This window comes from Brachypodium distachyon, chromosome 2 (genome assembly GCF_000005505.3).
Source record: "Brachypodium distachyon strain Bd21 chromosome 2, Brachypodium_distachyon_v3.0, whole genome shotgun sequence".
Taxonomy (NCBI): Eukaryota; Viridiplantae; Streptophyta; class Magnoliopsida; order Poales; family Poaceae; genus Brachypodium; species Brachypodium distachyon.
The window spans coordinates 4,827,543-4,888,490 of NC_016132.3; the positions used below are offsets into that span (position 1 = coordinate 4,827,543).

Consider the following 60,948-nt stretch of genomic DNA (forward strand, 5'->3'; position numbering starts at 1 on the left):
TTACCCTATGTTTGGTATACGCTTGATTCCCATATTTGATCTGCACCACACGTTTTAGAACCGATGGTCCATGCGGATAGTTTGCAAGTTTGCACCGAAGGAAGATTTGCACTAGATATATATACAAGGCCTATAAAACAAATCAGTAAGATCTAAAAGGTATTTTGGAGAGGGGGATTGGATTTATCACTATACATTTTGGGTCCGCCGGATTCGGTTTCCAACACATCTGCCTTCATCTCCGGCGAGCATTTTGGGGATCGATTAATTGTTGCTCACCGAGTCTCCAACCTTAGAATTAATGAGGTAGGATGAAGACCAACTAGTGGGCGCGGGAGATGATGGTGCAGAAATTGATACAAAAGTTTGGAGGAAGATGAGGATCTGATCATCTGATGATCACGGGTAACATATGGATGGGAAAAGAAGAGGAGGCAGCAAGGATGCATCGTATGAGACGTACTAAGGACATAGGACATGTGTTCATTACAAGACGTCTCAACAGTACAGGAAGGTGGAAGGACTCGAGAGGTGGCGGCGCATGGGGAGGAAGATGGTACGGAGTAGGGTTTAAGGGTGAGCTACTGGATTTATATGGTAGGTGGGGCGGGTGCTGGGGGGGGGGGGGGGGGGGGATGATGTCAGATGCCATCTACTCACAAAAAATTGGAAGAACACTCACAAACAAAAGGCTTAAACATCGCTATAAAATGTGCACATCTACTAGAACTTGCACATTAAACCACTTAGTATTTCACACAAAAACTGGATGTGCAACTTTTTTGCACAATTAATGAAAATGATTTGTATGTTCGCGAGAAAAATTTCAGAAAGCTACAATTGCATTACTGCTGTTTAAGTTTCACATACATAGATTGTGAAATATTCATACTACAAACTGTGCAATTCCGTACAAATACTCTCTAAGAAGTGTGTTTTAGTATTGCCAAAAATAAATTACTTTCACATTCTTATTTTTGAAACTGCTATTACTTTCACATTCTCAAATGCTGAAAGCTGAAGCTAGAAACTAATTAACAGCAGCTAACGAGCCAAAAGCATGATAAAAGGTTCTGGTATTTGGAAATTACTCATGTTTCCAAAAATAATTGCACATGGCCAACATGGGCAATTCAAAACCTCGCCATTTGGAAGCTGTATTTCATAAAAAAAATCAATAAAAAAATACTGAAGAAAATCATTGCACATATGGATACATAAAAAAATTGCACACCTCTTATATGCAAACATCATATTGTAGAGATTGCAAATAATTTACTTGCACATACATGATACTGTCATGTTCCTTTGTTCTGAGATGCTGCAGCATTTCCACTCCGACTTCCGAAGGAGACACAAGAGTACACAGGCAGAGAATTGCTGTCCCCTGTGCTGCCGCTCGGCACCAGTATATGCTTCGCCCCAGGAGTGAGCTTCACCGGGCCTGATCTCTTCTTCACAGAGGGCTCACTAGATGAAGCATTGGCATTGCCAGGAACAGCTCTCCCCATTCCATTGTTTGAATTTCTGGATGTCGCTGCAACACTTCTGCTGTCAGAAGCTTCTTGAACCACCCAAGGTGGATGGCGGGGTGTAGGACTCACAGAGTTAAGCTGACAAACTGAAGAGATTGGTGAATGCACAACATATGGCTGAGGCAAATTGGCACGGAGAACTGAAGATGGTGTCCCATGTTTTCTTGTTGTAGGCACAAATGGTGCTCTGGGTGGTTCTGTCCTAGTGTAAGGATCAGAGTAATAACTCCAAGGACGCGGCGAATTCTGAGGGAATGTTGCAGTGCCATGATTGGGAAGAGGTGGACATCCCAATAGAACAGGTTGATTGGTCTGCGAGTTCGTAAAATCTCCAAACCTGTTTTCAAATGCCAACTGATGTCCAGCAAATACATTGGCTGCAGGGGAAGGATGTCTGAAATCATGTGGCGTCCTGTATCCAAAATATGCCTGACTTGTGCTTGCATGATATGTCGAAGAATGAATTGTGCTGGTAGCATTTACTGTAACGTTGGGGAAACTTTGAGCTTGTGAAGAGACAACAGGCTGTGCTTGTCGTGGCAACTCCAATACCACATTTGTCTTAAGACGGCCACAGATGGAAGTACCTGTGTGTTTCTGTGCAGTCTCAACCGAAGATTCAGCTCGGGTCGTGCAGACTGTAAGATCCTTGCCCATCAAACGAACTGTCGGTCCTGTGGAAGGACCGAACTCCTGCTGAACGTTTACTTCAGAACAAAAATGGAACTCCTTGCTGCCAGACAGATTGCATTCTCGAGATTGCCAGGATGAAGATTTTTCGACTGGAGAAAGCTGGGAGCCACCATGACTCATGTTGGTAGAGCACCAATTCTGGTGCTGCTTACATGAGTCCTGAAATGTACTTCCTGGCAATTCACAAGGCAACATTCTCGATGGCAGTATATCTTTTACTGGAACATCACTACAAGTACGATGAGTCTCTGGGAGCTCTCCTAAGCTCAACTGAGGACCAACAATATGTGTATCAGACATTTTGATTGTCTGACCATGCAAAAATGTGCCTCTCGATCTTGAATTCATAGTACTTTCCAAGTCAGCAGCAGGTGTTTGGCTTTCCAGTAAGTGTGAACTAAAAGACAAATTCCTCTGCTTTTCTCTCCCGTCAAGCAATTGGACATCAGAATTTACAGTTTGATCATGTGTAAGCTCAAGGTTTGGTACCTCTGAATTTGAATCATGCGTGTAGTCCAAACCAGTAGATTCTGATAGTGCTTTATTCAGATCAATCCAAGGGGAGGAAAGCTCTGTGCTACAAAGCTCAGGAGAATCCTCAAGATCTGTATTGTTATTTGTTTCTTTCGTTTTAGCAAATGCTTCCTCAGGCATATGGGGATTACTGCTTTCTGCAGTTACGCATTTGTCTCCTTCAGCAGATGTGGATGATGACGATGACGAGGACGACGAAGAAGAAGCCATAGCATCAGATAGCAGTTTGAGGAGACTTCGCTGTTTCGGTAGTTCGGAACTTTGCATATTACTGCCAAGTATATCATTTGAATCTGAGAATTTGACACGCTTCACTGATTTGCGGCAGACTTCTATTACCTCGTTTCCTTTTGAATTGCCATGCTTTTCTGTAACCATTTTGACAGATGTGTGCTTTGTGTACTTCTTTAGAATGCCACGTTTCTTAGCATTTTTGCTCTCAGTGCACTTTATTTTGTGATCGTTCTTCTTCATATTATTGTTGTTCCCCTGCTTTGGTTTCTTGGATATATTTTCCCTCTCTTTTCTGAGATGCTCTAAAGCTTCAGTTTTCTCTGATGGCTGACTATCCACTCCATCAGGCGAATTTGGCTTGTCAAGTGCTTCCTGCATAATTGGACAATATCAGTGGTCAGTGGAAGCCAGAAGATACAAATAGCACTAAACACAGAATGAACAAAAAACCTTAACAGCACACATCACATTTACCACGTGTATACGGTTTTCTGAAATCTTCAGGAAGGCGTGGGTACACTCTAGACGGGAAAATGGTTAAATATATACAATCAGTTATGTCCCTCAATTTAGGATTATGGAAATGTAGCACAAGTGTATTATGAACAAATGACGCAGGTGATGCAGCAGGTTTGCAACAAGATGATGGACGATGTGTGTTTCACCCACTTCAAAATGATTAACACTAATGTTCTCTAGATTTATAAAAAAAAATCATTGAGTTCAGCTGAACCCAGTGCCTGTGAGGCAGCTCCACCCCTGGAATTAGACACGGCACACACATTGGATAGAATCCATAACATGAGATGCCATTGTGATTATGTGGGCACTTTCCACGTAGACTCAGTTTCAAGACAGCTCATGCAAATCGATGCCACCTAAGCGTGGTGCTTCAAGTGGGCTCAATGTGTCAACTGTCAACACAAAGGCCGGGTCCAGGTAAAACAAGGACCAGGTAAAGCTAACAAAAGGGTTGAATAATCTGGTAGTATGCACAAATATTTACAAACCCAGATAAATAGCTCAATTTTCTCAAGGAAAACATGTTTACAAGGATAAGTTTAAAAGAAAAATAAAACAATATATGGGGATCAGTAGATGGAACTAATGGGTGAAATAAAAAACGAACTGAACATTGGTCGGTCGTAGTGTATCCATGTCTATAACTCAAATAAATATAGAATATTCTCAAATCAAATTTGAATATGTATATTGGTCGAATACAAATTGAATGTGTTTTAAAGACAATCAATGTGACATCCGCATGATGTGCTTTATGAGTTAATAATAGGCTTAATTTTTCATATCACCATGGTGTATGTTAAACTAAATTGAACATTGACACTAAACTAAAAGAGTTTACAGTTAATTTCTGCACCGATACGTGGATACGGTACATGGGGATACGAGTGCGGGGACACCTTCAAAAACAGCCATACTGGAATACGCAAGAGTGTATATATAAATAATTAAAAAATCATGTAAAAAGAATAATTATAAGACATGTTATGCTAAGATGAGACAAAAAAAAATACATTAAGTGTTGGGACGGACTATTCAGTCTAACAGTTGATTTTATCGACGCTGATAAGCAATTAATTGGGAGAAGCACGATTAACTGGCGGTGGCCCGGCCCCTCCAGCCTAAAACACCAAAATGGCTGTGACCTACCCAACCTCCCTCATTATCTCCCTGCGCACCACGTCTCGATTAGGTCTTCCTTGCGACCATGCGTCAATTCCCATCTCGATTAACCCCGCCGCTGCCCCTGACGCTCACCTCAGGTGGCCAGATCTAGCCTGGCCCAATCGTTGGCTGCCTCTTGTGCTCCTTCTCCGCCACTGCCTACTGGTTCTCCTACCCAGCTCTACTCCGCCACCGGTCTTCTATTCCTCCACTGGTCCCCCCACCCCCCACACAGCTCCACCTCTATGGATGTCCGAGACATATTGCCCTTAATCACCTCACCTCGCGTCCAATGGCTTCCTTGGAATTGAGACATGGGGTGGACTACGACCATTGGACATCCTAGCAGATCCAAGCTAAGATTTCCCTTGAGGTTGCTTTGAGATAACAATTAACAACAATGATTAAGATTCGCTAGATAGTTAGTCGCCACCAGTCACGAGACTACTCTATACGTCGATACATGGCTTTGACATGAAAACCTTGACTAGACATGACTATATGCGACAAATCATGAATAGTCGTGCAACTAGTTCATGAGTTAGGCATCTCAATGACCGACTTTACTTTTTCGGCCCTTAATAATTGACAATGACATCACACATGAATATGCCCCTTCAACTCCTTCCATGTCACAATAAACTCCCTCTCGTGTCATTGAGATGTCGGTGACAGTATGATTGTTTGCGACACGCCAGATGTGTAAGGTTATTGATGCTTACGGGTAGGCCCGATGCTTCGGCTTTTAGCAACGACAGAACCATCTGAAATAAAGTATAGATTTGAACCCTATAGGTCTACAAATCATGATGTGTTGCAGAGTGCACGTTCTACCTCCTCACTTTCTAGTGTCGCATGGAGTCATCACATCTTTGACTCTTATTAAGACCAGTGATCAGCCAAAAATGGGGTATCTATGGTGGGTTTGTGGCCCAAAAAAGATGTCCCAAGCTCTGCGGACAAGTGCCTGCAGAACTTCATTCTATTTTTTCATGTGTTAGGTTCTTTTGCGATGAACTTTGTGCTTCATGTTTATTCCCTTGGCTAATTAATACTAGTCTCTTCCTCCCATATTAAGTGACTCAAAGTTGTCTAAAAATGGACGTATCTATATATTAAAATACGTCTAGATACATGTTTCGGCACTTAATATGGGACAGAGGGAGTAAGTATCAGATATCCCCTCGCTTCTAAGAAAAAGAAAGTACAAACAGTAGCTAACATATATTGTGACAGACTGACTGCGACATATTTGGAACCTGGCAGTCATGCTTATTACCCGTGTATTGCAACAAAATTTAAGAACAAATAGTCATGTAAAAGCATCAGGTAAGAGCAACTACAATGGGATCCCCCAAATTTTGTCCCAAAATGTCCTTTTTTTGGTCATTTGGGGGAGCAAGTGGACATGTGTCCATTCCATGTCCGCCCTCATCACCCAACCACATCCCCAAAATTTCTCTCCCAAATTAGCTTTTCCTTCTCTTTATCCTTTCTCCTCTCTTTTTCACTTTTTCTTCTCCTTTTCTCATCTATTGTTGTGAGGCCGGGGCGGACAAAAGAGAGCACCGAACGATGTCCGGACACCCCAAACCTCCCCCAAATTTGGGGCAAGTTTGGGGATGTGTCCGGACAAACATGACATTTTGTCCATTTAGGGATGCCTTAGGAGATGATTTTGGAGGTACAATGCCCATATCCCCAATAAGACATCTGGGATAACTCCATTGAAGATGCTCTAATCAATTAATGTGAAGCCCCGTATCCAAAGTGTAGACGATATCGATCCACAAAATGCCTATTCCGTGTCCGTTTCCTATGATACAGTCGTCTTTGGTATGGGTCCGGAGTGAATGTGCAGGGAGGGACACAAAGGACGCAGCTCACAAATAGCCGTGCATGGTGTGAGAAAAAGACGCACCATGTACTATAAAATATGGTACATCTGCTGCAGTACCAGCTAGCCTGCAGTCTCGAGTACAACCGTACTGGCTTAGTTGGTCATCATAATCAAGCCTATATATTTTCTTGATTAGTATCAGCTGCATGTATACATGAGTAGCAGCTGCATGTATACATTTCGTCGTGGTTTCTTAAATCAGCACAAATCCTCACATATGAATGCCTCGTGCATCCCCCGACCCAGACCCACCGAGCACACGGCGATTTAAGCATGAAATAATAATATATATCCAAACATATATACCAAACAGTCATGAGTTAGCAAATGTAATGATGCCAAGAAAGAAAACACAATCAGCGTTCTAACTTTAGCGCTTAGCACATAGCCCGTATAGCTAAGTTTTGCCCAACATATATATCTTGCTCTACCTGCAAGAGCAATTATGATTTATGAGCTAGGAGTACCCACAGATCACAAGGTCACAACAACCTTGTAGACGACGGATTCAGTATATATTAGCAACTGGGTTCGGCAGTACAGTACGCACAATCCTTACATTTACATAAAATATCCTGCGCGGCTAGGAGTCCCCATATAAAGCTACAAGTAATTGTCCCCCATAATTAAAGCATGCATCCACAAATACCAACCAAATTAGCCGCTAATACTAGGTGCAACAACAGTACAACACGTATGGTAGGGCAACCAAGATCTAATGGAGCAAGATATTTTCTGATTCTTTCCATCTTGTGGAGCTAGAAAGCATCTAACATACTCATACTGTCCAGGGAGCCACTCAAAATCTGAACCAATCGTAGCGTCCACCCCGAGCAGATCAAAGGAAAATAAAACCAGAGAGAAAAAACAGATAATACTAGTATTGCATCGACAGGCACAGCAGAGTTGGGCTGGGCTGGGCCTGGGCTAGACCACGTACCTTTCTGGTCGCGAAATTCCCCTCGGCCTCGCGTGCTCCGGCGCTCTTCGCTGCCTCCTCCTCCTCTTGCAGTCTCCTCTTCCGCTTCATCTCCTTGGTCCGCCTCACGATCGCGCACAGCGCCTCGTCGTCGTCCACCTCCGGCTGCTGGTCGCCACCGCTCTCCCCGGCGGGGGGCGCGGCCACGGGGTGCGCCGCGGCGAAGAGATCGGAGATGGACCGCTCCTTGGGCGGCTTCGCCTTCCTCGGGGATGCCGCCGCCGCCGCAGCAGCAGCTGCAATGGCGGAGGCGAGCTCGTGCGCCCACCACCGGAACCTCGGCGCCTCCATAGGCGGGAGATCCGTGATTCCGAAGGGACGCAGCGCCTCTGCCGCCGCCGCCCCGCCCCTCATGCTCGCCGCGTACTCCCTTCGAAGATACAACCGGATCAGGAAAAAAGGAAACCACCGTGAAATAATAAACGATATGCGGCGGCGATTCAAAACCAACCTGATGGAGAACGAGGCGGCGGCCATGGATGCGACGTCGATGCGCCCTCGCGCGTGAGGGTCTGGAGTTTTGGGGGATCAGACTGGTGAGAAGTACAGTATTTAAAGGACACATTTACGACTGAATAAATATCTGAAGTGCGTTTTGCTAACATCGAGGCGAATTGTGTACCCATTCCCGCTCTTCCCAAAAAAAAATGGTAACTTAAATGTCATTTTAATATTCATTCAATGTCTTAGCTGACATCTTTGTCCTGCAAGGAGGCCCCACTCACATTTACTGCCGCAGACAGCGAGGACTGGATGGACAGCAGGCAAGTTGTTTTTCCTTTAATTCGTATGGATGGTGACGAGGCACGATCAGGATCGTCAGTTTGTCTCGGCATCATGTGATAGCAACCGTCAAGCCTAGGTATCGTCACCGTTTCAATGACTCGAGTGGGTTTATAAATTATAATTACATAAAATTTAGAAGAAATATCAACTTTGTTTCCGAAAAGAACAACGGTAAGCACATATATAATGTAGCATGTGTTATTTTTTAATTTGTTGTTGGCTGAACAAAGTGAAACAGTAGCCGTGACATAATTCATGGGGCAGTGCATGTTCATCTCCCCATTCTATGACCATGTTTCTAGCATGTCAATTTCCTATCAATGACTACTAATTGACTATGCGAGGGTAGTTTGCTCGTCCCCGTGCCGTTGGGGTTTATGCTCCCCGCGGGAAATCAGTATTCCCGAGCAAATGCTAGCAACAACATTAGGATCGGATGAAGTCATCGAGTCTTCGACTTCTTTCGGGTGAACTCCTCCACCACGCGGACCATGCCCTGGACGCCGCAACCAGCTGGACGGCAAAACCAACCACTGTGGGGGGTCGCCTCCCCACCCATAGATCGAGGAAGAGATAGGTGAGACGGACGGCTGGTGACGTGCACACCGGATGCTACCTCGGGCTGTTGCTGCGCCGTTGTGGTCGGCGGTCGCGTGGGATGGATCTAGGTGCTGGCTTTCCGGGAGGAGCGCAAAGATGTGGATGTTGGGGGAGACTAGGTGGCGGCTTAGTAGTTGGGAGTTCTGAGGGCCAAGTAAAGGACCAAGGGTTTTGTAGTTAGGGTTTTTGAGTTTGGGCCTCTTGGGCTCACAGGCACATGTGCGCACGGCCCATTTATCAAATTCTTTTGTGTTTGCTGAGACTCGGGTTTACGGAGTGTTAGAACAATTAATATTGTTTGTAGACGCGGAATCCAACAAAGATTCTTTTTTAGCCCACGAAAAGACCCATGGAGACTAAATCTGACTTGTCCTAATCTCCAGATGGTTTAATTCCCCGTATATAGTCCCAACATACCAACAATTCACCCGCGGATTCTTTTTTCGCCGAGTTTGGAGGCTCTACGCCACCCACATATATAGTCCCAACACACAACAATTGAGATAATGCCTCGACAAATTTACAATATGGCTATTTTCTCATTTTTATGCGAAATGGCATTGGAACAAAGTGATATGTATGCAAACATTTATATGTGAGCTAGCTAGCTTCACTAGTGGTGTCCATGCACTCCGTCGATCTGGATAAAGGCTATCTCAAAACATTTACATTGTCATGCAACATTTTTGGTCTATGGAGAGTCGGCTAGGTGTGACAGATGTGTCCATGCATACCACCTATATGAAACAATGGCTCGACAAATCTTAAATTAAAATGACATATGTTGATATAGACTTGCCTCCTCTTCATCGGCCTCCCTCTCGCTTGAGCATGATTTTACGTGATATATATTACATAAATGTTTGCTTTTATTTCTTTACCTAGCAATATTTTGCATGCTTCGCCACGCCAAGAGATTTAGCAATGAACATTATACAACGTTCCCTCTATTAAGCCACCATACATATTAGGGAGACAATTAATTGTGTACAGAAGGTACATATTTCGAACACACATCACGTAAAACAAATCCTGGTTAAAATCCTTTAGAAAATTACATAAATGGTTGTCTTTATTTTCTTTCATATCAAGATTCATTCGATTCATATTTCGTCGACAAATTCTTCCTAATTAAAATTTTGTTGTTTTGGCATTCCTCAAATAAGACTCCAGTAATTCCGGGTCCCACCTACACAAGCAAATTACTGATGAACTCTATAAATCTATAATAGCTTTTGCATTTGATTCAATCACGTTCTTCTCGATCGTTAGCATCTGGGATTCGGGAAAGACAAGAAACTTTCAGGGTACAAAAATATTATCTAGAATTTCCCTTGGAGTCGAACCCATAGCCGATGATAGAACTAGAATGGCTATTGTTTGACGAGATTTTGTACCAAAATTCGGCGCGAAATTAAGTCAAACGCCAAAGGAAAAAATATTGAAATGCATGGCACATGTTTAAAATAATCGTCAGTTATAGTGTATCATGGAGCTTGGCTGATGTCCACGTGATTAAGCCCTAAATGAACTACTAGTGCCTGCATGCAAAGGGCTGGTTCATTGCTGGCACATGCTAGTCCAAGCTATATATGTTAATCAGAGCTAGTCACGTACAAAGCTCAGCTACCAGCCTATCATGTAGCATGTTTGCCATGAACTTGGCGACGTTTGCATGAACGTACAGCATCCTCCTCGTCCATGCGTACCGTCCGGCAAGCACGGCACGGCACGGCACGGCACTGACTTATACGTGAATGTGGTTGCTAATCCATCCACTTGGCGCATGTTGGGCCCATGGTGCAGTGAAGCCACGCATGTAAAAAAGGGCTAACAGAGTCCTTGAAGAGATAAGTATCATCATGCGCGTTTACCTGACGCGTATATAACAAACTTGATCTAACTCTGCAGATAAGAACGGAATAAGAGTTCGTGTATCCAGGAGGACCGGAAGGGCTGCTAGCGGCCTATATAAGGAGCGGTACCCAGGAAGGTTGCGGGGGCCGGAGACGGAGGGCAGCGCACCACGCGCCCACGACGGCGGCGCACACCACAAAGAGAACAGGTCCAGCAGGGAGCTATTGATCGAGGAGTATAGTAGTCCAGGCGCAGGGCAGCCCTCACGCGCGAGGTGAACAGGGCACAGGTAGCTGACGAAGCGCCACGAACGACCGTGAGTGCTGGGGCGCGCGGCGAACGGATTCAGGGATCGAACGCAGTGGCCGCACCTGCAGCCGCGGAGCGTCGGGGATTGTTTCTATAGCAGGTACGCATTCTTTATCTAACAGGTGTTATGGAGGCGCATGTCGAGCCTACGAGGATGAACAGGATTGGATCTAGAAGACCTGACCGCCGGACGCAGGGCAGCGTCCCATGCGCCCGGTACGGCGGCGCACACCAGGAGGACAGGTTCACAAACGAGCTAGATGGAGAAGGAGCCGGGAGAGCAGGCCCTAGCACCTCGACTACATACACACGGAAGAAGGTAAGGTTCGTCGAGGTATGCAGGACCAAGACGGAGGGCAGCGGCTCGCTGCGCCAGCGTCAAGCCACCAGGTAACCATCGAGCAAAACAGGTTCCAATATCAAGACGAACAGGTTCATGGCGCCCCCAAGGCGAGTAGGTCCAGGGACATCAAGGCTATGTGGCCGCCTTGACCGCGGCCACGCCCACGACGACACGCGCTCGTCCAAGCCTCCAAGGTAAGTAAAGATCACTCTATCTTTCTCTCTTCCTCATCTACGTAGATGCCATGGAGCTTAACAATCTCATGATTGCCGTTCGGGCCGTCTACCACATTCTGGTGCCCGCCTGATGCGGGGCGCCATCTTCATCAACAACCCGTCGACATGCGCCTGAATGCCATCGTGCGTGATGTTGTGAATGTGGGCGACGTCTACATAGTGCCCGCTCCACGCGGAGCGCTACCTCGATGAACAGGATGAGCTGGCTCACTGTGAAGTCATATGTGATGTGTAACATTGGCAAGTGTTTTAAATGAAACATTGATGTGGATACTTTGGATAATATGGATATTTAAGTGATGACATGTATCTTGTTTGGACTTAGTGCTTTGCTAGTGGTGTGTTGATCCATTAGTTTCTTATGTGAAAACATGGCGTGAGTTGTGTGAAACTTACCCTAAGTCAAGTCGTGGACTTGTGCTCGTACTGGTTATTTGTGTGTTCGCTTTCAGGTGTTGCCGGAGCTAGAAGAACGTGGTCGATGACGGGATCAAGAGACGAAGCTTGGGAGAAGCTGAGGTCGAGGATCAAGGTCATGCGGGACGTTCGTGCGAAGGAACAATGGAAGTGAAGGCTACGATGATCCGGGAGGGCACCGGTTTGTCGTATGTTGTTTATACCGGAGATGTACGGTATTGGAAATATTCGATACGTGATGGTCGAGTTTTGAAGACATCACAAGAAGAGTTGATGGCATGAAGTGACATCGAGGCGAAGATATGTAGGTCCAGCCGTGGCTAGATGAGATCTGTTTAAAGATTAAACAGTAGCATCATCAAGATGGCGTCGGATGGAAAAGTGGTCTACATTAAAGTTGTGCGCGTCGTCGAGACGAACAAGTTTTCTTTTGGAGTCATCTCAATCCGAGGTCGTATGCGGGCCCCACGGGCAAAATACTGACCGGGACAGAGGAGTCCGTGTTGGACTCGGATTCGGTTTAGGGTTGCAAATTTTCCCTTATAAATAGAGGGCATCCTAACTAGGGTTTTAGCAAGGACGTGAGGGAACTCAGAGCTTTGGATGTAGATCAATTCTTGGAGAGTTCTTGGATGCATGGTTGCATCTTTTGTAATCGATCGACATCGTTGCAATAAAGAAATTCGTTGGCGGTGTCATCTCTGTTCTTCTCGGATCTTCGTGAAATCTTCGTGCTAGATCTTTCTAATACTTTGGTGCAGGTTCATCACAAGTTCATAATACTTTGCTGCAGGTTTATCAGTAGATCAAGAGAAGATTGCAATTAATTCATCTTTCTTGTTATTCCTCGAAATTGGTTTTAGATTAATCCTCGTAACTTTCTGTCAGCTGTTACTATTTTGATCATATCTTTTGATTGGTAAGTTCGATTGAGCTGATTATTGTTGCGTTGGTTAGATAATTTTAATACCTTTCTTTTCCATACTCATACGTATTTTTTGGTTCATCCAATCAAAAGTTACGGCTGTTTTACTATCACGGACAGAAAGGTGATTTAGGGTTTGAACTTTCGGGAAAAGTTTTAATTTGCTTCCGCGCAATCATTCAGCCCCCTCTGATTGCCTATCTCGATCTCACACTCACAGGTTGTCTTAGCACGAGAGGCGTTCACTTGAACGCCGTCGTCATCATCAACAGGTTGTTCGAGTCAGCGGGAGGCGCCTGTTGGCCTGCAGGTCTCCTCCAACTGTCAAACTTCGTCGCTAGCGGCAGCCTTCTACTTGGTGTCCACTGAGACACCGCCACACAAAGCGCCAGCTATCTTGGCGCTTCCTGCACCGGCCCGGTGTCGTGCTGCCGCCGCGCATGGCGGCTTTCTACTTGGTGTTCGTCGAGACACCGACATACAGGGTGCCCGTCTTTGCGCATCCTTCACCCACCTGACATCGTGCAAGACGCCGCCGCTTGTGGCGGCCTTCTACGTGGTGTCGCTCAGGCCCCGCAGCTGACGGCGCCCGCTTCGGCGCACTTTTCACAGGTTATTACCAAGCTAAGACACCCAGGGCTCGTAGCGGCCTTCTACCGAGTGTCTGCCGAGACACCGCCATACAGGGCGCCAGCCTTGGCGCATCCTTTAGAGGTTAGCATCAATGCCGCTCCTTCTACGTGGTGTCCGCTGAGATAGCACATACACGGCGCATGTGCCTTGGCGTACTCTTCACCAACTTGCATCGATATGCCACTGCTCGTGGCGGCCTTCTACGTGGTGTCCGCTGAGACACCGCCATACATGGCGCCCGCCTTGGCGCACTCTTCAACAACTCCCGGTGAGGTCTCTTGCACCTCCGACAACACCTCCATCGTCGTCTTCAACATCAAGTCTACTCCCTCATCCACAATGCCGATGGCATTCCGGCATCTAACCATCTTCCCCAACACGGGCGAGGCGAAGCCACTCCACCGACATGTCCGTGTACTGATGAAGAACATCACCAACATCACTTGCTCTTGCTGGGCACCGACGAGGCAAAGGCAAGACATTCTGTCCGGTCCGACGAGGCGGACATTTTACAGGCTGGGTACCGACGAGGCGAAGGCCACTTCATCAACCTGTCTAGCTGACAAGGCGCGTGTTAGCTGGACACTTCATCGTACATCGACAAGATGGCGGAGCACGCTATTCGGCACCTGCACGGTCGAATGGTCGTGGCTTAGCATCGACGGAGCGGGGTCGTACCACCCCTCTCTTCCTCTTCATCACCACCATCTTCTACACCAAGCACAAGGAGAAGACAAGATTTGAAGACGACACCATTCCAGCAGCTTAATCGGAGGTGGTCTGCAGGCTTGACCTGTGGACGTAATTAAGCGGGAGCTTTCCGAGACCCTGTGAACCAAGAGACCACAATCGTCCATGTCATGTTGGCCGTGCTAGCAGGCCACACGGAGCGCACTTTTCAAAAAGGGAACTTGTAATTTCATTTCTCTGCATGAGATTAATAAAATACATGTTTTCCTACTTTGTCTTTCTTTATTTGTGTATATTAGTACACTGGCACGCCCGCACCTTCTCCTTCCCCCGGAGCGTTTTAGAAAATACACTCTCTGCCTTAGAGTTTCGTTATTTTTCTCGCCAAACAGCTATTTTTAGTTTTATAGTCAAGCGAGCCCACATAGATCATTTCTTTTTATGAGTTGCTTATTCCAATCACCCTCCTCAATTTGATATTGTAGTCTCGGTGTAAGTGGAAATTCCCTAATGGTCCAATATGTTCTGATCGATAGTAAATATATATCGGGACTCGACGATATATCATTGATCAAAGTTCAGTATATTCCATTTATTTATTATAAAGGTTAAGCTACTAAGGAATTCATGATAAGAAATTGGTTTGCTTTTGGACATGAAAACCAAAAGTTAATCTTGTGGATACATATAATTCCAAAGATTTACCACGTGTACTAACATGACAAATAATTTGGCACGGAAGATACATATTTTAAACTTACACAAGAAATATGGGACAACACATATAATTTCTTTCTTGTAGCTATAAAAACCAGTAAAATCTGAAAGTTTCTTCAAAGAGCAGTAGGAAGGGGGGGGGGCGAATTTATCACCTTTTGGATCAGCTGGTGGTTCGGTTTCCACCACACATCCGCCTTCATCTTCGACGATCTTTCTAGGATTATTGCTCACTGAGTCTCCGACCTAAGGATAATGATCTCTGCTTCTTCTTGTTGGCAGCCCGGGCCACGGTCTTGGCCGTGACATTCGTTTTGTTAATTTTGGTGGATTGAACGATTTTGACCGGGTCTTGCTTAACTGCAATTTTACTGATTTGAAGCAATAGTCCGGAGCCTAATGAAAAGTTAGCTCCGCCACCGCTGCCCTGGACGGCCTCCTCTTCACTACAACTGTCTGCCCCTTCCTCGCCTCGATATTAAATTCGGTCTTTCACTGTCGTCGGCATCTCTTGATCAGCCATTCATCTATAAGCTGTATCGGCGTCGATCGATTTACCCGTCCGGTGCCGGCGAACCCCTGGTGCCGGTGGTGGCGATCGATCATCGTCGTTGTCGAACTTGCTAGCTATCGCTCGCTGCCATTGCCGGTCAGCCATGCATACCTGTCCATTTGTCTTCTCATACTTGTTTCTTGTTTCTTCACCGCTTCTCCTTTTTCCTGCTGCAGTCCTTTGCATCTCGTCCACAGACGTTGTGCATCAGGTGGCAGAAAAGTGTTCGCTTCTTGAGATGTGTTCGTTTATTTCCAAATAGAGTTCCCTCGTTCCTTGTGAAGTGATGAGGGATAACAGGATAAGCAAAATGTTTGCGGACGCGTCGATACAATTGCACGTTGTGTGGACGGCCGGCCCTAGTACTTGTTTGTTATTCGAATATACTCTCTCCGTTCCATAATTCTTGTCGAAATATTATATGTATCTAGACACGTTTTAGAAATAGATACATCTATTTTTAGGCAAATTTGAGACAAGAATTATGACACAAAGGGAGTATTTGTGTGGAGGATAATTAAGTGGAGTAATATTTACTCATACATTGTTATATTTTTTTTCCGGATACATACATTGTTATCTTGGTCCAGGAAACTAGCAGGCTAGCAGCTGGGGAACATCTGAAGGAAGCATTCATCACAGGGCATCACATTTTCCCAAAATCTATGTCTATCAGTGAACCAGTGGTCCAGTGTGCACGTCGAGCTTTTGCTGTCGCTGGATGTAAACACGGGACCAGCTATCCTGACATGCTTAGATGTACGTTGGGTAGAGAAGAAAAATAATAACACACGTACGCCTTCAGTACATTGCAGTACTATACTACCACTTCACTTGAACATTCCTACTACCACTTCGCTTCACTTGTATACAACTATACAGGTGCACAGGTACGGTCTCATTCTCATTCCAAATTACCTCCATCTCCCTTGGAGCTGGATGCTTGGAGAGTAACAAGCTCGTACATTTTGACTGGAAGGAAGAGAGAGGAGACTCGTCAGTGCATGCCCATGATCAAAAGGCAACAAGAGCAACTAGTGCAAGGCTGGGACGCACAGAACCCCTTTCCCCTGATGAGTCTCAACTTTCCCGTCACATCAGTCGATCAATCGGCTGTGCATGCCAGCTACATAAAAATATGTTTTGTGCTACTTTGTTCTGTGACTGCATGCATTCCTGACCAGCTTTCGGCCGGACCGGCGTGATCAGAATTATTTTTTGACCCACCCGGCCGGCTGCTCTGCATCCGAACAGCGAATATTGTAGTACAGAAGTTCTTTGCTGTCTCAGACAATGGATGTCATTTAAAGGGCTAAAATTGATCGAGAATGGGCCAGAGATAAGACAGCATGACTGTTTTCTTTTGAAAAAAAAACAGGACTTTTTACAAACAAATTGCTCTAAAGGTATGTTTTATTCAAAGGATTTTTCATAACAATGTTGGCCGATTTTAATTCCTAGAGGATTCAATACTGTAAATCAAACAATCCACATAGAAAATATTTTTGAAGACTCTCATTTGCACTACATTTCGGAGAATTCGTCTTGGCAAGAATCGTCAAACAACCCATATAGATTGCCAGGTGGGTTTTGTCTCCCAAGATTGCCAAAATCATGTAAATGATATGTATAATGTGAGAGCTGTTAAAAAATACCTAAAACGTAAGTGTACTAAGTGAGAACAATATATACCTCGGATGCAATGCAGTAAATGTGAGTGTCATATGCATATTTATTTGACGGACGGATAAAACCACACGGACACTCTCGATCATTCTATGCCAACAAATCAACCGAGTCTCATATCTGGGACACGTACAGTACATGTCACACTTATATGTATGCCGGCAGATACCAATGTTCATCTTCGCAAGTCTTCTTTGATTTTTTTAATGTATGTTGCATGTGCATGGCAGCCGCACATTGTACCACCATGATTGGAATAACCTCACGGTTCCGGTGCATTGTTGGTGTCTCATTTGGGCACCGTGCACCTCAGCAACTCTTGGCGCAGCTTTATTTGATGCTACAGAAGGGTACACACATGGGCGAAGCATAATTTTTTTGAGGTAGTGCGAATTAATATCCATACACATAATATTTAATATTTATTTTGTTGTTACAACAATGTATTTTGATGCATTTGTTTATTAATTTTTAATAAACATTTACGAGTGCTCAATGAATAACAATGTTGTATTTTTTAACATTTAATATTTGAATAGGTGAATTTTATTTATTTTGTGAATTAATTTAATATTTACGAGTGCTCATAAAAAGGCGACTACAATAAGTTTCATAAAAGTACAGAGCACTGGAAAATATATAGTTATGTTTTTTTTGTAAATGCCTCATCAAAATCTGCATGCATGTTTGTGATAATTTTTGTGCTAGATATTTTTAGTAATCTAATGTTTCATACAAAGCTATAACAAATAGATATGTATTGTCAACTCAAGTTTTATTATCTGTTAATATATAATTATTTTTTATTCTAAAAACATCTCCATATTTACACAGCAAAAAAATTCAAGTAGATACGTGACATAGCAAACGAGACTCTTCTCAGCAAAGATATTGTTACATTAACAATAGTATAAAAGGTATAACATAATCGGGCCGGGCGGCCCGATGCCCTACCTATGCCGTGCGTGGGCTTCAACTTCAGGCCCTCAGGCCGGCCCGGCACGGACCATTTATATTTTTTTGTTTGTTTAGGATTAATACATTTGGCCCATTAACCTTCACAATTCTAACCCAAATCTAACTTTTATTTTTATTTTTTTCTACCTCTGGCCTGAGGGGCTTTGTTGGCCCGTTGGCCACCTATAGCGCCGCCACCCCTCCCTCCCCATCCCGTTGCCGAGCGCTGCCAAACCCCTGCCTCGTCTTTCTCCACCGTACCTATCTATCTCCCCTTCAATTCTTTCACTCCGACCTCCCATCACCCACGAGGCCAGGAACCCTTTAACTCCCCGTCATGATCTTCCCCCAATTCCGTAACTAAGGCAAAAATTAAGGTAGGCGAGCCGCCCGTGCACGCACGTACTTTGTTAACGTGCAGCGCTGAGATGAAGGACACACACGTACGGACGCACGCATGCACTAGTACTACACAAGGCGACAACGAGCAAATGACTTGGCTGGAACGAGCAAACGACTGATCGATCGTTCGGACCGGGCGAGACGAAACGGAATAAATGCATGCATGCATGCCGGTCCGCAAGCCACGCGCGCGCATGACCACAGATGAGAGTACCAGACGTGTTAAAAGACGTACTCCACATAAGTATATATATGACTAGCGGTTTACCAGGAGCATCTCTAAGAGTTTCCCAAATCTTATCCCCAAAGCTTCTACATGGGGATTCCCTGTAAAAGATTCCACCCCCAAATCACACTCTTCTACAACAGATTTTTCAAATTTCATCCCCTATAATTTACTTGTCTATATTACATTCATATCTTCTAACCGATTTGTAAACAACAATATTTCAAATGAGTTGATTTGAAATCGTATATTTGAAATGCTTATAATTGAAATCAAAATACTGTATTTTATTCATAATATTATTTAAGTAAACTATAATATTGTAGCAGTCGATTCCTGGTGCACGCAACCGGCTGCTAATGATGCATTTACTCGTGATGGTACGTACTTTCAATTAGATACTTTTTTGCGAGGTTTCAATTACATTTATGGTAGTACTACGGCCTGTTTGTTTGAGCTTCAGCTTCAGCTTTTGATGCTTCTACACGTGAAGCTGAGAAGCACGTCCGGAGATGCTTCCCCCAGAAGCTGTGGGAGAAGTGGCCGATCGATCGTCGACGGGTTTCAAGACGAGACTGAAAATAGTTTGACAGCGACCAATTATTCATGCTGGGTTTACGGGTTTCAATAATGACCACGTACGTATTGATCGATCGAGGCAATGAAATGTTGCGTACCACGCACAGACACGATGGCTAAAACGTACGCCGACCTTTCAGTTCGCTGCTTGGATAATTCTGATGGACACCAGATGTCCAATTTTCCATCGCATTAGCATGTTCGTGCAGGACAATCATCATTCGTTTAAACTTGAGAGACATTTTTGTACCATTGCGTTTGCGTTTGCGTATGGTTTAATTTGTTCTTGAGCATGGCGGGCTGAAGCCTGAAGGCCTAGGAACAACTTGTGTGGGCTTATCGTGGTTTCACATGCTGCTAGGCTGCATACTATCTCCAAAAAACTATGGCCCATAATTCTCCTAAAAACTATGGCCCATAATTAGATTGACTATCTCGGGCCTTACGTATTATGGTGGGCTGCTCTATCGTGTGTTGGAATTGTTGGCTTGAATCAAAACAGGATCCTCTAAAAACAGAATCAAAGCAGGAGCTCCCCTCAAAATAACTACTCGCTCCGAATGATATTATTTGTCTCAAATTTGTCTAAAAACGGATGTATTTATGTATAAAAAATATCTAAATACATGTAATATTTTGATAAGTAATTTCGGCCGGAGGGAGGGAGTAAATAAATCAGATCATGACTTGACGAGCACACACAAGGGCATGCCAGTGACCATAAAGGGATCCCTCTCCCACTGGAGTTTGGACTCCGGAGGTGCCTAAGTTTTGTCGTCCAGATTTTTTTCATTCGGTTTTCCCTATTTTAGTATTTATGTAGGCAATTTATTTTAATTTTATGATTCCGTGTAAAATAAGTTCATCATAACATAACTCACTAACCACAAATTGAGTCTGGGCAGAAACCCCACTCCTAATCACGAGTGTAAAGTGTAAACACGAAATCTAGGACAGAGAGATCATCTCCGACAAAAGCTACGCGCGTACAAACCTTTGAATGGCACCCGTACGGCCACCAGTACGTACTTTGCGCGCGCGTTGTCACTAGTGCAAACATATACGACGATGACTCATCTCCGGCACGGGCTGAACCTGATATATACATCGACCAAAAAGGGGAAAATACACACTCCACGCCAAAAAAAAAATATGTACTGCAGAAATAGTAGTACGGTGTAGTAGTACGTACTACGGAGCACTCCGTGGTCACTACGAGTAAAAAATCTCTCGGCCGCTCGCTTCGGAAGTTTGACGGCAGCTAGCTCAGTCCAGAGCCATCCATCTCTTTCCTTTTGCGCGCTGACCGCCAGCAAATGGGGAGAACTCGGCCCACGACACATACGCACAGTACAGGTGGGAACATGGCAGGAATTCCCCGTCGTTCTCTGCGGGACACACGCGAGCACGGCGTCAGCGCTGACGCGAGACGGATCTCCCGACTTGAATCACCTCGCTCAACCCGGTCGGGGGAGGCTTGCTGGACAACTCCGGTCCTATCGGACTCGGTCGCCTCGCCCCGCCCACGTGGACGGCTGGATAAATGGGAGGCCCACGCCCTGACGCGCGCCGGATCGGCTAATGAAGCTCGACCATCACTGCACGATCGGCGTCACGAGAGCGACACGCATCTGGGCTGCCGTCTCGAAACGACTACAGCACTACACGCTTCCGGACGGCGGACGCGCGGGCACATGCGCTGTATATATGCAGCCGGGAACGGCGCCCACGGCATCCATCGATCTCTCTGGAGGCCTCGTCTTCTCTGTGATCTGCCTGATGCCAGCCCAGCGGCCCATTGCTTATGCAGCTCCGATTTTCCGTGCGGACCACGCGTGCCGACCGGACCCATGCCGGCTCCCGCAACGTGGGCAGGGTCGTGCATCGGTGCACGTGTGTGTTGGTTAGGGTTTTGGATTCTGAAGCTCGGACGCGACTGGCTTTGTCGTCCCTTCATGCGGCGTCGGTAAAGCTCAGCAAACGATAGCGTGCCGCCACTTGATAGTTGGCACATCATGTCTATCGCCATTTCAGATCCGTTCCATTGAGTACTACGTGATTAAAAATTTATAAAAGGCCCGTAAAGTTGTTGGCGACACACTTAGGATTGTTGCATTGCGTGTGGTGTTAGAATGATATGACACGATCCATAATCTCGTGAAAGCAATCCAAGACCTAACATTTTGTTTCTGTTATATTCAAGGAGCTCGTACACGTCGACTTGGCTTCGTGTCTAATCAAGCTTCGGAACCTAGCTAGAAGATTATATATATATATATATATATATATATATATATATATATGCATGTTTCCGGTATGTTTTTAACATAAGTTCTGGGGCAACTTGTAATTCTGATACTCAAGAGTCACATTAATCTTGATTACTTGGCAAATGTCCAGCCTACTAGGGCAGCTATAGTTCAAAAGAGAAGCGAACAGGAAAAAAAAATGATCTGCTCCGCATAAAATACCTTTATGTATATTCAGTTTTTGACACCAGTGAGTATACCAGAGAGAATATTTACCATTTTCACTCCTTCGTACGTTTGCGTGCTGGAACTGGAAGTGCGAGCGTGAATTCTTGTGTCGCCAAATTAAAGTAAAACGATCAGCACAAAAGAGCTTCCACAAAAATATCAAAGATGCATGCATGCAGGGGCACGAAAGCTAGCTGATCACAAGTGAAGGAACGGGCCCATGAAAGGGAGCCACGGGCATTATTGGGTATAGTGGCGCTGGGCCACGGCCATTGCCCATGCTGCAGCCGTAGGACCGACCGTTATCTCACTTATCTGGATAGCCCGGCCAGTGGCCGCCTATGCGATGCGATGCCAAAGCTCACAGTAATCGTTTTCCCAGCGCAAGTAGCTAGTATTGGGGGATCTATACGATCGCCAAAGGGACGATGATGCGTATAATATCTGACGGAGCAAAGCAATATTCATCAGTTTTTGACAAAGGGGCGGAGGCGGAGGCCGGGCGGTCAATTCCCCGACTCCTGCCACCGGCCGGCCCTCGTGCCTCCGTCCCATGTGATCTGAACTCTGTCCCGCGTCCGTTCACGGAAAATATCCCGCACAGCCTCACTCGTTCTCGCCTCCCGTCCCAACCACCCGCCAGCCAGCCAGCCAGCGGCACCAAGTACGGACTCGTGCGCGTCACCGAAGTACCGAAGTACTGAAGTAGTAGCCGGGGCCAAACAAAACCGCACCGCACAGCGGACCGAGATCAGTAGTTCGCTCGCTCGCTCGATCGAGTTCTCATCCCGCCGCGCGGAATCAACAAAAGCGATGAAGGTGCTGTGCTCGGCGTGCGAGGCGGCGGAGGCGCGCGTGGTGTGCTGCGCCGACGAGGCCGCCCTGTGCGCGCGCTGCGACCGCGACGTGCACGCCGCCAACCGCCTCGCCGGCAAGCACCACCGACTGCCCCTCCTCTCCTCCTCCTCCGCCGCTCTTCAGTCCTCGTCCTCGGCACCCAACTGCGACATATGCCAGGTGCTGGAGTACTTCTTCACTTCGTCTCTCGTAAATGGACTCTGTTTCTGTTCTGTCTCTTCTTCTTCCTCGTGTTCCTGAACGACGACGACGTGCAGGAGGGCCACGCCTACTTCTTCTGCGTGGAGGACCGCGCGCTGCTGTGCCGGAGCTGCGACGTGGCCGTGCACACCGCCAACGCCTTCGTCTCCGCGCACCGGAGGTTCCTCCTCACCGGCGTCCAGGTCGGCCTCCAGCCCGCCGACCACCAAGACCCAGACCCCGAACCAGAGCCCGAGCCCGAGCCAGAGCCCGAGCCGCAGCCGCCGCCGTGCAAGAAGAGGAGGAGCCCGACGCCGCCGCTCTACAGCGACGACGACATCGGCTGGGCGGCCGGCGGCATCACGGGGACCCTGCCCGACTGGTCCGCCGTCGACCAGCAGTTCAGCAGCTCCCCGCCGCCGACGCCGAGGAACCCCGCGGCAGAGGAGCCGGTGGGGGTAATCAAAACCCCTCCCAAGCGGATCCCCCGGACGGCGCCCGTCTCCGCGGCGCTCTTCGGCGGCAGCATGCCCGACTGGCCGCTCGACGAGTTCTTCCGCTTCGCCGACTTCAACTCCGGCTTCGGCTTCGCCGACAACGGCACCTCCAAGGTCACTACTAATTCACCTCCGAAATCACTACATGTAGCTCAAGGACCGATCTCTGAACACCTCTCTCACTCCTATAGCTTACTTTGCTTTGCTTGTCCATTTGCAGGCTGACAGCGGGAAGCTGGGGAGCACGGACGGTTCCCCGAACCGCCGCTCCTTGTCGTCGTCCTCCTCCGGCGCCGCCGCCACGCAGAACGCGCAGGAGTTCTTCGGCCAGGTGCCGGAGGTGCACTGGTCGTCGGTGCCGGAGCTCCCGTCCCCGCCCACGGCCTCGGGCCTCCGCTGGCAGGGGGACCCGCATTACGGCGACACGGCCGCCGTGTTCGTGCCCGACATCAGCTCCCCGGACAACGCCTTCCGGTGCTTCGCCTCCGCTGGCTGCGGCGGCACGCAGACGGAATCCCTCAAGCGCCGGCGGCGATGTTAATTAACCTGGCGACACAACGGCTGCCGGCGGCGTCGATCGGATCGTGCATGGGGGCTGAAACTAGCTAGCGAGGAGAAGATCGAGGCACGGTACTACTACTAGATGATCTAGATGGTTAGTGGGTAATTAGTATACGATCCATACTGCAATAGCTCGAGGAGTACTGCTTAGCGGTTAAACATGAGTTCTGTTTGTGCAAATGTTGCTTGTGTAAGTGATCTTAGCTCGGGGAGTTAACGGGGGAAATGGTGAAAAATAAGGAGAAATAAAACGGTGAGAAGAGAATGGAATGGCATTGGGGATTTGGAACGGAAGTTCTCCGTGCTTTGATTAAGGACTTCACTGGTGTGTGTTTTAGCAGGTTTGTTGGGCTGTCACGAGGGTAATTATGTGTGATGTATCCATCGGCTCGATCGGGAAACACTGCACGTTTTGCATAGGGTCAGTTGAGCTGTATTTTGCACTGATTGCTCTGACTTTGCAACCGGCCGCACGTATCCGTACTAATATTGTCATTGCGGACTTTACAAAGTGGTTGTTGGGATTGAAGCAGACTGCACCTAAAAGTTTTCAGACTCGCTTACTAACTCAGCTCGGCTCAGTGACTCAGTACGACCTGACCCCGAAACAGAGGCTAGAACAACTTTTTCAATCAATTTTGCAGGGATTAAAAATGCTTGTCACAAGTTTGATGACCGAAATTGCACATAATATGTTTTTTGGCTTATAAATGTGCAAATATGTAGTTTGCACATTTTAAAACCCAAAATTAAAAACATGTTTAGTCCATTTGTAGATAAAGAATTGTGTAATTGTGTTTAAAAGGAATTGGCACAATTTTGAAGTCCAAAATTGAATGTACTATGTATTTTGTCTTAAAAATGCTTGAATGTATAGTTTTCACATTTTAAAGCCCAAATTTAAACATATGTTCTGTTCATTTTCAACTAAATAAATGTTTGGCACAATTTGGAAACCTGAAATTGCACGTGATTTTTACAGGCCTGAAAACATGTGAACATGTAGTTTACACATTATGAATTCAAGGATCTTCTATCTTCTATATGTAGAGAACCCCACTGGCTGATTTTTCTGCCTTCTCGTGCAGCCACTCCATCGTTTTCGCCACTCCCGAGTCCCGACGATAGTCACGACATGCGTCGACGCAGTCACACCCTTTCGCAAGATGGGCTTCGCCAGCGCCCATAGTTGGGCCAAGTTCGGCAGCCCACCTACACAACAGAGAAAAAACGCCTCGATCCGACCGAATCCGTGCGCTGCATCCGACGTCGGCCTGTGGGCCGCTGCTTTGCCTGCCTCGGTGCATCCGCCGTCGGCCTGAGCGCTGCTTCGCCTTCCCGTCTCCAGCCTCCAGACCTTTGCCCCCCGTGCGCCGCTCCCCTGCCCTCAAACCTCACGTCGTCTGCCCTCCCCAAGCAACGTTGCGCGTCCGTTTCCCCTCCCGGACATGGATGCCCTCCTTGAAGAGGGTGAATTGATGGTTGGGATCGATGGTGATGACGAGGGTGAAGCAGGAAAGGGTCACATCAAGTCCGAAAATGAAGTAAAGCTATTGATTTGTATCTCGTATTGTGCTCTTCACTCATTATGTATTATAGGTGCCTTTTCTTGCATATAGTATATTGTGAATCATTTGATAGTGAGTTAGATTTTGGTTCTAATTAGTTCAACTGGCTTTGTGTACATATTTTGTTTCATGGTTAACTTTTTAAAAGATAGCAAGATAAAAGTTCATGCTCAGTTATTCATTTATTCTTGTGAATATCCTCCACTATCTATAGCGACAAATTATTCTCTGGTGCTATGAAGCTGCTACAAGGCTAAAACAAAAACAAATAGAATTGTTATACACTGATGTTACCTGTTTGTATATCTATTCTAATAAAGTGGCCTGATGTACTATATACCTTTTCAGGTACTTCCTCCAGTTCCAAGATTGAAGTGCAGTTGGAACCCACATCATAAGGCACTTCCAGTGGGAACAATTTCAGCTGTAAGTCTTGTATTTAGCTTTGAATTTTCATCTAAACTTTTATCTGAATTTGTCTTGGACAACACCATTTTTAAAAAGAAGCAATTTGTGGGTACCAGCTCTTTTTTACTCCCTCCGTCCAGAACTGAAGGCATACACAGTTTCCAGGATTTAACTTTCACCAACAGTAACTCTAACTATATGTGGATTATTTGATACAGAACCAATAGCATGAAAATATTCAAAGGTATATTTTAATTCGGAGCCAATGATATCATTTTCTGAATCATGTAATCCACATATCATTCTTGGTCAAAGACAAATTTTGGGGAGCGTGTGCGCCTTCTAGTTTTTGACGGAGGGAGTATCTGGCATCTGATGAAGATTCAACCAGTTCCTGTCATATTTTGTAATTTTAATATCAGAACTAGAAATCTAGGGAGCTTGTTTTCATAGAATTTTGCAAGTGTTTGGATGATATTGGTTATGTATTTCGTTATTATTTTGAATTGCGTACTTTTCGTGTGTTGTTTGAGATTTTGGTAAACAAATGGTGCTTCTTGTTTAGACCGTTGAAACACACAGTATATTCTATGATTGTGTTCATAGGATTTTGCAAGTGTTTGGATGATATTGGTTATGTATTTCCTTTCAAATTCATATCCTGATTGTCTGCATGCTTGTTGTTCATCCCGATCATGGGTCATAGGATTATTGTTGAAGGGTCAGTGCAACAGTCCCCTCACTGAGGGTTCTATACTCTGGATAACTGAAAGCAGGACTCACTTGTCATTGCTGATGAGTTATTTAGACCTGTAAAAAACCCATACTATCTTGTGCGGTATGACTCTCCAGAAGAAGTGCCGGCTAGGATCAGTGCAGGTAAATTATTGCCTAACAATTATATCGAAAGGTCTCTAGTTTGAACAGCTCTATTATACAGATGCTGAAACCCTGTGCATGGTGCATTTAGAGTAAATTTTACAGAACTACACTTTCCGAGGATTTCTTCTCACATTGGCACAGTTTTTTGCTAATTTGCATGGAAAACCATAGGTTCTGATTATAATTGTCTCACCTCGCCCAAAATAATGGTTCAAGCCATTTCAGCAGTATTTCTTACGTGTGGGTCCCGTCTGTTAGGCGCCACGTCAGCAAAGACATGACCCCCCCCCCCCCCCCGCCCCCCGCTTCTCAATGAATTCCATCCTCTGCTGGCTCAGGCGTCCATTTTTTGAGTTGTCTTTTTCCCTGCCTCCCATTGACTGCTGACACCAATTAGACAGCTATGGTGGAAGCGAGAGCAATGGAGGTGATCATAAACCAGATCCTGCACTACCTCCCCGATCCATCAGTCCGATGTCATCTTCCCGGGAGATCCAACCCCCGCTCCTCCGTCCATGAGGTATACATAACTGCACTTCTGACGACATCGTCCGTATGGTCATCTCCAAGCTCCCCTCCAATGAAGTTTCCTGCACCACCGTGTTGTCCTCTAGCAGGGGCGACATTTGGCGCTCCATCTCTTTTGACCTTGACGACAACAGCTTGATCTGCTCCATTGACGGTGAGGATAGTGGCGCAATCGTGGACAGAGTCTCCTGCATTATCACCTCCCACCGGGGCCCCTTCCGATCCATCCACCTCAGCAGCTTGGGCTTGGCCGTGGAGCCCAACAAGGATGATCTCAAGCGCTGGTTTCGAGCAACGAGGACGTGCAAGATCTTCTCGTCTTTACTTCCAATCATTGGTCACCTTCCTTCGCCAAGCTTCCCGGTGAGATCCTGGAGTGTACATCGTTGGTGTGCATGTACACGGCCTTCTGCACCTTCCTCGACACCTGCGACGACGAACATGTCCGATTACCCGATCTGTTGGACCTCGCTCTCTGCGTCACCTGTTTGGGAGAAGAAGACTTTATCAGTGCTCACCGGTAGCCCCAACCTGGAGAACCTAGCTTTCATAGTATGTGTGCCGGTTATGAGACGCATCGTCTTCATCGTCGCAGCCTTAAATGTGTAATGTTCTGGCATGCCATTCTGGGCTCAAATAGCTTGCCTTGCAGGACCAATGCCTAGTATGTCTCATATTGTGGTATTTGTACCACAATATTAAGTCCCCCCTCCAAATTTACTATTGGATGGGCTCCGGTGCTTCGGACCGGTGGCTACCTCAATCCCAGCTTTCCGATACCTGACAATGTTATGAAACTCGCTGAAGAGAAATAGAAGCTAGAACAAACTTTTGAATCAATTTTGCACTTAAGTCCATAATAAATTGGTTTTAGAAATGCTTGGCACAATTTTGAAGACCGGAACTAAACATACGTAGTTTTGGCTTAAAAATGTGCGAATATGTAGTTTGCACATTTTGAAACCCAGAACAAAGCATATGTTTTGTCCAATTTAGGTATAGAAATGTGTTATTGAGTTTAAAACATCTCGGCACTATTTTTGAAGTCCAAAATTACACAAAGCGTGTATTTTTTCTTCAAAATGTCTGAGTGTATAGTTTGCACATTTTCAAGCCAAAATTTGAACTTATGTTTTGTCCATTTAATTTCAGCTAAATAAATGTGCAATTGGGTAAAATAAAATGCTTCGCACAATTTTGAAATGCACATAATGTGTATTTTTGGCCTAAAAACATGAAAATATGTAGTTTCCACATTCTGTCGCCCAAATTTCAAGACCAAAATTGGGTCAAAAAAGTGTGAATTGCACATAATATGCATCTTTGGATTTAAAATGTTACAATTTTAAAACCCAAAAAATGGCACATGTTTTGTGTATTACAAAAATGGGACATAATATGCAATTGGGTCAAAAAAGTGTGAATTACAAAAATGCTTGGCACAATTTTGAAACCCCCAAAATGGCACATGTTTTGTATTTTTTGCCTAAAAACATGTGAATACGTAGATTCCACATTTTGAAGCCCGAAATTGAACATATGGTTTGTCCATTTTAGGTAAATAAATGTGTAATTGTGTTAAAAGAAGTTCTGCACAATTTTGATGACCGAAGTCGCACATAATATGTATTGTGTAGTTTGCACATTTTAAAGCCCAAATTCAAATATGTTTTGTACATTTTCTGCTAAATAAATGTGCAAATGGTTTTTTTAAATGCTTGGCACAATTTTGAAACCAAAAAAATTGCACATAATGTGTAGTTCTGGCCTAAAAATTTGTGAATGTGTTGTTTGCACATTTTGAAGCCCGGAACTAAACTTATGTTTTGTCCATTTTTTGTAAAACAAATGTGCAATTTGTGTTGAAAAAGGCTTGTCACAATTTTGAGTTCCGAAATTGCACATAGTGTATCTTTATTTACAAATGCGTGAATGTTGCACATTTTGAAGTATGAAATTGAACATATGTTTTGTCCATTTTTAGGTAACGAAATGTGCCATTGGGTTAAAAATGCTTGGCACAATTTGGAAAACTCACACTGCACATAATGTGTCCTTTTGGTTTAAAAATATGTGAATGTGTAGTTTGCACATTTTGAAGCCCAAATGGAACATATATTTTGTCCATTTTTGTAAAGAAACATGAAATTGGGTTTACAATGGCTTCACACAATTTTGAGGTCTGAAATTGCGCCTAAAATGTATCTTTGCTTACAAATATGTGAATGTCGCACATTTTGAAGTCCAAAATTGCAGAACTATTTCCAATGTCCGGCAAAAAAATGTGCTTTTGGGTTTAAAAAAAAGGCGTTGCACTATTTTGAAGCCTCGGATTGCACATATTTTGGCTTAAAATGCGAGGATGTGTAGTTTGCACATTTTGAAACACGGAACTGAACATATTTTTTGTGCATGTTTAGGTAAAGAAATGTACGTGTAATTGGGTTTAAAAGGGCTTGGCACAACTTTGAAGTCCAAAATTGCACATATCCCATATTTTCGTCTTAAAAATGTGTGAATGTGTAGTTTTCACATTTAAAAGCCCAAATTAAACATATGTTTTGTTCCTTTCAACTAAAAGAATATGCAATTGGGTTAAAAATGTGTGAATGTGTAGTTTGCACATTTTAACGCCCAAATTTCAACAATTTTTTGGTTCTAAAAAATGATTTTTCTATTTTCATAGAGGTGCATCTTGCATGAAAAACAATATTAGCAAATAGGATTACAAATGTTTGGTTTATTTTTCTTTATGTCGTAATTCATATTTGGAACTATCAGTGGAATGCTCATATGTTGTTTTCAGTACCAAGAAGCACATGGTACATGTGCTCGTTCCTAATTGGCTGAGAGGTGGAGCGCATGGATCAACCAGGTGGCAAGTTACCTTTTCTCCCCTCCCATCTCTCTCCTCCCCTCACGCCCGTGACTGCCTCCCCAATCTCTCTTCTCCCTCATCCTTTCCTTCTCTTCACTCTGTTTCTTTCTCTCGATCTTCTCCACGATGGCAGCCAACCCGAGCCCCTCCCTCCCGAGCCTGCAATACATCGGCCCCGCGGCCTCCCTCGACCCCGACGCCACATGGAGGAGCAACGGCGGCGGCAGCGTGTGGAGGAGCAATCGTGCACGGGGCGTGGAGGAGCAGCCCCGACGCCGGATCTGGCAGCCCCAACGCCAGATCCGTGGCCCAACCACCGCAGGTAATCTCTCCTATGGGATTGGCAAGCAAATTGATTTGGTGGTTTGTTTTGGTATACAAACTTGTATATACGATCTGTACGCATCTCTCTTATGGGATTGTGTGATTTGTTGTGGTGTCCAAAATACCGCTTTTATGTATATTGATTTGTTGCTTTATTTGATTTGTGATTTGGTGAATCGATGAACTCGCGAGCCATGTGGCCTGCTTTTTTTTAAATCATGAAATCTCTATTAGTGTTGGTCGGGGGTGGCGACCGCCAGTATGTGTGATGCTATCAGTGCCGGACTCTGTGCCTGCCACTCATGGGTCACCCATCACTGACATGCAGGTAGCGACGGACGCTCAGCCCGCCATGGATGCAGTTTTCTGGCCGACACTAATGTGCCATTTTGTAGTAGTGCGTGTTGTTCGGATAAAAATGATTTGGCACAATTGAGAAGCTTGAAATTGCACATATTGTGTTTTCTAGCTTAAAAATTTGTGAATTTGTAGTTTGCACATTTTGAAGCCCATTGAAGTTATGTATTATCCATTTTTTTACAAAAAAATGTGCAATTGTTTCTAAAAAGGCTTGGCGTATTTTTGAGGTCCGAAATTACGCATAGTGTATATTTTGTTTACAAATGATAATGTATCCATTTTTTTCACACAGGTGCATCTTGCATGAAAAACAATATTAGCAAATAGGATTACAAATGTTTGGTTCAAAAAATATGATTTTTTATTTTTCTTTATGTCATAATTCATATTTGGGACTATCAGTGCCGGGCTTTTACATCAAAGCCCGCCACTAATGCTCATATGTTGTTTTTAGTACCAAGAAGCACATGATACATGTGCTCGTTCCTGGTTGGCTGAGAGGTGGAGCGCATGGATCAATGAGGTGGCAACTTACCTTTTCTCCCCTCCCATCTCTCTCCTCCCCTCACGCCCGTGACTGCCTCCCCAATCTCTCTTCTCCCTCTTCCTATCCTTCTCTTCACTTTGTTTCTTTCTATCGATCTTCTCCACGATGGCAGCCTACCCGAGCCCGCCTTCCCCCGAGCCCCTCCCCTCCCGAGCTGGCAAGACGTCGGCCCCGCGGCCTCCCTCGACCCCGACGCCACATGGAGGAGCAACGGCGGCGGCAGCGTGTGGAGGAGCAGTCGCTCGGGGCATGGAGGAGCAGCCCCGACGCCGGATCCTGCCGCCCCAACGCCAGATCCGTGGCCCAACCACCGCAGGTAATCTCTCCCTCACTACAACATTTTTGGAGGTCCATGACATTCGCCCATTGTCATAGAAAGTGGTAAAAATGTCATAGAGTGTGGTCCATGACGTTATCTATGACAGAAAAAAAACGTAATGGACCTCACGTCATAGACCTCTCCATGACGTTTTTCCCCGTGTAATGTCATAAAGTTTTATGACAAACTGTCCCAATTCGTCATGAGTTATGAGCCCTTACATAGTGAGGAACTGCCACAATTCGTCATAGTTGAGTGTATGTATGCTTACGTGGCAGCCACGTGGGCTTGCTTGCATGCATGACACGTGGTGGGTTGACGTGGCAGACACATGTATATTTTGCTGGCGTGGCGTCCACGTGGAACAAATTGATGATGTGGATTTTCAGATGATGTGGCAAAAACATGGGCCTCATCCAAAGGCCCGGTTATTTTTTTGGCCCATTTATTTCTTCAGCTTGAGCCTGTTTTTTTTTAATCACCGGGCTCTTTACAGGCTGTTTCTTTTTTTTTCCTGCTGCATGGAGGCCTTTTTTTGTTGTTTTAAAATACAACACAGCCCATGTGCTCTTGGGCCAAATGTTTTAAAATACCACAAGGAAAGAGAAATTATAATGCATAGAAGTATCAGCCAACATCAAACCATATCACGAAACATTCAGGCCATAGGACCATAAGCATCAAAGTGACCATATCACATAACATTCAGCCCACAGGCCATAAGCACCAAAGTGCCCTCAATATGCAAAGTACCCTTATAAGCACAACATCTAATAATTTTGTAACCTTCTCATCACATGACCAGAACAGAACTGAAAGGAACTCTCAACAAACACACACGCACACAAGAGGTTTTTACTGTGCTTGTAACCTTCTCATCACTTGCCGAAGTAGGGCTTCATCTGCTCCAAGTTTCTTCTTCATTGCTTGAATCTCTTCCTCATTCTTTACTCTTACTGCATCTGCTTCTTCCTTTGCTTTCCTAGCTTCTTCTTGTGCCACCTTAGCTTCTTCATGTGCTTTTTTCAACTCTTCAATGGTAATACGGAACTCAGCATTCCCATCTCTTTCAGCTTCTAGCTTCTCCAAAAGGCTACTCTTGGATGTTCTACTCGAAGGGATCGGCGGCAAACCAATACGCTCCAAGAATCTGTTATTCTTAGTACTCTCATTCAGCACTTCGGAAACGACCTCAACAGCAGATTTTGGTTCTCTCGTTATGATATTTTCCATAGAATCCTTGAAATTATCACCAAAGCAGATTTATCATAACCAAAGTAAAAATGAGGCAACAAGATGCTGCAGGAAATATGATTTTTCATTCAACAACACAAACAAGATTAATCATTCACATGGCATAATTTGAAAATAAAGAAGAGGGGGGGGGGGGGGTTAAGGCTGTAGTAACTAACTCCTACGTAGAAACAACGGGAAATAAATGTGGCGACTACCTACGGGAAGTTACTTGTTGTAGCCTACAAGTTTCATATTAGTTACACAAACAACATTTACAAGTTTCATAGTAGTTACACAAACAACATTTACAAGTTTCTACAAGTTTGGTGACACAAACGACCTCATCAGAATTACACAAAAAATACTGTTGGAAAGATATCAACAGCATCTACAACTTTCATATTAGTAACATATTCAAATTTTGTACTGATAAGTACCAGTTTAAAAATTAACAAGGATAACACTTAAAAAACAGCAGTAGAGTTTTTCTGCTCTAAATTTCAGACCAATCATCGGAATTAGACAAACAATATACTGTTGGAAAGTCAACGACAACATCTACAAGTTTCATATTAGTTACATCTTCAAATTATTTACAGATAAGTACTAGTTTGAACAACAGGGATAGCACTTGGAACCGACAACAGTAGGATTTTTATGCTCTAGATTTCAGACCAATCATCGGATTTACACAAACAATATATCATTGGAAAGATATCGACATCATCTACAAGTTTCATATTAGTTCCATCTTCAAATTCTGTACTGATTAGTACCAGTTTCGAAAACAGCAGGGAAAGCACTTGAAAACAGCATACAAAATACTTGAAAACAACAGATATGTTCCGGTGAAACAACAACATACATAGCAGAACGTAATTGCATGGCAGCTTGATATGACAACAGTTTCAGCAAAGTGTTCTTTAGATTACAACAGTTTCAGTAAACTATTTGTCAAGCACAATCAGATAACCATCACATTGAAAGAAAACCCAAAGTTATCATATATTGTAGATTGGGCTCTTCAGACAATGGCAAAGGCAAAAAATGAGAACTTACAATTGCAGCTTGCGCATTCTCACTAAATCCTCTTTTTGTACTAAAGTGGGTCTCCTTGAACAAGTCAACTGCATCTGGAGGCTTATCTTTGTACTTCTCGCTCAGAAACTGTTTTTGCAAAAAAATATTGATTACGGCCTAATTATGAACAAAGCTATTAGTGATTTGTTGTGAATTGACATACCACTTCTTGTACTTGCACCTCATAACTGCGTGAACCAGTGGCTTGCTGGTACTTGACCATTGATCGGCTCACCTTGTTCTTTGCACAAGTATCCTTCACAAAAATAAACAGTGATGTAAAAGATACATCAATACATCATATTTTCATTATGATAAGGAGCCTCGCCCCAAATACTAAAAGTATAACTTGACCACTACATCCACTTAACTTTCTGCTGCAAAATAACCAGATAATAACTCAATGAACATAATACTAGAAGAAGGTGACGATGGAAGATAGAAAGTAGTTTTCTGAACATCCACTTAGTTTTTTTAGAGTCCAGTACTTATACAAATGAGGTCTATTTGTATAAAAATTGGGAGGTGTCCAGTGCTTCAGTTTGATATAGTTTCATATGAATTTATTTCTCTATCTAGAGTATAAAATCACAATGGCATTAGCACATGCCATCACAATGGCTCTGTTTCAGACTGGAGTAGGTGAATGATGAAGATACTAAATTCAGAAACAGTGACGGGGAGAGGGGGTGGAGCAGGGGCACAATCAACATAGCCTAGCCTAAACAGGAGCGAAGTGCATTTCTGAAATTACTGAAACTAAACTTCCATTTCTGAAGTTCAGTTTAACATATCAGAACATTTAGAATTTATGTTGCATATAAGTATTGGGTTCTAAGAATATATGTTGAGGTGCACCATATAAGAATTGTTAGAGCCTGTTATGATGCAAATACTGGAAGTACCTATACTCATTACTCAACTAACTGAAGACACAAGTATTTCGGTACTCTTACTCAAGTTTTGAGACAATATGTACATAGGCTCCTGTTTTCAACATGGAAAGATCTTACTGGATTCCTGCAGAACTGAATGTAAAATCTCAGCAAATGAAGTGCACCATATAAGTACTGGATTCTAAGAAATAAGTGCCATTTTATGAGTAAACAAGTCTGCACTTCAGTGCTTTGTATAAAATGTTTTGCCTTAACATACAAACAAACAATACTCCAATTAGTGATAACCATCTATGTATGATGTAAGTCTGAAGACTTGTGTGTGCTGCTGCTCTACTCATTGTTCAGTTTCTCTGCTGCTCTATGTATGCTGCAAGTCCAAATACTTGTGTGTGCTGCTGCTCTATTCTCTGAAGTTTAATTCTAATCATTTTGAAACAGTCTTGTTGGTTTTGAAGATAATTTGCCTGGTGTTGAGCAGATACACTGCTGCAGAGGACTGGTTCTGAAAATTAATGATGTTCTGTACAGCTGAAAATTTGCCTGTTGTTCTTGTCTTTTTTCGAATTAAGGACCTCAACCGTTCTTGTGGGTGAGATGGTTTATAAAGGCCTACATCTGCCATTACTCTTAACAACACTACCAAATCCAATACTTGATTGAATACTTGCTAAACCCCCGATACAACCATTATTATCAACTTCATCAAAAGGGGTAGAGATACATCGCATTGAACAAGTAAAGCAACAGAGCAATTTTGAAGTGAGCATACTAGTTTCTTAGGAGTTATCCAGGAATCCACAAGATCACACCATTCCTTGTTGCTCATGGATTTCACAGGAGATATCCTTGACACTTCGCTCAATGGCATAGGATCAAACCATTTTTGCTTTAGCTTGTGGCGCTGATTCAGTACCCTCTTCTTCAACATGTCAAAGCAAGCTTTCTGCAAATTGACATCGTTTCTATCCATTGCGAACCTCATCTAAAATACCATAGGAAGTATCAACTACAAATGCAGCAATAAAGTACAAGTTCAAAAACTTACTGCAAGTTTGCCCAGAAAGTTACGCTTGATGTCATGCCTGTCTTTGTAGTACTTCCAATGGGTTAAGATGGGTATATAGTCCCTAACAATGATCGCAGACTTAGTAGCAAACATCGAAGCAAGAGGTGGTGAATTTGGCTTGGTCCTCCCTGGAGCGAATACTAGAGGAAGCCTGCCTCCTCTAGACATAATATCAAGTCGCTTTCCTTTGTTAATTCCCCTCACCACCACCTTGCCGTCTTCATTGTGCATCATATTCTGCTCACCGTGTTGGCCAGTATCATCTACAACAATGAAAATGCATGGGATCAGTTTAGTGCATGCATGCCAAGGTTACACGAGTTGAGGTATAGCATGCAATTGGTACAACATATTACCTTCTACACCGCAGTCAACATAGTCTTCAAATTCTGCATCAAATTGCTCCTTGTGCAAGGATTCTTCATTGTGCATCGTACTCTCTTCACCATGTTGGTCAGCATCATCTACAAGAATGAAAATGCATGGCATTGGTGTAGTGTATGCACGCCAAGGATTTTTCTCCTAGTAGTTTGTTTGCTTGTTGTGTCCATCTATGCTATTCTGCTACCTATATTCATTGTTGGTATATCCATTTGTGATGAATCGAAATGAGATCAATTCAGTCAATTTGCTTATGCTCATACATGCTTCTGTCCATAAATGCCCCTGTAGCTATGTCAATCTATGCTATTCTGCTACCTATATTTTACTAAATCTTTAAAGAATATTTCTCTGAAACAACGATTCATTTTGTGCTAGTCGTGCTAACTGAATGATGTTTACAATCATGATGTTTTTAGTAAATGATTTAGTTCTTTCTGCTACATGTGCTATCTAAATGTCCTATAATTTGAAGGACCATTGGTCTTGTGACACCCAGTTCTGCAATTGTGGCGCATGTGCTGTTATTGTCGGTGTATTTGGCTTTGTGAAACCTGTTTGTGCAAAATATGATGATGCTTAACCTTGTTCTGCACGTTAAAATGATAATGTATTGATGTTCTTGTACAGCAGCGGTATTTCTGAAGCTTGGTGTTCAGGAGTAAATGTTCTGAAGTTTGGTATTTCTGAAGCTTGGTGTTCAGCGGTATGTACAATATCAACTCAGCTAACTGTAGTACTAATATAGACACAGCTAATTGTAGTACAATATTGACGCAATTCTTGAAGTGATTGGCAAGGTTATAATTTGGATAGCTAGTTTTGCTTTCAAACAAAGGCAATGCGTGCAAAATAAATACTAAGCTGTTTGGAATTGGTTGGAACATAGGTTAGTGAGATAAACCTCCCGTATCCAAACACCCAGTTTACTGAACTGAACTGCTAAAATATTCTACTAAACTGTCAGCTTTCATTTATTTTTCATGTCTTGCACAATTCTGAATTTGTTGTAATGTGGAGCAGATGGACAGAAGTTGGATTGTCCGTGGCACACAGTTTACCCCTCCCTATACCAAAGGCATCAAGGAGTTCATACATTTTGTTCGCGAGAGATATGATGAGAATGAGGAGATACTATGTCCGTGTCGTAGGTGCCTGAATAAAAAATTGGTGTATCATGGAATGCTTGAATATCACTTGCTAATGAATGGTATGTCCAATACATACACTCGGTGGATACATCATGGAGAGCCAACGGCTGTTGTGGTTATTGAAGATGTACAGAGGAATGATGATAATGGTGGTCATGAGCATGAGAATGTTGGTCATGAGCACCATGACATGGATTGTACAGTTGAGGCTTGTGGTGATGCGATTCTAGAAATGTTGCAGGACCTACTAAGAGCAAGCGAGCAAGAAAGAGCTCAGAATCAAGAAGATAGAGTCGAAGGTGGAACTGAAGGTGGCAATCATGGTGGAAATGAGACATTGTTTGCAAAGTTGTTGGCTGAGGCACAGCGCGAGCTTTATCCTGGAAGTAACCATGTATCAAGGTTTTCTTTTCTTGTGAAGATGCTTCATCACAAATCGTTGTACCGAAGCAGCAATACGGCTTTCGATGCTCACTTGAAGTTGTTGGCTGATGCATTGCCGTTGCACAATACACTGCCAAGATCATATAGTGAAGCAAAATCCTATCTTCGTGAGTTGGGACTTTCATATGACACCATACATGTGTGCCCAAACAATTGCATCCTTTTCCCAAAGAAGTATGCCAAACTTGACAATTGCCCGAAGTGTGGTGAATCAAGGTGGAAAGATCCAGAAAAAAAGAAGAAAGTGCCTCAAAAAGTGTTGCGCCATTTTCCTTTGGTGCCAATGCTCAAGAGAATATTTGCTTCGAAGTGAACAGTAGAGGGAACGCAGTGGCACAGGTTAAAGAAAAAGCCCAAAGAAAATGTATTGAGTCATCCGGCTGATGGTGAAGCATGGGCAACATTCGACAGTGAATGGCCAGAGTTTGCTGAAGATTTAATCCCTTTGGGACCATGAGCACAACGTATAGCATGTGACCTGTATTTGTTGTGCCATACAACCTCCCACCATGGGAATGTATGGATCAATCAAACTTTATGATGGCGTTGCTTATCCCAGGTCCAAAAAGTCCAGGAAAGGACTTTGATGTCTTCCTTGAGCCTCTGATAGAAGATTTGCTTGAACTTTGGAAGGGTGTGCGTACTTTTGATGCATTTGGGGCTGAAATGTTTAATCTTCGCGCTACTTTGGTGCATTCATGACTATCCTGCTTTGAGTACTATGTTTGGGCGCACCACAAAAGTCTTCTTTGCATGCCTGCATTGCGACAAAAATCCTCTCTCATACTCTATAAAGAACAAATTGTGTTCAATTGGCCACCATCGTTTCCTTCGCAAGGGCCATCGCTTGCGGAAAGAGACCGATCTCGACAAGGTTCATACAAGCAAGGAGAAGCCTGGTAAATTCTCTAAAGATGAGCTGCTAGCTGAGCTGGAGAAGGTTAGAGATGTCAGACTAGGAACCAATTCTGCAAGCAAAAAGAGGAAGCGAGGACAGCCTGTGCCGATCTGGAGCCGGAGGGTTGGGTTTTGGGAATTACCTTACTGGCAAACATTGAAACTTCGGCATAATCTTGATGTGATGCACATTGAGAAGAACATTTGCGATAACCTCCTTGGCACACTTCTTAACATTGAAGGGAAGAATAAGGACACCATCAAGGCTAGGATTGATTTGGAAAAAATGGGCATTAGAAAAGAGCTGCAATTGAAGGAGACGGAGAAAGGCAAGAAATATGGCGTGCCAGCAACACGTTATACCTTGAAAAAAGAGCAAAGGATTGGATTTTGTCAGTTTCTAAGTGAGGTGAAATTCCTGATGGATTTTGTTCAAACATTTCGAGAGGTGTCAATGTTGGTGGAGGCAAGGTTACGGGTCTTAAAACACACGACTGCCACATCTTGTTGCAACGAGTATTACCTGCTGGCATGCGAGGGTTTTTGGACCATGATATATATGAGGCCATTGCTGAGCTGGGAAAGTTCTTTAGAGAGTTGTGTAGTAAAAATTTGAACCTAGATGTTCTGCATCGGCTGAGAGAAGAAATCCCAATAATTTTGTGCAAGCTTGAGAAAATCTTCCCTCCTGCCTTCTTTGATGTCATGGTCCACCTAGCTGTGCATTTGCCTGATGAGGCGATCCTCCGAGGTCCTGTGAACTATGGTGGATGTATCCCATTGAGAGGTTGTTGTGCACTTTGAAGAGTTATGTTAGGAACAAGGCACGCCCAGAAGGTTCTGTGGCAGAGGCATACATTGCTGCCGAGTGTTTGACATTTTGCTCTAGATACCTTGATGATGTGGAAACAAGATTCAACCGGCCACCAAGAAATATAGGTGACCAACATGAATCATCTTGTGATGTGTTTGGGCATGGTGTTAATTTACTTGGAGCATGTGAATTCACCTCATATGATGAAAGCTTGATCTTGAAAAAAGAGCTGGACAGGATGGCTTGGTATGTCCTAAACAATTGTGAGGAGGTTAAGCCATATTTAGAGTATGTTCTCACTTCTATAATTCTGAATTTTTAATTGATACACACATGTTACTTACAATTTAGCTATCAATTTATGAATTACTTTTGGCTTGCAGGCTATTTAGAGAAGAGCTAGAGAAAGATGGGACATCTAATGTCAATAAAAGACTTGAGCAAGGATTCCAAGGATGGTTCAAGGAACATGTTAGTTTTCTTCGAGGGGTCTCTCGATGCTTAGATAGCATTTCATTGCATGATTTGACCAGATTGTTTTCTTTTGCTTTGGTATACTTACAGATGATGACGAAGGTACGGGAGAAACGAGATGTTGACGAAGAGCTTTTTGCCTTGGCATGCGGTCCAGCTTACCGAGTAAGAACATACCATGCTTGTGTTGTCAATGGTGTTAGATTTCTCACTATTGACCGTGAGGAGGGCAAGAAATCCCAAAACAGTGGAATCATGACTGCCGGTGACCATAATGGAAAGGCCGTTGATTTTTATGGTGTCCTAAAGGAAATCAAAGTGCTATACTATAACTCTGATCAGGAGCACATACGCTCAGTTGTTCTATTCAAGTGTGATTGGTTTCGCCTTGATGGCCTCAAGACTCCTTTACAAGTGGATGACAAATTGTTCAAAAGCATCAACATTACTGGTCTTTGGTACAAAGACGATAATTTTATCTTGTCAACCCAGGCATCAAAGGTCTTTTATCTGCCAGACACAAAACTGGGCAAAAATTGGCGAGTTGTTCAGAAATTTGACCACAGGCATATGTTTGATGTGAGTGAAATAGAGGCTAGTCATTTACATGCATACCAGGAAGATGAATGGTCTGATAATGAGGATGAAGAAGGGCGCCCCCGCCATGCTGTAACTGATGCTATGCCTTCGCTTCCTCTAAACCGCCATGATGAAGAAGGACGCAGCGTCGAAGCGTCAGATGTCGACCATATGAGAGTTCATGAAAATGAGGAAGTAGAGGAAAGTGACAGTGAAGATGATTTTGATGATACTATTCTAGAGTATTTTAGTGAAAATGAAGATGAGGTAGATGATAGTGATGATGAGTAGCTAGCTACAGCAGCAAAGGTATGAATTTTCTTGTCTTTCCTCAGAAAATTCTTGTACATGAATCTCTGGAAAGATAAAGATATTGTACTATAGCCAGCTGCTTATACATGTAACTTATCTAACTGAAAGTTTTACACCCAGGGACTGCCAACAACCTTTTTAGTATTTTGGGTTCCTCGTCGCTGATTCTTTAGTTCTTAATCTGATCATTTTTATTTTTAGTTCTCATACTAGACTTTCTTACTGTTTACTTACTGAGAATCCATTCTCTATATACTTACTGTTTGTTTTCAGATAAAACAGAGAATCCATTCTCTTTTTTAATGAATGAAAAAACACTGAGGGGGGAAGCAGATTCTGGAGTGATGCCTTATAGATTACTTACTGCTTTTTTTTTGACCTTTTGCATCCTCTCGTGACTTCTGTGTAGCCTGCATTCATATGTTCTGCATACTAGTTACAATACTGAAAATCTAGAATATATGGACCATCCATACAAGTACATCAAGGGATCAGATTCAAAATAAATAATGCTAGATTGTTGGAATTTCGTATTGAGAAGGTTACCTGCAAGTAATTTTATGTTCCCACTTTTCTTTATCTCCTTCCATGTGTGACAATCATTTTTCTATACCATTATGTTTCAGTCTACTGTTGGACTAATATCAGCAATCCATATGTGAGGTACTGCTACTTATCTGTACATACTGTTCCTTTTATTATGAATATTTTCTATACCATATGTGATGTACTGATGTGTCCTGTTTTTTACATAGGAAATCTCATAGTACCTTCATTCAGATCTGCTGTTGTTGGTTTCATGCTATTTGCCTCGGGTAGAAACTTTAAACCTACTGGTTTATATTACTGTTGTTCATTCAGATCTACTGATCTTGGTTTCGTGCTATTTGCCTCTAGTAGAAATTTTTGAACCTAAAAAAGAACAAATCAGTTTAGTCATCTAATTTCGGTCTTGAATTTGTTATGGCTTTTGGCAAGAAATGCACATATGTGGTAGATCTATTTCTGCATGAGCATGATCTCTTGGGTTTTATTTGTGGGAGTGCTAATCTACTTGTGCTTCAACAATGATATGCTCTGTTAGGATTGGGACTGATTTATGAGAGTTGTGTGAAAACTGTTCTAGATAAGTAAAGTTAGTTGAAGAGAACTGTTCTGCGAGTTTTTTACCTTGTGGATTATCAGTCTGCATGTGTACAGAAGCTAAAACATGGCCTGAAGCTAGTTTGTTACTGGGAAAACAATCATTCTATTATTTTTGTTGATTGGGTATGTTGATACTTGGAATGGATTGCTGAGAAATGGAGATGATTTAGAGTTAACTAGTAAGGAGATGAAACAGAACCAACCTGTTTTCCTAAGGAAGAACATCAGATAATCTCAATGTATATACAAGACATGCTTGATATCTTCAGTCATTTATATATGGCTTTATAAACGTGGCATATGAAAGTCTGCAAGACTTGAGAATTGAAACAAAACTACTCCGTAGCTGATTTGTAGTTAATTTGTATAAACGTGGTAATGATATCAGTGTATAAAAGTGGCATATGGATCAATACATGTCTATACTGCAGACCATCTTGCATATCGAAATAGAATTTTTTGTAGTTAATTTGTATATTGTTGTTCGTCAACTGATACATGTTTGCCAATATTTTTAGCTCTGACTAGGAAAGAAAATCTTTCAAGTGGTACTTTCTGAAGCCTATGGTGGTGAAAAGATCCTACATAGAAAACTAGCTTCATTCCTATTTTCATTTTGTCTGAAGCTCATTTCGATGGAGATGGTGCAGTAAGAGTTACTGCTACTACTACTTGTATGCAGTTTGTACCCCCTTTAAAATATTTCTGAATTGTCTTTAGCACATGGCGTGTGGTAAGAATTTTGTAAGCTTGCTAGCATCGAGAGTTTTGGAAAGAAATTTGTTTGATGGGATTATGTGCCTAAGACACTAACAGTAACCTTGTGTGTACAGCAGAAGGTTGCACCAAGTCAACGTCGGCTCTAGTGAGCTGAAATTGGGTTGAACCCATAGTTTCCGACTGGTTTAAAACCGGAAGTTCAGGTTGGTTTGGGTTGAATTCCCGCGCGGTGTGGAACGATAGCTTGGTTTTAGTTTGGGTATGAGTTAGTTCTTGAGCCATTCTCAGGCCTACTTGCAGCTGGCCGGAAGAACTTGGTTCGGTGTTAGCCGATGATTCTAAAACGGTTGATGTTTACTTGAAATCCCTTTCCCCTAAAAAAAAGGGTTAGACCTACTTAACAATTTAAGTCTCAATATGGTAAAATTACATTAACTATTTGTTTAAAACGTATCCTTCCCTATAGCCTAGTGGTTGATATGCTCCCCTACATTCGATCTTAAGTCGCAGCGCGCCCTACAATTTTATTTTCGCCCAGAAGCAGCGAAGCGGCCCATATCGGCCCAACACGCCCAATCAGGACAAATAGGAAAAAGAAAAAAAAAATGCACTGCGTCACAGCCCAGAAGCCTGTTAGGCTAACCTTCACCGGGGCCGGCCCGGCCCGTTAGCCTAACGGGCCAACCGCCAGCAGCAGCCTAGGTGAGCCTTTTTTTTATCCTTTTCCATCAAACAAGAGACAAAAATAGGAACGAACAGAACTGGACGCAAAAACTCAATGGTTCAGATGGCGTGGACATGTTTGTGTATGTGTGTGTTGGTGGTCGGGAGTTTGACTCCAGCTTCCTGCTTATTTTTACTTAATTGTGCTATTTCATGGTATAAATGAGTAAAGAAAAGGAAAATAGTTAAACCGGCCCGTTAGCCATCGATAGCCACAAGCCATATTGGCCCAGCGCTGCAAATGGGAAAACAGAAGAAAAAAATGCACTAGGAAACAAAAATAATTTCAGCAAGCACTTTTTTTTGTCTAACTAGAATGTCACAAAGAACGTCATGGAGAGGTAAAGGTATAATTTTAGTCATCCATGACGTTTTTGCTCATGACGATATTTCGTTCATGTCACAGGGTCATGTGGCAATTAGGTTTTGGACCAACCCATGACATTTCGAAAAAAATCGTCATAGATCTATGACGAAATTCTTGTGCGTCATAAAGAAAACGTCATGGACCACCAGATTTCTTGTAGTGCCTCTCTCGGTCTCTCTTCCTCTCTCGGTTCTCTCTCATGGTGGTGGCCGGGTCGTCGAGCAACAAGCCAACGAAGGTTGACGACCGCCCGTTTGCAGCTCCGGCACCGGCTCGGCGAGTAATATTGGCAAGCAAATTGATTGGGTGGTTTGTTTTTGTATACAAACTTGTATATACAATCTGTTTGCATCTCTCCTGTGGGATTTAGTGATTTGTTGTGGTGTCCAAAATACCGCTTTTATGTATACTGATTTGTTGTGATTTGTTGCTTTATTTGATTTGTGATTTGGTGAATCTATGAACTCGGGGCCCTTGTGGCCTGCTTTTTTTTTTAAATCGCGAAATCTCTATTAATGTCGGTTAGGGGTGGCGACCGCTAATGATGTGTGATGCTATCAGTGTCGGGCACTGTGCCTGTCACTCATGATCATTGGCATGCAGGTAGCGGCGCATTCTGTAGTAGTGTGTGCTCTTCGGATAAAAAAGAGTTGGCACAATTGAGAAACTTGAAATTGCACGTATTGTGTTTCTGGCTTAAAAATTTGTGAATGTGTAGTTTGCACATTTTGAAGCCCGGAATTGAACTTATGTATTGTCCTTTTGTTTTTACAAAAATGTGCAATTGTTTCTAAAATGGCTTGGCATATTTTTGAGGTCCGAAATTGCGCATAGTGTATATTTGTTTACAAATGTGCGAATGTTGCACATTTTGAAGTCCGAAATTGGACATACGTATTGTCCATTTTCAGTCAAAGAACTGTGCAGTTGTGTTATAAAAGCTTGGAAACCTCAGACTGCACACAATGTGTCTTTTTGGCTTAAGAATGTGTGAATGTGTAGTTTGCACATTTTGAAGCCCAGAAATGAACATATGTTTTGCCAATTTGTTTTGTAATGAAGCGTGTAATGTGTTTGAAAAGGCTTGGCACCATTTTGATGTCCGGAATTCCACCTGCAGTGTATCTTTACTTACAAGTGTGTGAATGTCGTCGCACATTTTGAAGTCCAAAGTTGAACAAATGTTTTGTCCTTTTTCGAGTAAAGAAATGTGCTATTGGGTTAAAAAAGGGCGTTGCACAATTTTGAAGTCTCAAATTGCACATAATGTGTTTGTTTGGCTCAAAAATGTGTGGATGTTTAGTTTGCACGTTTTGAAGCCTCAAATTACACAAGTTTTGTTCATATTTGGCTAAAGAAATGCGTACTTGGGTTTAAAAAGGCTTGGCACAACTTTGAAGTCTGGATTTGCACATAATGTGTATTTTTTGGGTTATAATTGTATGAGTGTGTAGTTCGCACATTTTGGAGACCCGGAATCGAACATATGTTTTGTCCAGGGGTAAAGAAATGCACTGTTGGCTTGTCACGATTTTGAAGCCTGAAATTGCAACTAATGTGTAATTTTGGCCTAAAAATGTGCGATGTGTAGTTTGCACATGTGGAAGTCAGAATTTACTCTTTTTCTTTGTGTGTATTTTTGGGTTAAAAACTATGCAATCAGGTAGTTTTAACATTTGGTAGTCCGAAACTGCACATAATTGTTTCTGTGTATTTCAAGTTTAGAAATTTTTGTTTTGCAAGTTTTGAAGCTGAAATTACAAATAATTATATTTGCTCATTTGGGGTTTACAAATATACCTGGCGATAGTATGCATGTATGCATACTCTTTTTTGTGCAATTTGGGGTACATAAATGTACAATTCAGTGGTTTGCACTTCTTGAAGCATGAAATTTGCACAAAAATGATTGTGTGCAATTTGTGGTTTAGAAATGTGCAAAGTTGGGTACTCTCCACACCTTTTAGGTATAAAATTGCATATATAATTTTTTTTGTGATTTTTTGAATTTAGTAATGAATTGTTGTCTTTTTCTATTCGTCCTTCGGTGGAGCAGATTGCAGCGTGTCAAGTTGTGTTCGTATCCAAATCGTTTCTCTTTTTGTGAAAAATGTCACGTGTAAGACAATAGGTATTTTCTACTCTACTTTTAAGAAGATACCAGCAACGGTGCAGTTCTATGCTATTTAGTCATGGAGAGAGAGTCAAATACTTGACCAAGGTTTATTCGAGACGAGCTTCTGGCCTACTTTTTTCGGTTCGGCTTCTCCAGAAATGGTTTTGCCTTCTCTATCCACAGGAAAGTTGGTGGGGATAAGCCATCAAGAATCAGCCAATTCATTTCCATTTCTATCGTTGAGCTCATTGTCTGATGAAAAGGCTATAATACCCCTGGAACAAAATTGTGTATTGTCTAACTAATTCTCATGCATACCATCAAATACATAAGGATATATAATATCTACATATTCATCCACTTCACATGCACATTGGAAAATTTATCATGCATATCATCAAATTCTCATGGATACTTCAGTGCCATATCATTCAACCAATTCACCCTACGCTTCTCGGACCATACATTGGCATAGCAGAAATATATTTTAAAAAATAGCTTGTTGGTTCAGGTGGCGACAGAACTGAAGGTGGTCATGTGGCACTAGTCAGAGTCGGGAAGAGTAGCTTGACGGACGAGGTCGAGCTAGTCATTACGCAAGGTAGAAGGAGTCAAGAGCAGTGAAGAAGAGAGGAGGTCGAAGTCTTTGATGCCTTCTCGAGTTGCTATCGTGGAGGTGTGAAGGAGCTTGCAAAAATTGTTGGCGGACCGAAGGACATTAGAGGAAGATGTTGTGTCACCGGTGGATTTGGGCGGCTGTGACAATGGAAGGAATAAGGAAAGCAATAGATTTGCCCTTGAGGATACGGTGACGAACACTTTCTCCACCTCCTTGCGTTGCGACCGCATCTTCTTCCCAATCAAATACATCATTCCAAGCTCCCGCACTCAAGCAATGATATTTGGGTGGCGAAAGGAATGAGCCAGTCCGTACCTAGCATTTTGGAGGCCCTATGCAAATATTGAAATTCGTTCTACACACTCGTGGATTTGGTATTGGAACATTAATTTATTTTCTTCTCTAAGCCCCGCGAAAACAAATTTGCAAAAGTATCCCATCTCGACAGAACAATATAGCCACTAACAAAGTTTACAAATGAATAACAAATTGCAGGTGTAGAGGAGTTGAAGAAACCTTTAATAAGACATGGTTAGAAGAATAAGGAAATAGCCCCTGTGCCCTAGCCGACGCAGCCTCTAGATCGCATCTCCCGGCCGGCTGGCCTGCCGGGCAAAGCACGTCCTGTCTCCTCTACGCAGCTTGGTGCTATATTAGCTCTGAAAAGATTAGGGTTTGGTAAACTGGCAGCGGCGCTATGATGGTGATGGCGGCACTGCGCAGGTCAAGAATAAGGTTTTCCCAACTCCTCATCCACCTCGTCGACGGTGATCTGGCCGGTGGCGTTCAGGAGTACGGAACGGTTGGTCGTTGCTCTTCCAGAGTGGTGGATCTCGTTTTGTGTTTGTGTTTTGCAGGAAGTCTACGTGTCTCGGTTTACTGGTTCCCTTTTCGATCGGCGAGGCTCGGCCAACTTCGACCTCATCGTGGAGTTTGTAAGGCGAGGTCTTCCTGGATCCGTCTAACCGGATCTAGGATGATCGTCCAACCCTCTTCGTCGTCATCTTCTCCGAGACGATGGTCTGTTTCTCAGATCACCGTCACCGGTGTCTTCTGGTTCCGACCGGCGACTTTTCAGCTGCTACGTCAACAATGTTTTCCTGACTCCGACGTGGTTCGGAGGTCCATATGCAGCATCGAGCTTCGCTCACAGCGCGCGACCGGCGAGTGCAGGAGGAAGACAACGACGTTTATCAATAAGAACTTGCTTGGTTCTCTTTTACTTTAAAGATGATTCTTTAAGGGTTGGTTGATTTAATATATGCCATTGGTTTTCTCGAAAAAATTTAAGGAAATAAACAAAAATTTCAAACGAAACTTTTTTTGTTGACAAAAAAAACATATGTTTTTACGTCACATGAATTAATAAACTATTTTTTCATGGGTGGGCCTAGGGTTGGAGCTCATTTATCTTTCCTTTTTCTTTGGTCGGCAACCTTCTCTCCCCTGGCCAAACCCCGTCGCTCGTCTTCCTCCTCGTGCGAGCGCCGCCACCCCCTCCCTCCCCACCCCGCTGCCGAGCGCCCCGGCCCCCTCGCTCCGTCGCTCGTCTTCCTCCTCGCGCGAGCGCCGCCACCCCCTCCCTCCCCATCCCGCTGCCGAGCGCCCCAGCCCCCTCGCTCCGTCGCTCGTCTTCCTCCTCGCGCGAGCGTCTCCACCGCAGGTATCTATCTCCCTTCAATTCTCTCGTTCCGGACCGTTTGTCCTCCCATCACACCACGAACAGATCCGGCCCTTTAGCTCCCCGTTTCATCTCCTTAATCTTCCCCAATTCGTAACTGAGGCAAAAATCAAGCTAGGGAGGCCGCCCTACCTTGCCCTACCGGGTCCTCCGCCCTTGGCATGGAGTCTGTGCCGGGACTAGAACGGGGTTTAAGGAGCTTGTGCTGATCGACTTTTACATCATGTCAAATTTTTATTTGTCAAAGCAGCTGCCGAGAGGGTTCGGAGAGGTGTCCCATGTCGCAGTTTAGGTGGCCATCGGAAGCATTTTGGCCAACTTACTCGGCACTGTAGTGAACTTGTGAATAGCTGGTTGGGGGATGGTAGGGGTCATTGATTTAATTTGTCGTTTCTTTCCGTATATTCTGTGGAATATGGAATGATGTTATTACATGCTCATCCAAGCCTTGTCGGGATGTTTGGCCGATAGCTCTAATTGGACCTGCCTTTACTTCTGTTCCCTCTCTTAAAAGAAGGCCCAAAGTAACGTAAGTCGAAGCCGCCGTATTTGAAATATGGCGGACATCTTGTCTATCCCATTTATTTGTCCACTCGTCGATATATTCTTGTTGGCAAGTTGTAATTGGCATATATATAGCCCCAGCGTTCAAAGCCGAATTAGAAGCGGCAAATCCCAATAGGAACCTTTACTATGTATCTAATATTACATTACATGATATGAGTAACTTGGAATAATATCAATAGGAGTAGCGATGAAAGGCGAGAGACATATCTGAATTTGGTATGATTCTAACTCTGCCACAATGCATTATAGTAATCAATTGCTGTCAGCTAGTAGCTTGGTCGCAAGACATAGTATGCTAGTATTTCTTTGGTATTACTCTCTTAAATACGCATGTCTATACGTGCATCAATTATTGGATTCTATTGAACTTCTAGCATGACTGATGCAATCTTTTGTGGAATTACTTTATGATATAATAGGTGAACACGGAACTTGAAGTCTGTGTATGAAGTAACCTCAATAGATATCATGGGCGATAGTTCAAATGCAAATGTCCAGAAGGCCGAGGAACTCAAACTTAAGGCAAACGATGCCTTCAAGGGTATGATCTGCATTATTCTTCCCGTCGTTGTCTAGTTTGAGCAGCACTACCTTACTAGTTATTATTGTTGTTGTTAATGCGGTTTTGCCGTTGCAATAGAAACATGAAATCTTTAAAGAAGTTTGTAGTTCCTCACTGTTAAATTCATTGAGTCTTCCCCAGGGGTGAGATTTATATGTTTGTTACCTATTGGCCCAACACCTAATTTAAGGACCTAATCTGTTGGAATACTGATTACAGATTTTCACTTGTAACTGAACTAAAATCTAGATGCTTTCTAGTTAGAATGATATTTTTTTTCATGTCATTATGCTGAAGCATACTTAGGGTTTCCTGATGTTACAATTTCCTTTCTGATTATTATTTCATAACTATTTCTATTTCTTCCCCTCCAGCGAACAAATTTTCTCAGGCTGTAGATCTCTATGACCAAGCTATTGATCTAAATAGTTCAAATGCGGTATACTGGGCAAATCGTGCATTTGCGCATACGAAACTTGAGGAATATGGAAGTGCTGTCCAGGATGCTACAAAAGCTATTGAGATTGATCCTAGATATTCGAAGGTTAGTATTCATATGCTCATATCCTGTTGCTGATGAATTTTTCTAGGTTTTTACCTTTTCAAAACTTTGTATATGCAGGGTTATTATAGACGAGGTGCAGCATATCTTGCTATGGGAAAATTCAAGGAGGCCCTGAAAGATTTTCAGCAGGTATGTCTAGGCTGGTTGTTTAACAAAACATCTCAATTTGTATTACTAGTGGATGTTGTCAGTCATTTGTTTCTTGTCTTCTCCTAGCTTGGATTACATTTATTATGAAGCAAGAAGATTGTATATTGCCACTGGTTTTCTTTGCAACTAAGTAAATGTATGGCAAATCTCCTTTGTTATATTAGGTGAAAAGAATCTGCCCTAATGATCCTGATGCTACAAGAAAGTTGAAAGAGTGTGAGAAAGCTGTCCAAAAAATCCGTTTTGAAGAAGCAATTTCTGTAGGGGATACAGAAAGGCGCTCCATAGCAGATTCTCTTGATTATCATATAATAGGTATCTGCTCTTTGAATATTTCATGGCACTTTACTCGCTCCATCCTCCATATATTATGTTAATGTGCTGTTACGCTAAATTTATTAAGTCGTTTTCACGAGCTCTTCGTGGATTGGTTTTGTAGTTCCATCATGTTCAGCCCGTCTTTGCTTCTATAGGTTTATTGTAGTTTCTTTGTGCTTAGCATATTAAGCATGCAATCTGAAGTGTAATGCAAGAGATACTGATATAGTTCCTGCCTGGTGATATGTTGAAATTGTTCAAACAGCACGTGCTCTCCGTAGTATTTCATATTACAGTTCTATTTGTGAATGGAAGCTTAATTTGTTAAATGTAGGGATGCAGTAGGTCCCATTTAAATGACTTGCTAGTTCAAATTTAGAGATTTCCTTATTTAAGCGATAAACGGATACCTGATTGCATCCCTAATTAAGTGTATAGCTGATAGCTGTTTTGATCTCAACTATAGTTGAGTTACACAAACGTTGTTGATATTGCAGAAGTTGAACCACAGTATACTGGAGCAAGAATTGATGGGGATACAATAACATTAGATTTCATCAAGCAGATGTTGGATAATTTCAAACAGCAAAAATGTATACATAAAAGGTGCAGCTTGTTATTTTGCTTTTCCTTATAGTTCCATTACTTTTCATGGACATTTGTGATAAGCTATAAGTTCTTGGCAACTTGGCATAGGTATGCATTCCAAATTGTGTTGCAAGCACGAGACTTGCTGCGATCAGTGCCTTCCCTTGTCGATGTCAATGTTCCAAATGGTTCTCATTTTACGGTCTGCGGTGATGTTCATGGCCAGGTATTTGAGTCAAGAGTTTTTCTAGATATAGCTCTCCATAATCATTTTCCGCTTTGAATTTTTTTGCACTCCAGTAAAGTAGTAGCAGAGTGGTTTGTATTCATAGTTTAAACTTAGAATGAGGTCCTAACTCTCTGTGAGTGCAAATCATTAGTTTTCATGACATTAGATTGTGATTGGTTTTGTTGGTGCGTGTGGAGAGCCCTAACTGCCTGCTGTTTACTCTGTAGTACTTCGATCTGCTGAATATATTTGAGCTTAATGGGCTTCCATCTGAAGAGAACCCTTACCTTTTCAACGGAGACTTCGTGGACCGAGGGTCGTTTTCACTTGAAGTTATACTTACCCTGTTCGCATTCAAGTGCCTCTATCCAACAGGTGATTTGTCTCCAGTTCTTATTTTGTGTGTGGTCATGAATTTACCAAGCTATTCTGTATACTGTAGTATGTGTTCTACCATTACATCCTGCTACTAATTCAGTTTAGTTAAGTAGAAATATGAGTTTCACTTCACTGCTATAATTTATGAGTTTATGGTTTCTATAATCAGGTATGTACCTAGCAAGAGGAAACCATGAAAGCAAGAGCATGAACAAAATATACGGTTTTGAGGGAGAAGTGAAGTCCAAACTGAGTGATACGTTTGTTGAGCTGTTTGCTGAGGTATTCTGTTGCTTGCCTCTTGCTCATGTAATCAACAAGAAGGTCTTCGTAGTTCATGGGGGTCTTTTTAGTGTTGATGGAGTGAAGTTATCTGACATTAAGGCTATTGATCGTTTCTGTGAGCCTCCTGAAGAAGGTATTTCCTGTTTCGCTATATACTGTTGTCCATTCTTAGTGGATCTTGATTTTTAATGTTCCCACTTTTTTCTTCATCTGCTTCAATCTACTTAGTGAACAGTTCTCATAAACACTATCACATTATCCTTTGATTCTCTTCTTTAGTTGAAGTCTACGGTCTACCATCATGCTTAAATTCTATTGCTCAAGCAAATTACATGAAATTTACATGTACTCCTGTTTCTGGAGCCGCAGTAGAAAAAATTATTGCACACAATTACAACCTTGGTTTGCTGCATTTTGTGTAACATATGACCGCGCGACTGCAAACATTAATTTCTGATGGCTATCTGCTATAATCCTAATTCTGGTGTTTGGTGAATCAGTACAATGTCTTATAAAAACATTTACATGTAACAAAGCTTTACTGCAGTTCATCCTCATATATTTTTGGCTTGCCCTTGTTGACAGGTCTAATGTGTGAAATTCTATGGAGTGACCCTCAGCCTCAACTCGGGAGAGGCCCAAGCAAACGAGGTGTGGGGCTTTCGTTTGGTGCAGATGTAACAAAGAGGTTTCTAGAAGATAACAATCTGGGTAGGCACCATAACAAACTGGCTTCTCGATGGTGTAGAATGCCACTTATACTTACCATGGCTTGTTGGAACATCTTTCTCATTTCCATAGAACATTCTTTTCTTGCATGTTCTCTTCTAATCTGCTTGATTGCCTGGCAGACCTTGTTGTCCGATCGCATGAAGTGAAGGATGAAGGGTATGAAATTGTACATGACGGAAAGCTTATAACTGTTTTCTCCGCTCCTAATTACTGTGACCAGGTATGAAAAATGATGGGACGAAACTACATTGCTTGCGTACTTGAATTCCTCTCTTAAGATATGGTTTTGGCAAGCCATCTGTTTTCCTTTAAATGCTATCAAAGTATGCATAGTTAAGGATGCTGAATGCATAATGCTATTATGAATATCTGATGCAGATGGGAAACAAAGGTGCATTTATTCGGTTCAGTGCTCCAGATTTAAAGCCAGATATTGTTAGTTTCTCGTCAGTGGTATGTCCTTAGCTTTGTGCATCTTAAGATTCTCGCAGAATATATTAATTTGGATGACAGATTTATTGAGTACTTATTTTCTTGAGCTGTTGCTCATTCTTGTTGGTACTCATGATTAACATGATCTATGGTTTGGGTAGATGTCCAGCATTATAGCTTGAGTGTCCTAAGTGGTAACTTAACTTGATTTCACTGCCGCATTTCTTTAATTTTAATTGAAGTTGTGGGTGTCCTTTTCTTTTTCAAGCATGACTTAACCGCTGATGCCATTTGGTCAATTCTGTTAAAACTTGTATCTACCCTGTTTTGATTAGTTTCATGCTAATATTACAAGGTCGATCACATTTTTCTTGATTGTTGCAGCCACATCCTGATGTCAAGCCGATGGCCTATGCAAACAATTTCCTCCGGATGTTCCAATAGCAGCAGGCGGCACCTCTGTCTGGTCAATTTTGATATGCTGAACATTTTCTCGCCCATCTCATCCATACCAAGATCCCAACCATGTCTTGCCTATTTTGGCACAACAATTTTTTATATGCTGCTGTTGCCCCTCCTGCCCTCCGTTGTTAAAATATTGGTACTAGCACAGTGATTTAGATGTATGTGTAGTTGTACAATTTTCTTATCTCGCGTCTCTGATTCCCTTTATATCTCCCGTGCATTCAATTAGTGGGATTCTGTTGCTCTGTTCAGCTTTCAACGTCGGCAAGGATATGCATTTTCGCTGTTATTTTGGTGTATGAGTTGTTGTAATTTACAACTTGGCGCATAACAGTACAACATCATTTCATACACAATATGCTATCTGGGACATGCAGCGTACTGTGATTATTCAGTAAAAGATACTTTTTAGATTTTTAGTACTCCATATCCTATCTGCGGCATGCAGCAGATTGATTATTATGTTCTGAAAACTTTTTTGTTGAGATTTCAGTACCTGAAAATTACATTTGCTAATATTGGTGAATTTTTTGATTGACTGTTCTGGCGTATATTCTCGAAGTGTTCCGTCGTCAGAAGGGAAGCCAATTCACGGAGAGAGATCGGGAACAAGAAAAGCTAGTGTAATTTTCCTTCTAGGGTGATTTGAGATCTAATCTTAATTCAGTATCCTCGACCAGTATCTCCGGAGGATGCTATAGTAGTCTGGGCGCCTTCGAGGGTGATTTGAGACCTGATATTAATTTAGTATCCTCGACCATTATCTCCGGAGGATGCTGTAGTAGTATGGGCAACGGGTTCATGGTAATAGCTATTTAGTCATCTATTTCTTGATCACATGAGTTGCGGAGCATGATTACGGTCTATTATGCTATAATGATCACATGAGTTGCCTCACGTAACTATGATTTATTTTCTTGTGGTGAAATCTTTGTATGTGTCATGGTTAATGAGATGCTTTTGAATTATTGTTGACGGATTTTATAATAGATGCATATTGATATCATGTTCTTGATGTTGATCCCAACCAGGTTATACTTACAGAACTTACACTCCATCTGGTCCGAATTAACTGACGTGAATTTGTATAGATTCTTATATAAATCCACGTCTTTTAATTCAGGACAGAGTGAGTATAAGAATTGTGTGCCTTAGATGGAGTGGTTGAAGTGTGCGTAGACCAAGCGACTGAAAGAGCTGATAGCACTTGATTATTTTCATACTTTAGTCACTAAGGATAAAGTTTGGGAGACTTACGAGATGATCATCGATCATGACATCATACTTGTAGGCAAAAAAACCCGGATGAAACAAAGAGGTCATGAGAACCCGCAGTGATGCCTATCGCAGTAGCGTAGGGTTGTCCGTAGTCGTGTGCGACGTTCAGCGAAGAACTTGTAGGCAAAAAAATCCAACATGAAAATAACCTTAATTTAGCGCTGGCTGCTTCTGAAGGGCCAGGATTGCCGGGTGACGGGGAGGATTTCTTCTTTTGACTTCGTGTCCCACCGTTTAGTTAGTTAGGGCAAGTCCAACAGTTATCCTAAAAAATCTCCTTTATTTCATATTTTAAGAATTACGTGTAACCACCATTTGAAAACCAACATAATTTGACAAAAATTGAACAACAATTTGCAGCATATAATTTCAAATCCAAATTTCATTACTCTATTTAGTTTTTAGTTCAGATCACATCACATAATTCCAAATCCAAATTTGACTGAAATTGAACAACAATTTGCATCAATTTCATCTATTTCTTCCCCTCTCCCTCTATTTCTCATCTCTTTCTCCCTCTCCCCCTATTTCTTTATCTCTTTCTCCCTCTCCCTCTCTGCTTCCTCTCCTTTCTTCCCCACCGAGCTGCCTGCCTGCGCCTCATCCCCCTCTTCCTCTCCCTCTCTGCTTCCTCTCTTCCCCACCGAGCAGCCCGCCCACCTCTCCTTTCTTCCCCACCGAGCAGCCCGCCCGCCCTTGCTTCTTGTCCTGAAGCCCGTGTCTCATCCGGCGCCGCCCCCATCTCATCCCTTGCTGTCCGGCGCCGTCCTCCACTCCCCTGCTAGCCGTCCCCCCCCCCCCCCCCCCCCTTGCTGGCCGCCGCTCTCCACTCCCCCTGCTGGCCGCTGCCGCCTGCCCCAAATCGAACAAAAACAGAGAGAAAAAAGAATGAGGGAGGGCGGGGAGTACCTACAGGTGGCGCACGTGGTGGCAGGAGGGAGAAACGGTTGGTCCTCTCGGTCGACTGGGGAGGGGATCGGGCTCCCCGATCTATAGGGAAGAAAGAGCTCTGGATAGGGGATCCCGAAATATCAGGGATGCTTTATGGGAACTGATGGATGTTGTTTTTGTGTTTTTCTTCCCTAAATTTGATATTGGGAAGATTTTAGGAGAACCGCTGGACTTGCTCCTAAGACAGAAAGCGACCGCAGTGCACACAAGACGCAAATCACCACCGCCCTGGCTCCGGTAAGGCAAGATGGCCGGGAATCCCGTGTTGACCCTGTTGCCGCGGCAGCGAAGGCTAAAGGCGTTTAACTTTGAGTCTTTGAAGCCACCTCGGCGGCCGCCAGGTCAAGGACGATGGCATGGCAGGCATCATGAGAAGTGGTGTACACCACAATCTTTCTTCGGTGCTACTTCGATGATGGAACCTCCATTGTTGGACGCCCGTGGCCAGGAACTAAAAAATGACTCGTTGAGAAGAAAAGCCTCAAGTTGTGCACGATTTCTCACATCAATTTACATTTGTCACAACAACAACAAGAACAACAACAACAACACAGCGAGCTTACATTAAGGCCAAAGTGAGGTAACTAGCTGTGGATGCTACATAGATAGTATCAGCTGATTTTGGCCGAGAACCAAATCCTCCCTTCCTTCCCCCCTCTAGCTCTTTGTTTCACAGAAATAAATAACACAATTATCATCACAGCAAGTGAAGCTATCTGAAGGAACCACACGGTTGGTCTCTCTTTCAGAAACTAATCAACATGAAGAAGAAAAAGAAATAAGCTACAGCAAGAATGCCTCCCAAGTTAGCTTTGTTAGCATTAGCTCCTCGTCCTGGAGCTTCCGAGCGTAAGCTCTAGCTCGTCCGATCCAGAGTCCTCATGGATCCTCTCGCCCTCCCACGCCCTAACCAATCCAGGGGCCTGCTGAGCATCGTTGCTGCTGCTTCCAAATGCAAACTCATCAGAAACCACGTCCATCATGTGAACATCCGGGTGCCGTGCCATGCCGGGGATTACGGGGGAGCATGTGCCGCTCTGCCCTGGTGTGCACATCCTTGACGAATTGCTGCCTGGAACAGGAATTGCTTCTTTGAAGACGCTAAATGGATTAGAGGACATGAGGCTGAAGGTAGGTGATGAAGGGCTCGTTGACGAGATTTGGATGCCAGCTAGCCATGCTGGGTCAGGAACCATTGAACGACCAGGGCTGGGCGGGGTTGAGTTAACAACACATGGACTGTTTGAACCATGCCATGGTGGCTGGATAACTGATTCATCCCAGTCTGTCTTCATACGAGGGGTCCGGGCAGTTGGCGAACTCAGTGGAGGAGTCACCGGGGCACTAATCGAACCACCGTGAATCAATAGTGGGGGCAGATATGGACGCTTGTTTGATGTTGTAGAATTGGAGAATGTTTGGAGCCAAGGTAGGATTGGGGTTGCATCGACACCATTTACCGTGTTATTAGAATGTGGGGGGAAGGGGGAAGATGCGCCACTAGGGAATGAAGAGGAAGTAGGGCTCCCATGGTATGATGCCCGTGGGCTTGGTTGATAAGATGAACATGGGCTTGGTGATACCGAGCACCCAATTGCATCCATTCGTTCTGTAGGTCTGCATCCCTGTGAAAGGAAGGAACACATAGTTAGTCAGTGCATCACAAAAAGGACTCATGTTTTCTGCAACTAGCTGAAAGCAAATCAGAAACGGTATTTTGCAAGAAAAACTCCCACATAATCAACAGCATTTTAACACAGTGCAAGACACTCTGTTCTGCACCAGGAGCAATGGAGGAAGTAAAGAGAAGGGAGCATCTATTTCTGAGTCAACTTAGAGATTCTTAAGTCGAGAGAAATGCCACGCCCAGAAGGCAAGTAAACCAACTCAAACTACTAAGCACCAATCGACAACTTTACAACAGTACTAACCATTATACTGCAGGTAGTACTCATTATAGAAGTAACGAACATGCCAACAACCATGGCAAGGCTCAGGGCGCAGACGTTAACTTGCTATCTTTGTGGGTGCACACAGATGCAGATAGCCCTTTGCTCAAATTAGACCCATGCATCTCCCTAAGCTGAAAGACCATCTCTAGCAAAGGTGAGGCAAGCAACATCATGATCCCACGAACAGTGACTTCCCACCACAATACCACATACTTGAGCATCCACCTTAGCATTTGGGTTCGTTTGAAACAAGCAATTGAGGAGCAAATTAGACTGGTTCCAGAGTGTTGACTCCTACGCCCACAGATCCTACGAGCCGACCACAAATCTGGATCCAAGAAATTGCTAGTAGGAATTGCAGGGAACACGGATACAAGAGATGCTCGGGGACCTGTTCATCGGAGAATCACACGCCGAGCCCTAGGGAATCTAGCCTTTTCCCCCCAGCAATTCCCCAGCGACCAGAAATTCCACGGACGCGCCTACCCACCCCTACTCCAGTCCGCCGCACCCGTGCACGGTCCAGACTGGCGTCTCCCTCCCACCGGCCAACACCCTCTGCCCATCGCTACCACGTGCAACCCGCACCCGAAAAAACAATGGAAGGAAAAGAAAAAGGAAAGGTACAACCGGACGCAACACAGTTCACACCGTGCAGGCATCCACCGGAGCCCAGCTCATGGCGCACGCTAAGATCCACGGCCCGCCGCCTGCCGCCGTCGCTAATTAACCTGCGCCCGACGAGCCAGCTAGCTACTTGAACTACGCCGCCAGCCTGAGCATCCAGCTAGGCGGCCATGGAGGAGAGCTGGAAAACTCGAAAGGGGATGGGGATCGGTGGATTTGGATTCGGAGATCCGGCCGTTTCTCCCAGCGGCAGCAGGTAGAAGATCGATCGAAGCGAGGGGGCCGGGGGGCGTAGTTACCTTGCGGTAGGTGGTGCCGTCGGGCTCGACGACCCAGCCGGCCTCGTTGCAGAGGGCCTTGAGGACCTCGTTGTTGTCGCAGTGCTTGGGGAGCTTGTAGCCGCCGTGGGAGCGCAGGCCGGAGAATATCTTGGCGGCGATCGCCCGCCGCCGCCGCTCCCTCCGCTTGTTGTTCTCCCTCTCCCTCCACGTCGGCATCCTCCCCCCGGCTCCCGCCGCCGCCCCGAATCCCGCGTCCCCTCCCCCTCCGCCCCCCGTCGCCATGTTAACCACGGGCAGGTCAACTCCCCCACCCGCAGGAGGACGCAGCTCGCCCCCGCCGAACTCGAGCTCGAAGGAGGAGACCGGGTCGCCCTCTCGAGCGGGCGAAGGAGCGAGAGAACAGATCACACGGAAAGAAGAGAGAGAGAGAGAGGGGGGGAAGGGGGTGGGTGGGGGGAGCAGTGGCGTGAGCTTTGAAAAGCTCCAGCTCGGGACGCCACCACAAGCACCCCTCGATTTCCTCCTATTTACAGCCCTACCACGGAGAGAACCCATGTCCGCACGGGAGGGCAGGGCGGTAATTGCACGCCGGCAAGGCAAGGCAAGGGGAGGCAAGCCCACGAAGCGTGTTGCTCCGCGGCCGGGGCGGTCCACGTCAAACACCGGAGCGCGCTGCTGCACGTGGGCGCCCACGGGCCGTGCGGTTGGGGCCCAGCAGGCAGGGCACGTGAGCATTTCCTTTTCGCCGCTACCGCTCGTTTACGTCCGAAGTGGGGTACGGATTTGTATAAATTTTCTCGGCGTGCTTGCGCTTTTTTTTTAGTCCCACCTCGGCGTGCGAGTAGAAGTAGACAAGTAGAGTGGGCAGGGGTGGACGCGGTCACGCGGTACAACGGGGTGGAGTACTCGTACGGGAGCGGCTTGAGTGTCCGGCCGCAAACGGCGAACGGTGGGATGGGGACGGGGGCACGGGCCGGTGGAGCTCGGAGGAATCGAAACGTGGCGGGCGGGCTGTTCAGGCTTCAGTTTTTTTTTTTTTAGCGAATTCAGCTTGCTACAGCCCCGAAGAGAAACGTGCGTTTGGTAGAACGTGAGATTTGTATATCCCCAATGGGTCATGGTGTTTCTGTAGATTAGGGCATCTGTAAATAGGAAATCCTTGAGGATTGGACCCTTGGTGATTTTTTATGATTCGTGGGATTTCAGGTCAGTATTTTGATGGCGACCGGCGAGCCCGAGTCAGTGAATTCAGTTGTTTACCTTTCTAAATTTTTCTTATGTGAAAAGATTGTTTTGACATGTTCCAAACGTGTGCGTATGTTGTTTGCTCTGAAATGCATGAGCGAGATGTTGAAATCGCTTCTGAAGTCTCTCTACCCGCGAATGATTGAACATCTGTGCTGCAAACGTGATCCTGGACGTTGTTTCTATTTGCTCCACGTATAGCTATTGATGACCGAATTACACTCTATACGGGTGGAGTAGATGGAAGCACTACTAGTCACCTCAAATGTTTTGAAACTGTAATTTTTCTGTTTTTTGAAACTGACCACTAGTCAAATACTGGCATAGCGAGTAGGCAACGGAGTGAGTACAACTCCACCGGTCTACCCGTACAATACTCGTATGTAGCGATACGCTGATACAAGAAGAAAAGATCCGCGCGGCGGGGGAAGCGGGGCCCTGGGGTGACGGCAGCAGGCATCGAGGGGACAAGGCGCGGTTACCCGTGGGGGCCCACACGGCAGACAGCGGGCCGCACCAATGCACGTGAGCCCGAGTGGCCCATCGTCCGTCCGTCCCCGGCGGCCGCACGGAGCCGCACCGTTTTTCCTCCCCCAACATGCCACCACGTGAGCACGGAACCCCGAGAGAGAGAGGGCCCCCCACCACCATATCATATCCCCTCGAGCCCACCCACCCCGTATGTCCCCGGCTCTGCCCATCCTCTGCGCCGAAACCCCACTGTGGCCTCTGTACTAGTTCGTGATCAGCTCTGCGGCCGTGCTTGTGCTGGGT

General features: G+C 44.1%; 5 protein-coding genes across 5 annotated transcripts; 2 read left to right on the plus strand and 3 right to left on the minus strand.

Annotated features, from left to right (window-relative positions):
• Positions 1–1,059: 1,059 nt before the first annotated feature.
• LOC100844058 (flocculation protein FLO11) lies at positions 1,060–8,153 on the minus strand. The gene is made up of 3 exons (XM_003565426.4): positions 8,013–8,153; positions 7,523–7,931; positions 1,060–3,368 (listed from the first exon to the last, which is right to left on the minus strand). The coding sequence occupies exons 1-3, from the start codon at positions 8,036–8,038 to the stop codon at positions 1,299–1,301; spliced, it is 2,505 nt and encodes an 834-aa protein (XP_003565474.1). The 5' UTR covers positions 8,039–8,153; the 3' UTR covers positions 1,060–1,298.
• Positions 8,154–22,382: 14,229 nt separating this feature from the next.
• On the plus strand, positions 22,383–24,475 carry LOC100822524 (B-box zinc finger protein 22). Its single transcript, XM_003565155.4, has 3 exons — positions 22,383–22,971; positions 23,070–23,603; positions 23,710–24,475. Exons 1-3 carry the CDS (start codon positions 22,768–22,770, stop codon positions 24,028–24,030), a joined length of 1,059 nt encoding a protein of 352 aa, XP_003565203.1. The 5' UTR covers positions 22,383–22,767; the 3' UTR covers positions 24,031–24,475.
• An 8,244-nt stretch (positions 24,476–32,719) lies between these two features.
• Positions 32,720–36,577, minus strand: LOC104583041. The gene is made up of 6 exons (XM_010234708.1): positions 36,502–36,577; positions 36,125–36,408; positions 35,849–36,061; positions 34,344–34,436; positions 34,160–34,267; positions 32,720–33,103 (listed from the first exon to the last, which is right to left on the minus strand). Exons 1-6 carry the CDS (start codon positions 36,575–36,577, stop codon positions 32,720–32,722), a joined length of 1,158 nt encoding a protein of 385 aa, XP_010233010.1.
• An 11,912-nt stretch (positions 36,578–48,489) lies between these two features.
• LOC100825585 (serine/threonine-protein phosphatase 5) lies at positions 48,490–54,251 on the plus strand. The gene is made up of 13 exons (XM_003565164.4): positions 48,490–48,551; positions 49,556–49,677; positions 50,073–50,242; positions 50,321–50,392; positions 50,578–50,728; positions 51,229–51,337; positions 51,428–51,545; positions 51,776–51,923; positions 52,096–52,344; positions 52,797–52,922; positions 53,063–53,163; positions 53,322–53,396; positions 53,760–54,251. The coding sequence occupies exons 2-13, from the start codon at positions 49,605–49,607 to the stop codon at positions 53,817–53,819; spliced, it is 1,452 nt and encodes a 483-aa protein (XP_003565212.1). The 5' UTR covers positions 48,490–48,551; positions 49,556–49,604; the 3' UTR covers positions 53,820–54,251.
• A 2,284-nt stretch (positions 54,252–56,535) lies between these two features.
• Positions 56,536–59,400, minus strand: LOC100825899 (protein BZR1 homolog 2). Its single transcript, XM_003565165.3, has 2 exons — positions 58,948–59,400; positions 56,536–57,694 (listed from the first exon to the last, which is right to left on the minus strand). Exons 1-2 carry the CDS (start codon positions 59,209–59,211, stop codon positions 56,891–56,893), a joined length of 1,068 nt encoding a protein of 355 aa, XP_003565213.2. The 5' UTR covers positions 59,212–59,400; the 3' UTR covers positions 56,536–56,890.
• Positions 59,401–60,948: the final 1,548 nt, after the last annotated feature.

What these genes read in the sequence shown, in the direction of transcription:
- LOC100822524 (XM_003565155.4), top strand. Translation starts at nt 22,768, where the DNA reads ATGAAGGTGCTGTGCTCGGCGTGCGAGGCGGCGGAGGCGCGCGTGGTG. An exon ending in CCAACTGCGACATATGCCAG is followed by an intron (nt 22,972 to 23,069) that starts GTGCTGGAGTAC and finishes GACGACGTGCAG; the next exon opens with GAGGGCCACGCCTACTTCTT. An exon ending in CCGACAACGGCACCTCCAAG is followed by an intron (nt 23,604 to 23,709) that starts GTCACTACTAAT and finishes GTCCATTTGCAG; the next exon opens with GCTGACAGCGGGAAGCTGGG.
- LOC100825585 (XM_003565164.4), top strand. Translation starts at nt 49,605, where the DNA reads ATGGGCGATAGTTCAAATGCAAATGTCCAGAAGGCCGAGGAACTCAAA. An exon ending in TTGATCCTAGATATTCGAAG is followed by an intron (nt 50,243 to 50,320) that starts GTTAGTATTCAT and finishes TTGTATATGCAG; the next exon opens with GGTTATTATAGACGAGGTGC. An exon ending in CAAAAATGTATACATAAAAG is followed by an intron (nt 51,338 to 51,427) that starts GTGCAGCTTGTT and finishes AACTTGGCATAG; the next exon opens with GTATGCATTCCAAATTGTGT.
- LOC104583041 (XM_010234708.1), bottom strand. Translation starts at nt 36,577, where the DNA reads ATGCACAATGAAGAATCCTTGCACAAGGAGCAATTTGATGCAGAATTT. An exon ending in ACTTTCTGGGCAAACTTGCA is followed by an intron (nt 36,062 to 36,124) that starts GTAAGTTTTTGA and finishes ATGGTATTTTAG; the next exon opens with ATGAGGTTCGCAATGGATAG. An exon ending in AGAATGCGCAAGCTGCAATT is followed by an intron (nt 33,104 to 34,159) that starts GTAAGTTCTCAT and finishes GATAATTTCAAG; the next exon opens with GATTCTATGGAAAATATCAT.
- LOC100825899 (XM_003565165.3), bottom strand. Translation starts at nt 59,211, where the DNA reads ATGGCGACGGGGGGCGGAGGGGGAGGGGACGCGGGATTCGGGGCGGCG. An exon ending in ACGGCACCACCTACCGCAAG is followed by an intron (nt 57,695 to 58,947) that starts GTAACTACGCCC and finishes TTCCTTTCACAG; the next exon opens with GGATGCAGACCTACAGAACG.
- LOC100844058 (XM_003565426.4), bottom strand. Translation starts at nt 8,038, where the DNA reads ATGGCCGCCGCCTCGTTCTCCATCAG. An exon ending in GCCGCCTCGTTCTCCATCAG is followed by an intron (nt 7,932 to 8,012) that starts GTTGGTTTTGAA and finishes GTATCTTCGAAG; the next exon opens with GGAGTACGCGGCGAGCATGA. An exon ending in GGAATTTCGCGACCAGAAAG is followed by an intron (nt 3,369 to 7,522) that starts GTACGTGGTCTA and finishes CCAATTATGCAG; the next exon opens with GAAGCACTTGACAAGCCAAA.